The sequence below is a fragment of the Pseudophryne corroboree genome, chromosome 1, assembly GCF_028390025.1.
Source record: "Pseudophryne corroboree isolate aPseCor3 chromosome 1, aPseCor3.hap2, whole genome shotgun sequence".
Classification (NCBI taxonomy): Eukaryota; Metazoa; Chordata; class Amphibia; order Anura; family Myobatrachidae; genus Pseudophryne; species Pseudophryne corroboree.
In genome coordinates, this window is record NC_086444.1 from 1248192177 (window position 1) to 1248264265 (window position 72089).

At 50.1% G+C, this 72089-nt stretch overlaps 1 protein-coding gene across 1 annotated transcript; it reads left to right on the plus strand.

Annotated features, from left to right (window-relative positions):
* The first annotated feature begins 5748 nt into the window (after positions 1-5748).
* LOC135053269 (aspartate and glycine-rich protein-like) lies at positions 5749-56266 on the plus strand. The gene is made up of 6 exons (XM_063957467.1): positions 5749-5857; positions 6047-6142; positions 18225-18320; positions 29987-30082; positions 43222-43317; positions 56235-56266. Exons 1-6 carry the CDS (start codon positions 5749-5751, stop codon positions 56264-56266), a joined length of 525 nt encoding a protein of 174 aa, XP_063813537.1.
* Positions 56267-72089: the final 15823 nt, after the last annotated feature.

Sequence of the window (72089 nt, forward strand, 5' to 3'; positions counted from 1 at the left end):
GTGACTTGTTGTACTCCCACACTATAACTTCATATTCTTGCAGACTGTGACTTCATGTACTCCCGCTCTGTGAGTTCATGGACTCCCATGGACTTCTTGTACTCACACACTGTGACTTCATATACTCGCAGACTGTGACTTCATGCACTCAAACACTTTGACTTCATGTACTCCCACACTGTGACTTCATGTACTTGAAGACTGTGACTTCTTGTACTCCCACATTTTGACTTCATGTACTACCACACTGTGACTTCATGTACTCGCAGACAGTGACTTCATGTACTCGCAGACTGTGATTTCTTGTACTTGCAGACTGTCACTTCATGTACTCCCACACTGCGACTTCATGTACTTACAAACTGTGACTTCATGTACTCCCACACTTTGACTTCATGTACTACCACACTGTGACTTCATGTTCTCTCACACTGTGACTTCATGTACTCCCACACTGTGACTTCATATACTCGCAGACTGTGACTTCATGTACTCCCACACTGTGACTTCATGAACTCGCATACTGTGACTTCATGTACTCCCGCACTGTGACTTCATGTACCCCAACACTGTGACTTCATATACTCTCAGACTGTGACTTCATGTAATCCCACACTGTGACTTCATGTACTCACGTACTATGACTTCATGTACTCGCAGACTGTGACTTCATGTACTACCACACTGTGACTTCATGGACTCGCAGACTGTGACTTCATGTACTCCCGCACTGTGACTTCCTGTACTCGCATACTGTGACTTCATGTACTCGCAGACTGTGACTTCATGTACTACCACACTGTGACTTCATGGACTCGCAGACTGTGACTTCATGTACTTGCAGACTGTGATTTCTTGTACTCGCAGACTGTGACATCATGTACTCCCGCACTGTGACTTCATGTACTCCCGCACTGTGACTTCATGTACTTGCAGACTGTGACTTCGTGTACTCGCAGACTGTGACTTCATGTACTCTCACACTGTGACTTCATGTACTCCTTCACTGTGACTTCATGTACTCATAGACTGTGACTTCTTGTACACCCACATTGTGACTTCATGTACTCCCACACTGTGACTTCATGTACTCCCGCACTGTGACTTCATGTACTTGCAGACTGTGACTTCGTGTACTCGCAGACTGTGACTTCATGTACTCTCACACTGTGACTTCATGTACTCCTTCACTGTGACTTCATGTACTCATAGACTGTGACTTCTTGTACACCCACATTGTGACTTCATGTACTCCAACACTGTGACTTCATGTACTCGCATACTGTGACTTCTTGTACTCCCACACTGTGACTTCATGTACTCCCACACTGTGACTTTATGAACTCGCATACTGTCACTTCATGTACTCCAACACTGTGACTTCATGTACTCGCATACTGTGACTTCTTGTACTCCCACACTGTGACTTCATGTACTCCCACACTGTGACTTTATGAACTCGCATACTGTCACTTCATGTACTCGCATACTGTGACTTCTTGTACTCCCACACTGTGACTTCATGTACTCCCACACTGTGACTTTATGAACTCGCATACTGTCACTTCATGTACTCCCACACTGTGACTTCATGTACTCACAGACTGTGACTACATGTACTCCTGCACTGTGACTTCTTGTACTCGCAGACTGTGACTTCATGTACTCGCAAACTGTGACTTCATGTACTCCCGCAATGTGACTACATGTTCTCGCAGACTGTGACTTCATGTACTCGCAGACGGTGACTTCATGTAGTTACGCACTGTGACTTCATGAACTCGCAGACTGTGACTTCATGAACTCCCGCACTGTGCCTTCATGTACTTGCACACTGTGACTTCATGTACTCGCAGACTGTGACTTCATGTACTTCCGCACTGTGACTTTCTGTACTCGTAGACTGTGACTTCATGTACTCGCAGACTGTGACTTCATGTACTTCTGCACTGTGACTTTCTGTACTCGTAGACTGTGACTTCATGTTCTCTCACACTGTGACTTCATGTACTCCCACACTGTGACTTCATGTACTCACACAGTGTGACTTCATGTACTCGTACACTTTGACTTCATGTACACCCAAACTGTGACTTCATGTACTCACAGAATGTGACTTCATGTACTTCCGCACTGTGACTTCATTTACTCCCTCACTGTGACTTCATGTACTCCCACACTGTGACTTCATGTACTCCCACACTGTGACTTCATGTACTCCCACACTGTGACTTCATGTACTCGCAGACTGTAACTTCATGTACTCGCAGACTGTGACTTCATGAACTCGCACACTGTGACTTCATGTACTCCCACACTGTGACTTCATGTACTCCCACACTGTGACTTCATGTACTCCCACACTGTGACTTCATGTACTTGCAGAATGTGACTTCATGTACTCGCAGACTGTGACTTCATGTACTCCGGCACTGTGACTTCATGTACTCCCACACTGTGACTTCATGTACTCCCACACTGTGACTTCATGAACTCGCACACTGTGACTTCATGTACTACCACACTGTGACTTCATGTACTCCCACACTGTGACTTCATGCACTCCCACACTGTGACTTCATGTACTCCCACACTGTGACTTCATGTACTCCCACACTGTGACTTCATGTACTCCCACACTGTGACTTCATGCACTCCCACACTGTGACTTCATGTACTCCCACACTGTGACTTCATTTACTCCCTCACTGTGACTTCATGTACTCCCACACTGTGACTTCATGTACTCCCACACTGTGACTTCATTTACTCCCTCACTGTGACTTCATGTACTCCCACACTGTGACTTCATGTACTCCCACACTGTGACTTCATGTACTCCCACACTGTGACTTCATTTACTCCCTCACTGTGACTTCATGTACTCCCACACTGTGACTTCATTTACTCCCTCACTGTGACTTCATGTACTCCCACACTGTGACTTCATGTACTCCCACACTGTGACTTCATGTACTCCCACACTGTGACTTCATGTACTCCCACACTGTGACTTCATGTACTCGCAGACTGTAACTTCATGTACTCGCAGACTGTGACTTCATGAACTCGCACACTGTGACTTCATGTACTCCCACACTGTGACTTCATGTACTCCCACACTGTGACTTCATGTACTCCCACACTGTGACTTCATGTACTTGCAGAATGTGACTTCATGTACTCGCAGACTGTGACTTCATGTACTCCGGCACTGTGACTTCATGTACTCCCACACTGTGACTTCGTGTACTTGCAGACTGTGACTTCTTGTACTCCCGCACTGTGACTTCATGTACTCCCACACTGTAACTTCATGTACTCGCAGACTGTGACTTCATGAACTCGCACACTGTGACTTCATGTACTTGCAGAATGTGACTTCATGTACTTGCAGACTGTGACTTCATGTACTCCGACACTGTGACTTCATGTACTCCCACACTGTGACTTCATGTACTTGCAGACTGTGACTTCTTGTACTCCCGCACTGTGACTTCATGTACTCCCACACTGTAACTTCATGTACTCGCAGACTGTGACTTCATGAACTCGCACACTGTGACTTCATGTACTTGCAGAATGTGACTTCATGTACTCGCAGACTGTGACTTCATGTACTCGCAGACTGTGACTTCATGTACTCCGGCACTGTGACTTCATGTACTCCCACACTGTGACTTCATGTACTCCCACACTGTGACTTCATGTACTCCCACACTGTGACTTCATGTACTACCACACTGTGACTTCATGTACTCCCAGACTGTGACTTCATGTACTCCCACACTGTGACTTCATGTACTCCCAGACTGTGACTTCATGTACTCCCACACTGTGACTTCATGTACTCCCACACTGTGACTTCATGTACTCCCACACTGTGACTTCATGTACTCCCACACTGTGACTTCATGTACTCCCACACTGTGACTTCATGCACTCTCACACTGTGACTTCATGTACTCGCAGACTGTGACTTCATGTACTCCCACACTGTGACTTCATGTACTCCCACACTGTGACTTCATGTACTCCCACACTGTGACTTCATGTACTCCCACACTGTGACTTCATGTACTCCCGCACTGTTACTTCATGTACTTGCAGAATGTGACTTCATGTACTCCCACACTGTGACTTCATGTACTTGCAGACTGTGACTTTGTGTACTCGCAGACGGAGAGAGTATTGACTGCATAGGAGAGAAAAGAGTTAAACATCTGGGGAGGGGTGGACCTAGCTGTGAGGAAAGTACAGCCTTCTTTAGGGGGAGGGCTTGATATATATAGGGAAGGTGAAGCCATCTTAAGTCTCTTGGTGATTTGGTTTAGGTAAGTGCTGCAGTGCCAGCAAATCTTTCTATTGGGTGACTCTTGCTGTTCACTGGTGTATAGTGTGCCCTGTCTTTGGTACTCTCCTCTCCAGTATCCCCTTGTTATTTAATTCAGATAGGCTTCTGTGGCTCATGCACTAAGCACCTGGACTGCAGTGCACACAGTCACAGGATCAAGTCACACCACAGCCTACAGTTATTCAGCCACCTTTATTCACTTAACCCTCCCGGTATTTGTGTCTGCGGGCATGTCCGCTCGCCCCCAGCGCGTGCTAAGGGCCCCGGCTCGTTACCGTGGGTCGGACGGCAGAGCGGGCCCTGAGGCGGCGGTGGGCGGCGTGAGGGACGGGGCTCCGTCCCCTAGGGCCTCATCAAATGCGGCCGCAGGCAGCGCTGGCGGGGCCCGGGCGGACTCGCCGCCGGGTGCCGAGTCGGGCACTCCGGCCAGACGGGGGCGGCGTGGGGGACCAGGGGTCCCTGCAGGCCGCTCGAGCATCGTCGGGCGGCGGCTGTCCCCGCCGGGAGCTGATGAGCCCGGGATCATGGCGGGCGCCCGCGGGCGCGCGCGTACGCGCCGCGGGGGGCGCCCAAGAGCGGCAGACACTGTCTCTCCTTCCTCGCCGCGGTCGGCCGTTCGGGCAGGGCGGGGGGAGAGGACGTTGGAGGGAGCTGGCGGTCGCCGCGCGGGGACTATTCAGGAGCCTCGCGTGGCGGCCGGGGAAGAGGAGCAGTCCGGGAGGCCGTTGGCGGGAGGACGTGGGACGCGCGCTCGAGGTGCGCGCGCGCCCACGCTCGCTCCGGACGCCGCTGGCCGCGCACGTGCGCGCGCAGCGGCGCCAGCTTCACTCAGGTCACCCTCTTCTTCTCCCCAGCTGCCGGAGTTCGGCAGGGGGAGAGGCCATATTAGGGGGGTGCAGCGGATGCCTCGGGGAGGCAGCGCTGGGCACATGGACAGGGCATTAAGTGATGGGGGCACAGCAAGACCGGCAAGGGGTGGCCGCCAGCAGCATGCGGGTGTACTCTCCGCTGGTCAGGTGACACGCGGGGGAGCTCGCGCGGGGGGGCAGCAGGTCCCTGTGACCGTCGCAGGACGCAGTGGGTCCCGCGGCAGGAGGGTTGATAGGGAATGGGTCAGCGGCCGCAGGGCCGTGGCCCGGGCCGCTGCGCACGACAGCGGGTCCTCCCCGGGACCGGGGGATTCTTCTGCTTCCCTGGATAGGGAAGGGGAAGGATCGGAGAGGGAGAGCGGCTGGGCCGGCCGGGGGGCTCTTGCCTTCGGGTTGGAGCATGAGGGGCAGGGTCCCCTGGGCGCGTCGGGCGGTCGGTGGGCGCGGGCTCGCGCTCAATCATGGACCGGTCGTCCTTCGGGCGGCGTCTCCGGGGGTCGCGCCGCATGGGATCCTCCTGGGGCCATGGCGTCGGCACTGGCCACGGTGGTGGAGGCTCTTGGGCCATTAGCTGCAGTGGCCTCCCCTAGGGCGACGGCGGATTTCGGCCAGGCTACGGGACGCAGGCGGTCAGGCAATGGCAGGGCATCAGCGGCGCAGCGAGTGGCACGAGCCTGACGAGAGCTGGGGGCTGCCGCGGCGGAGCTGGAGCTAGGATCAGACCGTGAGAGGCAGGGGAACACGGTCACTGCGCATTCCACACGGGGTGCCCGGCGTGCGCCGCATGCGCGGGCCGGGCCCTCTTTTGTTTTGTCTTCCACAGAGGACCAAGGTGAAAGGGATTCGGCAGACTTCGCGGATGACGACGATTGGAATGAAGACGACGAACAATCCGGGTCGGAGAGGTCGTCGGCATCCGGTGAGTTGGTACAGTCTATTTCAATTTCCACCGCAAGCTCGAGTTCGCGTAGCTCTTCGTCCTCCTCCTCATCCTCCTCATTGGCGTCGCAAGCGTCCGACGCTGATAGTGCTGCTAGGGCAAGGAAGGAGGCCGAGAAACTTGCCAAAAGGGCAGCAAAACAGCAGAAAAGGCGTAAGCGGCGCAGGCGAATTAGTGAAGAGGAGCGTAGGGCAAAGAAGAGGCGAGACCTGCCGGGGGTAGTGCGCTGCGAGTACACCGCAGTTATGCGGGGGCTGCGAGACAGCTGCCGCAAAAAGATACGTAAGGGTGACTTTGTGGACTTATTCGGTTTGACTAAGGCCATGAAGAAGGATTACAAAGCGGCGGCCGCTACGAAGGGCATGGGGGCGGAAGCTTTCAGGTCGTTTGATAACTGGCTGGCCGGATTTTGGGTGTTTGCGGCTTGCTATTTGGAGGATAGGCCGGAAGAACACATGAATATCATCCGGTACCTTCATCTCGTGCACGACATGCAGCGCACATCCTCGGGCTCGGAATGGCGGCGATATGACCAAGAGTTTCGGGAGAAGCAGGACGGGTTACGGGTCATGGACTTTGGGTTCAAAGACGTGGAGGTCTGGCTCAAAGTGACCCGGGCATCCCAGCGGGAGGAAGAGACCCAGAAGCAGGGAACGGGTGGGCGCCGCGGGGGGTCGTCAGCGCAGGGAACGGGCGCGGACGGGGGATTTACCAAGACAGGCGGGTTGGCCGTTCGCCTCGGCGGGCGGTCTGCCCCTCGGGGGAAATGTTTCGCTTTTAACAGCGGAACATGTTCATTTGGCAAACAGTGTCGTTTTCGCCACTCTTGCCAGCAGTGCGGTGGAACCCACCCAGCCTCCTCTTGCTTCAAAGGGGGACGACAAGGCAATCGGGGGAAACAACCCTACCCTAAGCAGGCCGCGAGCGGGACCGCTCAGCAGAGCACCAACGCCAGTTAAGTTGGAAACTATGGGTAAATGGTTGGGTCTGTATCCTAATAAAAGGGATGCAAAGTTTTTGTTAGACGGTTTTAAGTTCGGTTTTCGCTTGCCTGTTGCAAGCGAAGTGTCAGTGCGCGCGCACAGGAACCTTCAGTCCGCCCGAGCCTTGCCGTCTGTGTTACGGGAGAAAGTGGATAAGGAGGTCAGGTTGGGCAGGATGGAGGGGCCGTTTAAGTCACCCCCGGTGGATGACTTGGTCATCTCCCCGGTCGGGGTAGTTCCAAAGAAGACTCCGGGCGCTTTTCGGCTCATTCAGCATCTTTCTTACCCGCCAGGGGCATCGGTCAACGACGCAATACCACCGGCTCATTGCTCGGTGGTGTATCAGTCATTTGACGAGGCGCTGGAGATGGTCCGCAGCTACGGGAGCGGGGCCCTCATGGCTAAGATTGATGTTGAGTCAGCCTTTAGATTAATGCCATTGCAGATGGACTCATTTCGCTTTATGGGTTTTCGGATTGGGGCGGAGTATTTCATCGACAAATGTCTGCCGATGGGATGTTCCGTTTCATGCTCGTTTTTCGAGCGCTTTAGCACTTTTCTTCATTGGTGCGTGGAGTCTGCGTCTGGCGGTCACGGGATTGCACATTACCTCGATGATTTCCTGTGTGCGGGGCCGGCTACTGACACAAGATGCGGCGACTTGCTGTTTAGCACACGAGCCCTTTTTTACCACTTCGGTGTCCCGGTAGCCAGGGATAAAACGGAGGGTCCGGCTTCCTGTCTATCATTTTTGGGGATTGAAATTGACACCGTGGCGGGAGAGTGTCGACTGCCCCAAGACAAAGTGTCAAAGCTCCGCGAAACTATTTGCCGTTTCAGCGGCTCGCGTAAAGTCACGCTGCGGCAGGCGCAGTCCTTGCTGGGCATGCTGAATTTTGCTTGTCGGGTGATACCGATGGGCAGGGTTTTCTGCCGGAAGCTCGAAAGGGCAACAGCGGGGTGTGCCAGGCCGCATCATTTCATTCGATTGTCCTCGGAATTAAAAAGGGATTTGGCCGTCTGGGCTTCGTTCCTGGAGGATTTCAACGGGGTGAGCATATGGCAAGCGCCAGCCGTGGACAGCGAGAGTTTGCAGCTTTTTACTGATGCTGCAGGTGCCTCTGGATTCGGTTGTTTTCTGGAGGGATCGTGGTGCGCGGCATCTTGGCCGGCAAACTGGCATAGCGAGGGTCTTACAAGAGATCTGGTGCTGCTGGAGCTTTTTCCCATTATGGTAGCGTTGGAAGTTTGGGGCGATCGGTTAGCTAACCGCAGCATAGTGTTCAGGTGCGATAATCTGGGCGTGGTACATGCGATTAATAACCAGAGGGCGAAATCGCTAGTGGTACTGCGGGTACTTGGGCAATTGCTTTTGACATGCTTGCGTAGGAACCTATGGTTCCGAGCGCAGCACGTGCCCGGTTTGGAAAACGGAATCGCAGACGCGTTGTCGCGTGGACAGTGGGAGAGATTTTGGGATTTGGCACCTGAGGCCGAAGAGCAAGGTTTTCACTGTCCTGGTTATGTTTGGCAGGTGATCGGGCCGGACTGGAGGGTCTAGCGTTGCGGTCAATCGCGCCGGCCACGCTCAAGGTGTACGGACAAGCTTGGAGTGAATGGGAGGAGTTTGTCCAGGGGCGTCAGCATCAAGGTAAGAGCAGGCATCGGCTGATGCTTTCTTTTATGTGGGAGCTGTACGTCTCCGGTAGGTCACGAGCAGTGGTTTCGCGGTATTTGGCAGGCATATCGTTTTTCTGCAAGCTGCGAGGCGTCCCTGACGTAACAAAAAGCGAGGTTCTGCGGAAGGCAATGAAAGGGTGGGCGCGAGTCGCGCCGTCGCCACCGGATAGGAGGCGGCCCATCGATGCGGCGTTGTTGCCGGCCGTCATCGAGGCAGTAGGGCGAGTCGCGTCGTCCAGGTTTGAGACGCTTTTGTTTAGTTTGGCGTTCTCTATGGCTTACTACGGGGCCTTTCGAGTTTCTGAGTTGGTAGCGCCTTCCAAGAGAGCAGATTCGCGCATGCTGGTCGGAGACGCAGTAGTGGGTGAGAGGTCCTTGCTGTGCAGGTTGCGACGCTCCAAGACGGATCAAGTGGGGAGAGGACGCTGGGTTACAATGGTTCCAGCGCTGGAGGAGAGCGTTTGCCCGGTGGGGCTGGCAAGGCAATACGTGGTGGTGCGACCCGTTAAGGAGGGGTCATGGCTATTGCATTATGATGGGCTGCCAGTCACGAAATACCAGTTTCGATGGATGCTGAGTCGCTGTTTGGCGGGCTTGGGCCTCCCACCCACTGCTTTCGGTACCCATTCCTTTCGCATAGGCGCAGCGACGTCGGCTGCTGCGGCGGGTTGCTCCAGAACTGAAATCCAAGCGGTGGGGCGATGGAAGTCGTCAAGTTACAGACGATATATTCGCCCCGTCACTTGAGAGGTCGGTTTGCGCTTGGTGCTTTGTTTAAATTTGCAATGTATTATGTTGTTACAGTTCTGTGATTTTATGGTGTTGTGCGTCTGTTGGTGTTCCCCCTTTTTTATCCTACTCAGGGATTAGCTACTCGCCGTTGCTGGCATGAGTCGGCAGCGGGGGTCTGGAGTTATTTGCGATTTTTTGCCTGACTTGACGGACTGAATTCTAATCTACAATTCGGCTAATTTGGTCTAATCAGAGTCCCTCAGCAGGTCTTTACGTTTCACCTCCAGCTGAGTTATTACATGTGTTTCCCATTTTATACCCCCCCCCCCCTGTTTTTTTATTTTGTTTGTTTTATTTGATCTTTCCCCTTTGTGTCTTTAATTGCGCTTTTAAATTGGCTACGAAACATGGTGCAGTCGGCTAGGCCGTGACTGCTACAATAGCGAGATCTAAAGTTTTCTTTTTTGGCAGATCCTTCAGTATAAACAATTAATAAGCCTCTTAGTAATCAATTCTGCCCCTCTTTTTCCCTTCAGGATGGTTTGACGACAATTTGACCATTTGGGTGGTTGGCCACTCTTACATTTATTGGGCGGCCAGGTTTGTGGCCTCGGAAGGGTCTCAGGCATTGCTTGGAGTACAGGGTGTCAGATGGCTTGGCTGGCGAGGAATGATGTGGGGTGAGCTGAGGAGTAGGTTAGTGAGTCAGGCCAGCAAGCATGGAGTCCCTAAGGTGTTGGTTGTCCATCTAGGTGGCAACGACTTGGGGAAGAGGACATCCTTGGATCTGCGGTGGGCCATGATACAGGATCTGGCAAGGGTGACCGCGGCATGGACCAATTGTGTGTTGGTTTTTTCCATGATGGTGCCAAGATTGTGTTGGAGGGGTATGGCGGATGGTCGCCAGATTGATGAGGCCCGGAAAAAGGTGAACGGAGCGGTGGCAAAGTGGGTGCTGTCCCACGGTGGGAGGGTGGTTCGCCACCCGAGGATACGGTTCAGAGACAGCCACCTTTTCCGGCGCGATGGAGTACATCTATCCAATGAGGGGATGATGTTTTTTCTGGAGGATCTAGGTTTCGCTTTGCAGGAGTTAGGGTAGGTTTATGGTGGCGGTGCGAAAGACTGTTGGGGATGAGTCTTTCGCTGTTGGCGGAAAAGAACGGCAGTTTGGTATTGTAGGGAAAACTGTAGTGTTTTACAGTTTGTTGTGGTTTAGGTGCACTCACCTCCATCGACTTATGGCCGCTTGACCACCCGTCCGGGAAGGCAGCGGCAGGGCACCCAGGAGCGGTGGGTAGTCACTGTGGGGGTTGAGTTGTCACCTATTACCGGTTTATGGTAAGTTTTTAGTAAATTTATAGGGTTAAGTTATTTAAGGTTAATTTAGATTAATTGAGCCGTTCTTTTGGGCCGCCACCATATGCCAGCTGGAGCGGCATATTAAATTAATCTCTTTATTTACAGGTTTCCTAATGGTTAGGGACAAATAAATAGCTAGCAATTTTCTGCCAAAATTCAAGTCTCAGTGTCGTTATTTCTGGTTCTTGGTTATGAATGCTTTACTTTCAAAGAAAGGGGTCCACCAAATATCACTAAGATGTTTATGTGTCTTCATGTACTCTCACACTGTGACTTCATGTACTTCCTCACTGTGACTTCATGTACTCGCAGACTGTGACTTCTTGTACTCCCACATTGTGACTTCATGTACTCCAACACTGTGACTTCATGTACTCGCATACTGTGACTTTGTGTACTCGCAGACTTTGACTTCATTTTCTCTCACACTGTGACTTCATGTACTCCCATACTGTCACTGCATGTACGCCCACACTGTGACTTCATGTACTCGCAGACTGTGACTTCATGTACTCCCGACTGTGACTTCATGTACTCGCAAACTGTGATTTCATGTACTCGCAGACTGTGACTTCATGTACTCGCAAACTGTGACTTCATGTGCTCCCGCACTGTGACTTCATGTACTCCCACACTGTGACTTCATGTACTCCCACACTGTGACTTCATGTACTCCCACACTGTGACTTCATGTACTCGCAGACTGTGACTTCATGTACTCGCAGACTGTGAATTCTTGTACTTTCTCATTGTGACTTCATGTACTCCAACACTGTGACTTCATGTACTCGCATACTGTGACTTTGTGTACTCGCAGACTTTGAATTCATGTTCTCTCACACTGTGACTTCATGTTCTCCCTCACTGTGACTTAATGTACTTGCAGACTGTGACTTCTTGTACTCCCACATTGTGACTTCATGTACTCCAACACTGTGACTTCATGTACTCGCATACTGTGACTTTGTGTACTCGCAGACTTTGACTTCATGTTCTCTCACACTGTGACTTCATGTACTCCCATACTGTGACTTCATAAACTCGCATACTGTGACTTCATGTACTCCCACACTGTGACTTCATGTACTCCCGCACTGTGACTTCATGTACTCACAGACTGTGACTACATGTACTCCCACACTGTGACTTCATGTACTTGCAGACTGTGTCTTCATGTACTCTCACACTGTGACTTCATGTACTACGTCACTGTGACTTCATGTACTCGCAGACTGTGACTTCTTGTACCCCCACATTGTGACTTCATGTACTATCACACTGTGACTTCATGTAATTGCATACTGTGACTTTGTGTACTCGCAGACTTTTACTTCATGTTCTCTCACACTGTGACTTTATGTACTCCCACACTGTGACTTCATATACTCGCAGACTGTGACTTCATGTACTCCCACACTGTGACTTCATGAACTCGCATACTGTGACTTCATGTACTCCCGCATACTGTGACTTCATGTACTCCCACAATGTGACTTCATATACTCGCAGACTGTGACTTCATGTACTCCCGCTCTGTGAGTTCATGGACTCCCATGGACTTCTTGTACTCACACACTGTGACTTCATATACTCGCAGACTGTGACTTCATGCACTCAAACACTTTGACTTCATGTACTCCCACACTGTTACTTCATGTACTCGAAGACTGTGACTTCATGTACTCCCACATTTTGACTTCATGTACTACCACACTGTGACTTCATGTACTCGCAGACAGTGACTTCATGTACTCGCAGACTGTGATTTCTTGTACTTGCAGACTGTCACTTCATGTACTCCCACACTGCGACTTCATGTACTTACAAACTGTGACTTCATGTACGACCACACTTTGACTTCATGTACTACCACACTGTGACTTCATGTTCTCTCACACTGTGACTTCATGTACTCCCACACTGTGACTTCATATACTCGCAGACTGTGACTTCATGTACTCCCACACTGTGACTTCATGAACTCGCATACTGTGACTTCATGTACTCCCGCACTGTGACTTCATGTACCCCAACACTGTGACTTCATATACTCTCAGACTGTGACTTCATGTAATCCCACACTGTGACTTCATGTACTCACGTACTGTGACTTCATGTACTCGCAGACTGTGACTTCATGTACTACCACACTGTGACTTCATGGACTCGCAGACTGTGACTTCATGTACTCCCGCACTGTGACTTCCTGTACTCGCATACTGTGACTTCATGTACTCGCAGACTGTGACTTCATGTACTACCACACTGTGACTTCATGGACTCGCAGACTGTGATTTCTTGTACTCGCAGACTGTGACTTCATGTACTCCCGCACTGTGACTTCATGTACTCCCGCACTGTGACTTCATGTACTTGCAGACTGTGACTTCGTGTACTCGCAGACTGTGACTTCATGTACTCTCACACTGTGACTTCATGTACTCCTTCACTGTGACTTCATGTACTCATAGACTGTGACTTCTTGTACACCCACATTGTGACTTCATGTACTCCCACACTGTGACTTCATGTACTCTCACACTGTGACTTCATGTACTCATAGACTGTGACTTCATGTACTCATAGACTGTGACTTCTTGTACACCCACATTGTGACTTCATGTACTCCAACACTGTGACTTCATGTACTCGCATAATGTGAATTTGTGTACTCGCAGACTTTGACTTCATGTTCTCTCACACTGTGACTTCATGTACTCGCATACTGTGACTTCTTGTACTCCCACACTGTGACTTCATGTACTCCCACACTGTGACTTTATGAACTCGCATACTGTCACTTCATGTACTCCCACACTGTGACTTCATGTACTCGCAAACTGTGACTTCATGTACTCCTGCACTGTGACTTCATGTACTCACAGACTGTGACTACATGTACTCCTGCACTGTGACTTCTTGTACTCGCAGACTGTGACTTCATGTACTCGCAAACTGTGACTTCATGTACTCCCGCAATGTGACTACATGTTCTCGCAGACTGTGACTTCATGTACTCGCAGACGGTGACTTCATGTAGTTACGCACTGTGACTTCATGAACTCGCAGACTGTGACTTCATGAACTCCCGCACTGTGCCTTCATGTACTTGCACACTGTGACTTCATGTACTCGCAGACTGTGACTTCATGTACTTCCGCACTGTGACTTTCTGTACTCGTACACTTTGACTTCATGTACACCCAAACTGTGACTTCATGTACTCACAGAATGTGACTTCATGTACTCCCGCACTGTGACTTCATGTACTCCCACACTGTGACTTCATGTACTCCCACACTGTGACTTCATGTACTCCCGCACTGTGACTTCATGTACTCCCGCACTGTGATTTCATGTACTCCCACACTGTGACTTCATGTACTCCCACACTGTGACTTCATGTACTCCCACACTGTGACTTCATGAACTCGCACACTGTGACTTCATGTACTCCCACACTGTGACTTCATGTACTCCCACACTGTGACTTCATGTACTCCCACACTGTGACTTCATGAACTCGCACACTGTGACTTCATGTACTCCCACACTGTGACTTCATGTACTCCCACACTGTGACTTCATGTACTCCCACACTGTGACTTCATGTACTTGCAGAATGTGACTTCATGTACTCGCAGACAATGACTTCATGTACTCCGGCACTGTGACTTCATGTACTCCCACACTGTGACTTCATGTACTCCCACACTGTGACTTCATGTACTCCCACACTGTGACTTCATGTACTCCCACACTGTGACTTCATGTACTCCCACACTGTGACTTCATGTACTCCCACACTGTGACTTCATGAAATCGCAGACTGTGACTTCATGTACTCCCACACTGTGACTTCATGTACTCCCACACTGTGACTTCATGAACTCGCACACTGTGACTTCATGTACTCCCACACTGTGACTTCATGTACTCCCACACTGTGACTTCATGTACTCCCACACTGTGACTTCATGTACTTGCAGAATGTGACTTCATGTACTCGCAGACTGTGACTTCATGTACTCCGGCACTGTGACTTCATGTACTCCCACACTGTGACTTCATGTACTCCCACACTGTGACTTCATGAACTCGCACACTGTGACTTCATGTACTTGCAGAATGTGACCTCATGTACTTGCAGACTGTGACTTCATGTACTCCGGCACTGTGACTTCATGTACTCCCACACTGTGACTTCATGTACTTGCAGACTGTGACTTCTTGTACTCCCGCACTGTGACTTCATGTACTCCCACACTGTAACTTCATGTACTCGCAGACTGTGACTTCATGAACTCGCACACTGTGACTTCATGTACTTGCAGAATGTGACTTCATGTACTCGCAGACTGTGACTTCATGTACTCCGGCACTGTGACTTCATGTACTCCCACACTGTGACTTCATGTACTCCCACACTGTGACTTCACGTACTCTCGCACTGTGACTTCATGTACTCGCAGACTGTGACTTCATGAACTCGCACACTGTAACTTCATGTACTCGCAGACTGTGACTTCATGTACTCCGGCACTGTGACTTCATGTACTCCCACACTGTGACTTCATGTACTCCCACACTGTGACTTCATGTACTCCCAGACTGTGACTTCATGTACTCCCACACTGTGACTTCATGTACTCCCACACTGTGACTTCATGTACTCCCACACTGTGACTTCATGTACTCCCACACTGTGACTTCATGTACTCCCAGACTATGACTTCATGTACTCCCACACTGTGACTTCATGTACTCGCAGACTGTGACTTCATGTACTCCCACACTGTGACTTCATGTACTCCGGCACTGTGACTTCATGTACTCCCACACTGTGACTTCATGTACTCCCACACTGTGACTTCATGTACTCCCAGACTGTGACTTCATGTACTCCCACACTGTGACTTCATGTACTCCCACACTGTGACTTCATGTACTCCCACACTGTGACTTCATGTACTCCCACACTGTGACTTCATGTACTCGCAGACTGTTACTTCATGTACTCCCACACTGTGACTTCATGTACTCCCACACTGTGACTTCATGTACTCCCACACTGTGACTTCATGTACTCCCACACTGTGACTTCATGTACTTCCGCACTGTGACTTCATGTACTCCCGCACTGTTACTTCATGTACTTGCAGAATGTGACTTCATGTACTCCCACACTGTGACTTCATGTACTCCCGCACTGTGACTTCATGTACTCCCACACTGTGACTTCATATACTCGCACACTGTGACTACATGTACTCCCGCACTGTGACTTCATGTACTCGCAGACTGTGACTTCATGTACTCCCGCACTGTGACTTCATGTACTCCCGCACTGTTACTTCATGTACTTGCAGAATGTGACTTCATGTACTCCCACACTGTGACTTCATGTACTTGCAGACTGTGACTTTGTGTACTCGCAGACGGAGAGAGTATTGACTGCATAGGAGAGAAAAGAGTTAAACATCTGGGGAGGGGTGGACCTAGCTGTGAGGAAAGTACAGCCTTCTTTAGGGGGAGGGCTTGATATATATAGGGAAGGTGAAGCCATCTTAAGTCTCTTGGTGATTTGGTTTAGGTAAGTGCTGCAGTGCCAGCAAATCTTTCTATTGGGTGACTCTTGCTGTTCACTGGTGTATAGTGTGCCCTGTCTTTGGTACTCTCCTCTCCAGTATCCCCTTGTTATTTAATTCAGATAGGCTTCTGTGGCTCATGCACTAAGCACCTGGACTGCAGTGCACACAGTCACAGGATCAAGTCACACCACAGCCTACAGTTATTCAGCCACCTTTATTCACTTAACCCTCCCGGTATTTGTGTCTGCGGGCATGTCCGCTCGCCCCCAGCGCGTGCTAAGGGCCCCGGCTCGTTACCGTGGGTCGGACGGCAGAGCGGGCCCTGAGGCGGCGGTGGGCGGCGTGAGGGACGGGGCTCCGTCCCCTAGGGCCTCATCAAATGCGGCCGCAGGCAGCGCTGGCGGGGCCCGGGCGGACTCGCCGCCGGGTGCCGAGTCGGGCACTCCGGCCAGACGGGGGCGGCGTGGGGGACCAGGGGTCCCTGCAGGCCGCTCGAGCATCGGCGGGCGGCGGCCGTCCCCGCCGGGAGCTGATGAGCCCGGGATCATGGCGGGCGCCCGCGGGCACGCGCGTACGCGCCGCGGGGGCGCCCAAGAGCGGCAGACACTGTCTCTCCTTCCTCGCCGCGGTCGGCCGTTCGGGCCGGGCGGGGGGAGAGGACGTTGGAGGGAGCTGGCGGTCGCCGCGCGGGGACTATTCAGGAGCCTCGCGTGGCGGCCGGGGAAGAGGAGCAGTCCGGGAGGCCGTTGGCGGGAGGACGTGGGACGCGCGCTCGAGGTGCGCGCGCGCCCACGCTCGCTCCGGACGCCGCAGGCCGCGCACGTGCGCGCGCAGCGGCGCCAGCTTCACTCAGGTCACCCTCTTCTTCTCCCCAGCTGCCGGAGTTCGGCAGGGGGAGAGGCCATATTAGGGGGGTGCAGCGGATGCCTCGGGGAGGCAGCGCTGGGCACATGGACAGGGCATTAAGTGATGGGGGCACAGCAAGACCGGCAAGGGGTGGCCGCCAGCAGCATGCGGGTGTACTCTCCGCTGGTCAGGTGACACGCGGGGGAGCTCGCGCGGGGGGGCAGCAGGTGCCTGTGACCGTCGCAGGACGCAGCGGGTCCCGCGGCAGGAGGGTTGATAGGGAATGGGTCAGCGGCCGCAGGGCCGCGGCCCGGGCCGCTGCGCACGACAGCGGGTCCTCCCCGGGACCGGGGGATTCTTCTGCTTCCCTGGATAGGGAAGGGGAAGGATCGGAGAGGGAGAGCGGCTGGGCCGGCCGGGGGGCTCTTGCCTTCGGGTTGGAGCATGAGGGGCAGGGTCCCCTGGGCGCGTCGGGCGGTCGGTGGGCGCGGGCTCGCGCTCAATCATGGACCGGTCGTCCTTCGGGCGGCGTCTCCGGGGGTCGCGCCGCATGGGATCCTCCTGGGGCCATGGCGTCGGCACTGGCCACGGTGGTGGAGGCTCTTGGGCCATTAGCTGCAGTGGCCTCCCCTAGGGCGACGGCGGATTTCGGCCAGGCTACGGGACGCAGGCGGTCAGGCAATGGCAGGGCATCAGCGGCGCAGCGAGTGGCACGAGCCTGACGAGAGCTGGGGGCTGCCGCGGCGGAGCTGGAGCTAGGATCAGACCGTGAGAGGCAGGGGAACACGGTCACTGCGCATTCCACACGGGGTGCCCGGCGTGCGCCGCATGCGCGGGCCGGGCCCTCTTTTGTTTTGTCTTCCACAGAGGACCAAGGTGAAAGGGATTCGGCAGACTTCGCGGATGACGACGATTGGAATGAAGACGACGAACAATCCGGGTCGGAGAGGTCGTCGGCATCCGGTGAGTTGGTACAGTCTATTTCAATTTCCACCGCAAGCTCGAGTTCGCGTAGCTCTTCGTCCTCCTCCTCATCCTCCTCATTGGCGTCGCAAGCGTCCGACGCTGATAGTGCTGCTAGGGCAAGGAAGGAGGCCGAGAAACTTGCCAAAAGGGCAGCAAAACAGCAGAAAAGGCGTAAGCGGCGCAGGCGAATTAGTGAAGAGGAGCGTAGGGCAAAGAAGAGGCGAGACCTGCCGGGGGTAGTGCGCTGCGAGTACACCGCAGTTATGCGGGGGCTGCGAGACAGCTGCCGCAAAAAGATACGTAAGGGTGACTTTGTGGACTTATTCGGTTTGACTAAGGCCATGAAGAAGGATTACAAAGCGGCGGCCGCTACGAAGGGCATGGGGGCGGAAGCTTTCAGGTCGTTTGATAACTGGCTGGCCGGATTTTGGGTGTTTGCGGCTTGCTATTTGGAGGATAGGCCGGAAGAACACATGAATATCATCCGGTACCTTCATCTCGTGCACGACATGCAGCGCACATCCTCGGGCTCGGAATGGCGGCGATATGACCAAGAGTTTCGGGAGAAGCAGGACGGGTTACGGGTCATGGACTTTGGGTTCAAAGACGTGGAGGTCTGGCTCAAAGTGACCCGGGCATCCCAGCGGGAGGAAGAGACCCAGAAGCAGGGAACGGGTGGGCGCCGCGGGGGGTCGTCAGCGCAGGGAACGGGCGCGGACGGGGGATTTACCAAGACAGGCGGGTTGGCCGTTCGCCTCGGCGGGCGGTCTGCCCCTCGGGGGAAATGTTTCGCTTTTAACAGCGGAACATGTTCATTTGGCAAACAGTGTCGTTTTCGCCACTCTTGCCAGCAGTGCGGTGGAACCCACCCAGCCTCCTCTTGCTTCAAAGGGGGACGACAAGGCAATCGGGGGAAACAACCCTACCCTAAGCAGGCCGCGAGCGGGACCGCTCAGCAGAGCACCAACGCCAGTTAAGTTGGAAACTATGGGTAAATGGTTGGGTCTGTATCCTAATAAAAGGGATGCAAAGTTTTTGTTAGACGGTTTTAAGTTCGGTTTTCGCTTGCCTGTTGCAAGCGAAGTGTCAGTGCGCGCGCACAGGAACCTTCAGTCCGCCCGAGCCTTGCCGTCTGTGTTACGGGAGAAAGTGGATAAGGAGGTCAGGTTGGGCAGGATGGAGGGGCCGTTTAAGTCACCCCCGGTGGATGACTTGGTCATCTCCCCGGTCGGGGTAGTTCCAAAGAAGACTCCGGGCGCTTTTCGGCTCATTCAGCATCTTTCTTACCCGCCAGGGGCATCGGTCAACGACGCAATACCACCGGCTCATTGCTCGGTGGTGTATCAGTCATTTGACGAGGCGCTGGAGATGGTCCGCAGCTACGGGAGCGGGGCCCTCATGGCTAAGATTGATGTTGAGTCAGCCTTTAGATTAATGCCATTGCAGATGGACTCATTTCGCTTTATGGGTTTTCGGATTGGGGCGGAGTATTTCATCGACAAATGTCTGCCGATGGGATGTTCCGTTTCATGCTCGTTTTTCGAGCGCTTTAGCACTTTTCTTCATTGGTGCGTGGAGTCTGCGTCTGGCGGTCACGGGATTGCACATTACCTCGATGATTTCCTGTGTGCGGGGCCGGCTACTGACACAAGATGTGGCGACTTGCTGTTTAGCACACGAGCCCTTTTTTACCACTTCGGTGTCCCGGTAGCCAGGGATAAAACGGAGGGTCCGGCTTCCTGTCTATCATTTTTGGGGATTGAAATTGACACCGTGGCGGGAGAGTGTCGACTGCCCCAAGACAAAGTGTCAAAGCTCCGCGAAACTATTTGCCGTTTCAGCGGCTCGCGTAAAGTCACGCTGCGGCAGGCGCAGTCCTTGCTGGGCATGCTGAATTTTGCTTGTCGGGTGATACCGATGGGCAGGGTTTTCTGCCGGAAGCTCGAAAGGGCAACAGCGGGGTGTGCCAGGCCGCATCATTTCATTCGATTGTCCTCGGAATTAAAAAGGGATTTGGCCGTCTGGGCTTCGTTCCTGGAGGATTTCAACGGGGTGAGCATATGGCAAGCGCCAGCCGTGGACAGCGAGAGTTTGCAGCTTTTTACTGATGCTGCAGGTGCCTCTGGATTCGGTTGTTTTCTGGAGGGATCGTGGTGCGCGGCATCTTGGCCGGCAAACTGGCATAGCGAGGGTCTTACAAGAGATCTGGTGCTGCTGGAGCTTTTTCCCATTATGGTAGCGTTGGAAGTTTGGGGCGATCGGTTAGCTAACCGCAGCATAGTGTTCAGGTGCGATAATCTGGGCGTGGTACATGCGATTAATAACCAGAGGGCGAAATCGCTAGTGGTACTGCGGGTACTTGGGCAATTGCTTTTGACATGCTTGCGTAGGAACCTATGGTTCCGAGCGCAGCACGTGCCCGGTTTGGAAAACGGAATCGCAGACGCGTTGTCGCGTGGACAGTGGGAGAGATTTTGGGATTTGGCACCTGAGGCCGAAGAGCAAGGTTTTCACTGTCCTGGTTATGTTTGGCAGGTGATCGGGCCGGACTGGAGGGTCTAGCGTTGCGGTCAATCGCGCCGGCCACGCTCAAGGTGTACGGACAAGCTTGGAGTGAATGGGAGGAGTTTGTCCAGGGGCGTCAGCATCAAGGTAAGAGCAGGCATCGGCTGATGCTTTCTTTTATGTGGGAGCTGTACGTCTCCGGTAGGTCACGAGCAGTGGTTTCGCGGTATTTGGCAGGCATATCGTTTTTCTGCAAGCTGCGAGGCGTCCCTGACGTAACAAAAAGCGAGGTTCTGCGGAAGGCAATGAAAGGGTGGGCGCGAGTCGCGCCGTCGCCACCGGATAGGAGGCGGCCCATCGATGCGGCGTTGTTGCCGGCCGTCATCGAGGCAGTAGGGCGAGTCGCGTCGTCCAGGTTTGAGACGCTTTTGTTTAGTTTGGCGTTCTCTATGGCTTACTACGGGGCCTTTCGAGTTTCTGAGTTGGTAGCGCCTTCCAAGAGAGCAGATTCGCGCATGCTGGTCGGAGACGCAGTAGTGGGTGAGAGGTCCTTGCTGTGCAGGTTGCGACGCTCCAAGACGGATCAAGTGGGGAGAGGACGCTGGGTTACAATGGTTCCAGCGCTGGAGGAGAGCGTTTGCCCGGTGGGGCTGGCAAGGCAATACGTGGTGGTGCGACCCGTTAAGGAGGGGTCATGGCTATTGCATTATGATGGGCTGCCAGTCACGAAATACCAGTTTCGATGGATGCTGAGTCGCTGTTTGGCGGGCTTGGGCCTCCCACCCACTGCTTTCGGTACCCATTCCTTTCGCATAGGCGCAGCGACGTCGGCTGCTGCGGCGGGTTGCTCCAGAACTGAAATCCAAGCGGTGGGGCGATGGAAGTCGTCAAGTTACAGACGATATATTCGCCCCGTCACTTGAGAGGTCGGTTTGCGCTTGGTGCTTTGTTTAAATTTGCAATGTATTATGTTGTTACAGTTCTGTGATTTTATGGTGTTGTGCGTCTGTTGGTGTTCCCCCTTTTTTATCCTACTCAGGGATTAGCTACTCGCCGTTGCTGGCATGAGTCGGCAGCGGGGGTCTGGAGTTATTTGCGATTTTTTGCCTGACTTGACGGACTGAATTCTAATCTACAATTCGGCTAATTTGGTCTAATCAGAGTCCCTCAGCAGGTCTTTACGTTTCACCTCCAGCTGAGTTATTACATGTGTTTCCCATTTTATACCCCCCCCCCCTGTTTTTTTATTTTGTTTGTTTTATTTGATCTTTCCCCTTTGTGTCTTTAATTGCGCTTTTAAATTGGCTACGAAACATGGTGCAGTCGGCTAGGCCGTGACTGCTACAATAGCGAGATCTAAAGTTTTCTTTTTTGGCAGATCCTTCAGTATAAACAATTAATAAGCCTCTTAGTAATCAATTCTGCCCCTCTTTTTCCCTTCAGGATGGTTTGACGACAATTTGACCATTTGGGTGGTTGGCCACTCTTACATTTATTGGGCGGCCAGGTTTGTGGCCTCGGAAGGGTCTCAGGCATTGCTTGGAGTACAGGGTGTCAGATGGCTTGGCTGGCGAGGAATGATGTGGGGTGAGCTGAGGAGTAGGTTAGTGAGTCAGGCCAGCAAGCATGGAGTCCCTAAGGTGTTGGTTGTCCATCTAGGTGGCAACGACTTGGGGAAGAGGACATCCTTGGATCTGCGGTGGGCCATGATACAGGATCTGGCAAGGGTGACCGCGGCATGGACCAATTGTGTGTTGGTTTTTTCCATGATGGTGCCAAGATTGTGTTGGAGGGGTATGGCGGATGGTCGCCAGATTGATGAGGCCCGGAAAAAGGTGAACGGAGCGGTGGCAAAGTGGGTGCTGTCCCACGGTGGGAGGGTGGTTCGCCACCCGAGGATACGGTTCAGAGACAGCCACCTTTTCCGGCGCGATGGAGTACATCTATCCAATGAGGGGATGATGTTTTTTCTGGAGGATCTAGGTTTCGCTTTGCAGGACTTAGGGTAGGTTTATGGTGGCGGTGCGAAAGACTGTTGGGGATGAGTCTTTCGCTGTTGGCGGAAAAGAACGGCAGTTTGGTATTGTAGGGAAAACTGTAGTGTTTTACAGTTTGTTGTGGTTTAGGTGCACTCACCTCCATCGACTTATGGCCGCTTGACCACCCGTCCGGGAAGGCAGCGGCAGGGCACCCAGGAGCGGTGGGTAGTCACTGTGGGGGTTGAGTTGTCACCTATTACCGGTTTATGGTAAGTTTTTAGTAAATTTATAGGGTTAAGTTATTTAAGGTTAATTTAGATTAATTGAGCCGTTCTTTTGGGCCGCCACCATATGCCAGCTGGAGCGGCATATTAAATTAATCTCTTTATTTACAGGTTTCCTAATGGTTAGGGACAAATAAATAGCTAGCAATTTTCTGCCAAAATTCAAGTCTCAGTGTCGTTATTTCTGGTTCTTGGTTATGAATGCTTTACTTTCAAAGAAAGGGGTCCACCAAATATCACTAAGATGTTTATGTGTCTTCATGTACTCTCACACTGTGACTTCATGTACTTCCTCACTGTGACTTCATGTACTCGCAGACTGTGACTTCTTGTACTCCCACATTGTGACTTCATGTACTCCAACACTGTGACTTCATGTACTCGCATACTGTGACTTTGTGTACTCGCAGACTTTGACTTCATGTTCTCTCACACTGTGACTTCATGTACTCCCACACTGTGACTTCATGTACTCGCAGACTGTGACTTCATGTACTCCCACACTGTGACTTCATGTACTCCCGACTGTGACTTCATGTACTCGCAAACTGTGATTTCATGTACTCGCAGACTGTGACTTCATGTACTCGCAAACTGTGACTTCATGTGCTCCCGCACTGTGACTTCATGTACTCCCACACTGTGACTTCATGTACTCCCACACTGTGACTTCATGTACTCCCACACTGTGACTTCATGTACTCGCAGACTGTGACTTCATGTACTCCCACACTGTGACTTCATGTACTCCCACACTGTGACTTAATGTACTTGCAGACTGTGACTTCGTGTACTCTCACACTGTGACTTCATGTACTACGTCACTGTGACTTCATGTACTCGCAGACTTTGACTTCATGTTCTCTCACACTGTGACTTCATGTACTCCCATACTGTGACTTCATAAACTCGCATACTGTGACTTCATGTACTCCCACACTGTGACTTCATGTACTCCCACACTGTGACTTCATGAACTCGCATACTGTCACTTCATGTACTCCCGACTGTGACTTCATGTACTCGCAGACTGTGACTTCTTGTACCCCCACATTGTGACTTCATGTACTATCACACTGTGACTTCATGTAATTGCATACTGTGACTTTGTGTACTCGCAGACTTTTACTTCATGTTCTCTCACACTGTGACTTTATGTACTCCCACACTGTGACTTCATATACTCGCAGACTGTGACTTCATGTACTCCCACACTGTGACTTCATGAACTCGCATACTGTGACTTCATGTACTCCCGCATACTGTGACTTCATGTACTCCCACACTGTGACTTCATGTACTCCCACACTGTGACTTCATGTACTCCCACAATGTGACTTCATATACTCGCAGACTGTGACTTCATGTAATCCCACACTATAACTTCATATACTTGCAGACTGTGACTTCATGTACTCCCGCTCTGTGAGTTCATGGACTCCCATGGACTTCTTGTACTCACACACTGTGACTTCATATACTCGCAGACTGTGACTTCATGCACTCAAACACTTTGACTTCATGTACTCCCACACTGTTACTTCATGTACTCGAAGACTGTGACTTCATGTACTCCCACATTTTGACTTCATGTACTACCACACTGTGACTTCATGTACTCGCAGACAGTGACTTCATGTACTCGCAGACTGTGATTTCTTGTACTTGCAGACTGTCACTTCATGTACTCCCACACTGCGACTTCATGTACTTACAAACTGTGACTTCATGTACGACCACACTTTGACTTCATGTACTACCACACTGTGACTTCATGTTCTCTCACACTGTGACTTCATGTACTCCCACACTGTGACTTCATATACTCGCAGACTGTGACTTCATGTACTCCCACACTGTGACTTCATGAACTCGCATACTGTGACTTCATGTACTCCCGCACTGTGACTTCATGTACCCCAACACTGTGACTTCATATACTCTCAGACTGTGACTTCATGTAATCCCACACTGTGACTTCATGTACTCACATACTGTGACTTCATGTACTCGCAGACTGTGACTTCATGTACTACCACACTGTGACTTCATGGACTCGCAGACTGTGACTTCATGTACTCCCGCACTGTGACTTCCTGTACTCGCATACTGTGACTTCATGTACTCGCAGACTGTGACTTCATGTACTACCACACTGTGACTTCATGGACTCGCAGACTGTGATTTCTTGTACTCGCAGACTGTGACTTCATGTACTCCCGCACTGTGACTTCATGTACTCCCGCACTGTGACTTCATGTACTTGCAGACTGTGACTTCGTGTACTCGCAGACTGTGACTTCATGTACTCTCACACTGTGACTTCATGTACTCCTTCACTGTGACTTCATGTACTCATAGACTGTGACTTCTTGTACACCCACATTGTGACTTCATGTACTCCCACACTGTGACTTCATGTACTCCCGCACTGTGACTTCATGTACTTGCAGACTGTGACTTCGTGTACTCGCAGACTGTGACTTCATGTACTCTCACACTGTGACTTCATGTACTCATAGACTGTGACTTCATGTACTCATAGACTGTGACTTCTTGTACACCCACATTGTGACTTCATGTACTCCAACACTGTGACTTCATGTACTCGCATAATGTGAATTTGTGTACTCGCAGACTTTGACTTCATGTTCTCTCACACTGTGACTTCATGTACTCGCATACTGTGACTTCTTGTACTCCCACACTGTGACTTCATGTACTCCCACACTGTGACTTTATGAACTCGCATACTGTCACTTCATGTACTCCCACACTGTGACTTCATGTACTCGCAGACTGTGACTTCATGTACTCCTGCACTGTGACTTCATGTACTCACAGACTGTGACTACATGTACTCCTGCACTGTGACTTCTTGTACTCGCAGACTGTGACTTCATGTACTCGCAAACTGTGACTTCATGTACTCCCGCAATGTGACTACATGTTCTCGCAGACTGTGACTTCATGTACTCGCAGACGGTGACTTCATGTAGTTACGCACTGTGACTTCATGAACTCGCAGACTGTGACTTCATGAACTCCCGCACTGTGCCTTCATGTACTTGCACACTGTGACTTCATGTACTCGCAGACTGTGACTTCATGTACTTCCGCACTGTGACTTTCTGTACTCGTACACTTTGACTTCATGTACACCCAAACTGTGACTTCATGTACTCACAGAATGTGACTTCATGTACTCCCGCACTGTGACTTCATGTACTCCCACACTGTGACTTCATGTACTCCCACACTGTGACTTCATGTACTCCCACACTGTGACTTCATTTACTCCCTCACTGTGACTTCATGTACTCCCACACTGTGACTTCATGTACTCCCACACTGTGACTTCATTTACTCCCTCACTGTGACTTCATGTACTCCCACACTGTGACTTCATGTACTCCCACACTGTGACTTCATGTACTCCCACACTGTGACTTCATGTACTCCCACACTGTGACTTCATGAACTCGCACACTGTGACTTCATGTACTCCCACACTGTGACTTCATGTACTCCCACACTGTGACTTCATGTACTCCCACACTGTGACTTCATGTACTTGCAGAATGTGACTTCATGTACTCGCAGACTGTGACTTCATGTACTCCGGCACTGTGACTTCATGTACTCCCACACTGTGACTTCATGTACTCCCACACTGTGACTTCATGAACTCGCACACTGTGACTTCATGTACTTGCAGAATGTGACCTCATGTACTTGCAGACTGTGACTTCATGTACTCCGGCACTGTGACTTCATGTACTCCCACACTGTGACTTCATGTACTTGCAGACTGTGACTTCTTGTACTCCCGCACTGTGACTTCATGTACTCCCACACTGTAACTTCATGTACTCGCAGACTGTGACTTCATGAACTCGCACACTGTGACTTCATGTACTTGCAGAATGTGACTTCATGTACTCGCAGACTGTGACTTCATGTACTCCGGCACTGTGACTTCATGTACTCCCACACTGTGACTTCATGTACTCCCACACTGTGACTTCACGTACTCTCGCACTGTGACTTCATGTACTCGCAGACTGTGACTTCATGAACTCGCACACTGTAACTTCATGTACTCGCAGACTGTGACTTCATGTACTCCGGCACTGTGACTTCATGTACTCCCACACTGTGACTTCATGTACTCCCACACTGTGACTTCATGTACTCCCAGACTGTGACTTCATGTACTCCCACACTGTGACTTCATGTACTCCCACACTGTGACTTCATGTACTCCCACACTGTGACTTCATGTACTCCCACACTGTGACTTCATGTACTCCCAGATTATGACTTCATGTACTCCCACACTGTGACTTCATGTACTCGCAGACTGTGACTTCATGTACTCCCACACTGTGACTTCATGTACTCCGGCACTGTGACTTCATGTACTCCCACACTGTGACTTCATGTACTCCCACACTGTGACTTCATGTACTCCCAGACTGTGACTTCATGTACTCCCACACTGTGACTTCATGTACTCCCACACTGTGACTTCATGTACTCCCACACTGTGACTTCATGTACTCCCACACTGTGACTTCATGTACTCGCAGACTGTTACTTCATGTACTCCCACACTGTGACTTCATGTACTCCCACACTGTGACTTCATGTACTCCCACACTGTGACTTCATGTACTCCCACACTGTGACTTCATGTACTTCCGCACTGTGACTTCATGTACTCCCGCACTGTTACTTCATGTACTTGCAGAATGTGACTTCATGTACTCCCACACTGTGACTTCATGTACTCCCGCACTGTGACTTCATGTACTCCCACACTGTGACTTCATATACTCGCACACTGTGACTACATGTACTCCCGCACTGTGACTTCATGTACTCGCAGACTGTGACTTCATGTACTCCCGCACTGTGACTTCATGTACTCCCGCACTGTTACTTCATGTACTTGCAGAATGTGACTTCATGTACTCCCACACTGTGACTTCATGTACTTGCAGACTGTGACTTTGTGTACTCGCAGACGGAGAGAGTATTGACTGCATAGGAGAGAAAAGAGTTAAACATCTGGGGAGGGGTGGACCTAGCTGTGAGGAAAGTACAGCCTTCTTTAGGGGGAGGGCTTGATATATATAGGGAAGGTGAAGCCATCTTAAGTCTCTTGGTGATTTGGTTTAGGTAAGTGCTGCAGTGCCAGCAAATCTTTCTATTGGGTGACTCTTGCTGTTCACTGGTGTATAGTGTGCCCTGTCTTTGGTACTCTCCTCTCCAGTATCCCCTTGTTATTTAATTCAGATAGGCTTCTGTGGCTCATGCACTAAGCACCTGGACTGCAGTGCACACAGTCACAGGATCAAGTCACACCACAGCCTACAGTTATTCAGCCACCTTTATTCACTTAACCCTCCCGGTATTTGTGTCTGCGGGCATGTCCGCTCGCCCCCAGCGCGTGCTAAGGGCCCCGGCTCGTTACCGTGGGTCGGACGGCAGAGCGGGCCCTGAGGCGGCGGTGGGCGGCGTGAGGGACGGGGCTCCGTCCCCTAGGGCCTCATCAAATGCGGCCGCAGGCAGCGCTGGCGGGGCCCGGGCGGACTCGCCGCCGGGTGCCGAGTCGGGCACTCCGGCCAGACGGGGGCGGCGTGGGGGACCAGGGGTCCCTGCAGGCCGCTCGAGCATCGGCGGGCGGCGGCCGTCCCCGCCGGGAGCTGATGAGCCCGGGATCATGGCGGGCGCCCGCGGGCACGCGCGTACGCGCCGCGGGGGCGCCCAAGAGCGGCAGACACTGTCTCTCCTTCCTCGCCGCGGTCGGCCGTTCGGGCCGGGCGGGGGGAGAGGACGTTGGAGGGAGCTGGCGGTCGCCGCGCGGGGACTATTCAGGAGCCTCGCGTGGCGGCCGGGGAAGAGGAGCAGTCCGGGAGGCCGTTGGCGGGAGGACGTGGGACGCGCGCTCGAGGTGCGCGCGCGCCCACGCTCGCTCCGGACGCCGCAGGCCGCGCACGTGCGCGCGCAGCGGCGCCAGCTTCACTCAGGTCACCCTCTTCTTCTCCCCAGCTGCCGGAGTTCGGCAGGGGGAGAGGCCATATTAGGGGGGTGCAGCGGATGCCTCGGGGAGGCAGCGCTGGGCACATGGACAGGGCATTAAGTGATGGGGGCACAGCAAGACCGGCAAGGGGTGGCCGCCAGCAGCATGCGGGTGTACTCTCCGCTGGTCAGGTGACACGCGGGGGAGCTCGCGCGGGGGGGCAGCAGGTGCCTGTGACCGTCGCAGGACGCAGCGGGTCCCGCGGCAGGAGGGTTGATAGGGAATGGGTCAGCGGCCGCAGGGCCGCGGCCCGGGCCGCTGCGCACGACAGCGGGTCCTCCCCGGGACCGGGGGATTCTTCTGCTTCCCTGGATAGGGAAGGGGAAGGATCGGAGAGGGAGAGCGGCTGGGCCGGCCGGGGGGCTCTTGCCTTCGGGTTGGAGCATGAGGGGCAGGGTCCCCTGGGCGCGTCGGGCGGTCGGTGGGCGCGGGCTCGCGCTCAATCATGGACCGGTCGTCCTTCGGGCGGCGTCTCCGGGGGTCGCGCCGCATGGGATCCTCCTGGGGCCATGGCGTCGGCACTGGCCACGGTGGTGGAGGCTCTTGGGCCATTAGCTGCAGTGGCCTCCCCTAGGGCGACGGCGGATTTCGGCCAGGCTACGGGACGCAGGCGGTCAGGCAATGGCAGGGCATCAGCGGCGCAGCGAGTGGCACGAGCCTGACGAGAGCTGGGGGCTGCCGCGGCGGAGCTGGAGCTAGGATCAGACCGTGAGAGGCAGGGGAACACGGTCACTGCGCATTCCACACGGGGTGCCCGGCGTGCGCCGCATGCGCGGGCCGGGCCCTCTTTTGTTTTGTCTTCCACAGAGGACCAAGGTGAAAGGGATTCGGCAGACTTCGCGGATGACGACGATTGGAATGAAGACGACGAACAATCCGGGTCGGAGAGGTCGTCGGCATCCGGTGAGTTGGTACAGTCTATTTCAATTTCCACCGCAAGCTCGAGTTCGCGTAGCTCTTCGTCCTCCTCCTCATCCTCCTCATTGGCGTCGCAAGCGTCCGACGCTGATAGTGCTGCTAGGGCAAGGAAGGAGGCCGAGAAACTTGCCAAAAGGGCAGCAAAACAGCAGAAAAGGCGTAAGCGGCGCAGGCGAATTAGTGAAGAGGAGCGTAGGGCAAAGAAGAGGCGAGACCTGCCGGGGGTAGTGCGCTGCGAGTACACCGCAGTTATGCGGGGGCTGCGAGACAGCTGCCGCAAAAAGATACGTAAGGGTGACTTTGTGGACTTATTCGGTTTGACTAAGGCCATGAAGAAGGATTACAAAGCGGCGGCCGCTACGAAGGGCATGGGGGCGGAAGCTTTCAGGTCGTTTGATAACTGGCTGGCCGGATTTTGGGTGTTTGCGGCTTGCTATTTGGAGGATAGGCCGGAAGAACACATGAATATCATCCGGTACCTTCATCTCGTGCACGACATGCAGCGCACATCCTCGGGCTCGGAATGGCGGCGATATGACCAAGAGTTTCGGGAGAAGCAGGACGGGTTACGGGTCATGGACTTTGGGTTCAAAGACGTGGAGGTCTGGCTCAAAGTGACCCGGGCATCCCAGCGGGAGGAAGAGACCCAGAAGCAGGGAACGGGTGGGCGCCGCGGGGGGTCGTCAGCGCAGGGAACGGGCGCGGACGGGGGATTTACCAAGACAGGCGGGTTGGCCGTTCGCCTCGGCGGGCGGTCTGCCCCTCGGGGGAAATGTTTCGCTTTTAACAGCGGAACATGTTCATTTGGCAAACAGTGTCGTTTTCGCCACTCTTGCCAGCAGTGCGGTGGAACCCACCCAGCCTCCTCTTGCTTCAAAGGGGGACGACAAGGCAATCGGGGGAAACAACCCTACCCTAAGCAGGCCGCGAGCGGGACCGCTCAGCAGAGCACCAACGCCAGTTAAGTTGGAAACTATGGGTAAATGGTTGGGTCTGTATCCTAATAAAAGGGATGCAAAGTTTTTGTTAGACGGTTTTAAGTTCGGTTTTCGCTTGCCTGTTGCAAGCGAAGTGTCAGTGCGCGCGCACAGGAACCTTCAGTCCGCCCGAGCCTTGCCGACTGTGCTGCGGGAGAAAGTGGATAAGGAGGTCAGGTTGGGCAGGATGGAGGGGCCGTTTAAGTCACCCCCGGTGGATGACTTGGTCATCTCCCCGGTCGGGGTAGTTCCAAAGAAGACTCCGGGCGCTTTTCGGCTCATTCAGCATCTTTCTTACCCGCCAGGGGCATCGGTCAACGACGCAATACCACCGGCTCATTGCTCGGTGGTGTATCAGTCATTTGACGAGGCGCTGGAGATGGTCCGCAGCTACGGGAGCGGGGCCCTCATGGCTAAGATTGATGTTGAGTCAGCCTTTAGATTAATGCCATTGCAGATGGACTCATTTCGCTTTATGGGTTTTCGGATTGGGGCGGAGTATTTCATCGACAAATGTCTGCCGATGGGATGTTCCGTTTCATGCTCGTTTTTCGAGCGCTTTAGCACTTTTCTTCATTGGTGCGTGGAGTCTGCGTCTGGCGGTCACGGGATTGCACATTACCTCGATGATTTCCTGTGTGCGGGGCCGGCTACTGACACAAGATGTGGCGACTTGCTGTTTAGCACACGAGCCCTTTTTTACCACTTCGGTGTCCCGGTAGCCAGGGATAAAACGGAGGGTCCGGCTTCCTGTCTATCATTTTTGGGGATTGAAATTGACACCGTGGCGGGAGAGTGTCGACTGCCCCAAGACAAAGTGTCAAAGCTCCGCGAAACTATTTGCCGTTTCAGCGGCTCGCGTAAAGTCACGCTGCGGCAGGCGCAGTCCTTGCTGGGCATGCTGAATTTTGCTTGTCGGGTGATACCGATGGGCAGGGTTTTCTGCCGGAAGCTCGAAAGGGCAACAGCGGGGTGTGCCAGGCCGCATCATTTCATTCGATTGTCCTCGGAATTAAAAAGGGATTTGGCCGTCTGGGCTTCGTTCCTGGAGGATTTCAACGGGGTGAGCATATGGCAAGCGCCAGCCGTGGACAGCGAGAGTTTGCAGCTTTTTACTGATGCTGCAGGTGCCTCTGGATTCGGTTGTTTTCTGGAGGGATCGTGGTGCGCGGCATCTTGGCCGGCAAACTGGCATAGCGAGGGTCTTACAAGAGATCTGGTGCTGCTGGAGCTTTTTCCCATTATGGTAGCGTTGGAAGTTTGGGGCGATCGGTTAGCTAACCGCAGCATAGTGTTCAGGTGCGATAATCTGGGCGTGGTACATGCGATTAATAACCAGAGGGCGAAATCGCTAGTGGTACTGCGGGTACTTGGGCAATTGCTTTTGACATGCTTGCGTAGGAACCTATGGTTCCGAGCGCAGCACGTGCCCGGTTTGGAAAACGGAATCGCAGACGCGTTGTCGCGTGGACAGTGGGAGAGATTTTGGGATTTGGCACCTGAGGCCGAAGAGCAAGGTTTTCACTGTCCTGGTTATGTTTGGCAGGTGATCGGGCCGGACTGGAGGGTCTAGCGTTGCGGTCAATCGCGCCGGCCACGCTCAAGGTGTACGGACAAGCTTGGAGTGAATGGGAGGAGTTTGTCCAGGGGCGTCAGCATCAAGGTAAGAGCAGGCATCGGCTGATGCTTTCTTTTATGTGGGAGCTGTACGTCTCCGGTAGGTCACGAGCAGTGGTTTCGCGGTATTTGGCAGGCATATCGTTTTTCTGCAAGCTGCGAGGCGTCCCTGACGTAACAAAAAGCGAGGTTCTGCGGAAGGCAATGAAAGGGTGGGCGCGAGTCGCGCCGTCGCCACCGGATAGGAGGCGGCCCATCGATGCGGCGTTGTTGCCGGCCGTCATCGAGGCAGTAGGGCGAGTCGCGTCGTCCAGGTTTGAGACGCTTTTGTTTAGTTTGGCGTTCTCTATGGCTTACTACGGGGCCTTTCGAGTTTCTGAGTTGGTAGCGCCTTCCAAGAGAGCAGATTCGCGCATGCTGGTCGGAGACGCAGTAGTGGGTGAGAGGTCCTTGCTGTGCAGGTTGCGACGCTCCAAGACGGATCAAGTGGGGAGAGGACGCTGGGTTACAATGGTTCCAGCGCTGGAGGAGAGCGTTTGCCCGGTGGGGCTGGCAAGGCAATACGTGGTGGTGCGACCCGTTAAGGAGGGGTCATGGCTATTGCATTATGATGGGCTGCCAGTCACGAAATACCAGTTTCGATGGATGCTGAGTCGCTGTTTGGCGGGCTTGGGCCTCCCACCCACTGCTTTCGGTACCCATTCCTTTCGCATAGGCGCAGCGACGTCGGCTGCTGCGGCGGGTTGCTCCAGAACTGAAATCCAAGCGGTGGGGCGATGGAAGTCGTCAAGTTACAGACGATATATTCGCCCCGTCACTTGAGAGGTCGGTTTGCGCTTGGTGCTTTGTTTAAATTTGCAATGTATTATGTTGTTCCAGTTCTGTGATTTTATGGTGTTGTGCGTCTGTTGGTGTTCCCCCTTTTTTATCCTACTCAGGGATTAGCTACTCGCCGTTGCTGGCATGAGTCGGCAGCGGGGGTCTGGAGTTATTTGCGATTTTTTGCCTGACTTGACGGACTGAATTCTAATCTACAATTCGGCTAATTTGGTCTAATCAGAGTCCCTCAGCAGGTCTTTACGTTTCACCTCCAGCTGAGTTATTACATGTGTTTCCCATTTTATACCCCCCCCCCCCTGTTTTTTTATTTTGTTTGTTTTATTTGATCTTTCCCCTTTGTGTCTTTAATTGCGCTTTTAAATTGGCTACGAAACATGGTGCAGTCGGCTAGGCCGTGACTGCTACAATAGCGAGATCTAAAGTTTTCTTTTTTGGCAGATCCTTCAGTATAAACAATTAATAAGCCTCTTAGTAATCAATTCTGCCCCTCTTTTTCCCTTCAGGATGGTTTGACGACAATTTGACCATTTGGGTGGTTGGCCACTCTTACATTTATTGGGCGGCCAGGTTTGTGGCCTCGGAAGGGTCTCAGGCATTGCTTGGAGTACAGGGTGTCAGATGGCTTGGCTGGCGAGGAATGATGTGGGGTGAGCTGAGGAGTAGGTTAGTGAGTCAGGCCAGCAAGCATGGAGTCCCTAAGGTGTTGGTTGTCCATCTAGGTGGCAACGACTTGGGGAAGAGGACATCCTTGGATCTGCGGTGGGCCATGATACAGGATCTGGCAAGGGTGACCGCGGCATGGACCAATTGTGTGTTGGTTTTTTCCATGATGGTGCCAAGATTGTGTTGGAGGGGTATGGCGGATGGTCGCCAGATTGATGAGGCCCGGAAAAAGGTGAACGGAGCGGTGGCAAAGTGGGTGCTGTCCCACGGTGGGAGGGTGGTTCGCCACCCGAGGATACGGTTCAGAGACAGCCACCTTTTCCGGCGCGATGGAGTACATCTATCCAATGAGGGGATGATGTTTTTTCTGGAGGATCTAGGTTTCGCTTTGCAGGAGTTAGGGTAGGTTTATGGTGGCGGTGCGAAAGACTGTTGGGGATGAGTCTTTCGCTGTTGGCGGAAAAGAACGGCAGTTTGGTATTGTAGGGAAAACTGTAGTGTTTTACAGTTTGTTGTGGTTTAGGTGCACTCACCTCCATCGACTTATGGCCGCTTGACCACCCGTCCGGGAAGGCAGCGGCAGGGCACCCAGGAGCGGTGGGTAGTCACTGTGGGGGTTGAGTTGTCACCTATTACCGGTTTATGGTAAGTTTTTAGTAAATTTATAGGGTTAAGTTATTTAAGGTTAATTTAGATTAATTGAGCCGTTCTTTTGGGCCGCCACCATATGCCAGCTGGAGCGGCATATTAAATTAATCTCTTTATTTACAGGTTTCCTAATGGTTAGGGACAAATAAATAGCTAGCAATTTTCTGCCAAAATTCAAGTCTCAGTGTCGTTATTTCTGGTTCTTGGTTATGAATGCTTTACTTTCAAAGAAAGGGGTCCACCAAATATCACTAAGATGTTTATGTGTCTTCATGTACTCTCACACTGTGACTTCATGTACTTCCTCACTGTGACTTCATGTACTCGCAGACTGTGACTTCTTGTACTCCCACATTGTGACTTCATGTACTCCAACACTGTGACTTCATGTACTCGCATACTGTGACTTTGTGTACTCGCAGACTTTGACTTCATGTACTCCCAAACTGTGACTTCATGTACTCCCATACTGTCACTGCATGTACGCCCACACTGTGACTTCATGTACTCGCAGACTGTGACTTCATGTACTCCCGACTGTGACTTCATGTACTCGCAAACTGTGATTTCATGTACTCGCAGACTGTGACTTCATGTACTCGCAAACTGTGACTTCATGTGCTCCCGCACTGTGACTTCATGTACTCTCACACTGTGACTTCATGTACTCCCATACTGTCACTGCATGTACGCCCACACTGTGACTTCATGTACTCGCAGACTGTGACTTCATGTACTCCCGACTGTGACTTCATGTACTCGCAAACTGTGATTTCATGTACTCGCAGACTGTGACTTCATGTACTCGCAAACTGTGACTTCATGTGCTCCCGCACTGTGACTTCATGTACTCCCACACTGTGACTTCATGTACTCCCACACTGTGACTTCATGTACTCCCACACTGTGACTTCATGTACTCGCAGACTGTGACTTCATGAACTCGCAGACTGTGACTTCATGTACTCCCGCACTGTGACTTAATGTACTCCCTCACTGTGACTTCATGTACTCGCAGACTGTGAATTCTTGTACTTTCTCATTGTGACTTCATGTACTCCAACACTGTGACTTCATGTACTCGCATACTGTGACTTTGTGTACTCGCAGACTTTGAATTCATGTTCTCTCACACTGTGACTTCATGTTCTCCCTCACTGTGACTTAATGTACTTGCAGACTGTGACTTCGTGTACTCTCACACTGTGACTTCATGTACTACGTCACTGTGACTTCATGTACTCGCAGACTGTGACTTCTTGTACTCCCACATTGTGACTTCATGTACTCCAACACTGTGACTTCATGTACTCGCATACTGTGACTTTGTGTACTCGCAGACTTTGACTTCATGTTCTCTCACACTGTGACTTCATGTACTCCCATACTGTGACTTCATAAACTCGCATACTGTGACTTCATGTACTCCCACACTGTGACTTCATGTACTCCCACACTGTGACTTCATGAACTCGCATACTGTCACTTCATGTACTCCCGACTGTGACTTCATGTACTCACAGACTGTGACTACATGTACTCCCACACTGTGACTTCATGTACTTGCAGACTGTGTCTTCATGTACTCTCACACTGTGTCTTCATGTACTCTCACACTGTGACTTCATGTACTACGTCACTGTGACTTCATGTACTCGCAGACTGTGACTTCTTGTACCCCCACATTGTGACTTCATGTACTATCACACTGTGACTTCATGTAATTGCATACTGTGACTTTGTGTACTCGCAGACTTTTACTTCATGTTCTCTCACACTGTGACTTTATGTACTCCCACACTGTGACTTCATATACTCGCAGACTGTGACTACATGTACTCCCACACTGTGACTTCATATACTCGCAGACTGTGACTTCATGTACTCCCACACTGTGACTTCATGAACTCGCATACTGTGACTTCATGTACTCCCGCATACTGTGACTTCATGTACTCCCACAATGTGACTTCATATACTCGCAGACTGTGACTTCATGTAATCCCACACTATAACTTCATATACTTGCAGACTGTGACTTCATGTACTCCCGCTCTGTGAGTTCATGGACTCCCATGGACTTCTTGTACTCACACACTGTGACTTCATATACTCGCAGACTGTGACTTCATGCACTCAAACACTTTGACTTCATGTACTCCCACACTGTTACTTCATGTACTCGAAGACTGTGACTTCATGTACTCCCACATTTTGACTTCATGTACTACCACACTGTGACTTCATGTACTCGCAGACAGTGACTTCATGTACTCGCAGACTGTGATTTCTTGTACTTGCAGACTGTCACTTCATGTACTCCCACACTGCGACTTCATGTACTTACAAACTGTGACTTCATGTACGACCACACTTTGACTTCATGTACTACCACACTGTGACTTCATGTTCTCTCACACTGTGACTTCATGTACTCCCACACTGTGACTTCATATACTCGCATACTGTGACTTCATGTACTCCCGCACTGTGACTTCATGTACCCCAACACTGTGACTTCATATACTCTCAGACTGTGACTTCATGTAATCCCACACTGTGACTTCATGTACTCACGTACTGTGACTTCATGTACTCGCAGACTGTGACTTCATGTACTACCACACTGTGACTTCATGGACTCGCAGACTGTGACTTCATGTACTCCCGCACTGTGACTTCCTGTACTCGCATACTGTGACTTCATGTACTCGCAGACTGTGACTTCATGTACTACCACACTGTGACTTCATGGACTCGCAGACTGTGATTTCTTGTACTCGCAGACTGTGACTTCATGTACTCCCGCACTGTGACTTCATGTACTCCCGCACTGTGACTTCATGTACTTGCAGACTGTGACTTCGTGTACTCGCAGACTGTGACTTCATGTACTCTCACACTGTGACTTCATGTACTCCTTCACTGTGACTTCATGTACTCATAGACTGTGACTTCTTGTACACCCACATTGTGACTTCATGTACTCCCACACTGTGACTTCATGTACTCCCGCACTGTGACTTCATGTACTTGCAGACTGTGACTTCGTGTACTCGCAGACTGTGACTTCATGTACTCTCACACTGTGACTTCATGTACTCATAGACTGTGACTTCATGTACTCATAGACTGTGACTTCTTGTACACCCACATTGTGACTTCATGTACTCCAACACTGTGACTTCATGTACTCGCATAATGTGAATTTGTGTACTCGCAGACTTTGACTTCATGTTCTCTCACACTGTGACTTCATGTACTCGCATACTGTGACTTCTTGTACTCCCACACTGTGACTTCATGTACTCCCACACTGTGACTTTATGAACTCGCATACTGTCACTTCATGTACTCCCACACTGTGACTTCATGTACTCGCAGACTGTGACTTCATGTACTCCTGCACTGTGACTTCATGTACTCACAGACTGTGACTACATGTACTCCTGCACTGTGACTTCTTGTACTCGCAAACTGTGACTTCATGTACTCCCGCAATGTGACTACATGTTCTCGCAGACTGTGACTTCATGTACTCGCAGACGGTGACTTCATGTACTTCCGCACTGTGACTTTCTGTACTCGTACACTTTGACTTCATGTACACCCAAACTGTGACTTCATGTACTCACAGAATGTGACTTCATGTACTCCCGCACTGTGACTTCATGTACTCCCACACTGTGACTTCATGTACTCCCACACTGTGACTTCATGTACTCCCACACTGTGACTTCATTTACTCCCTCACTGTGACTTCATGTACTCCCACACTGTGACTTCATGTACTCCCACACTGTGACTTCATTTACTCCCTCACTGTGACTTCATGTACTCCCACACTGTGACTTCATGTACTCCCACACTGTGACTTCATGTACTCCCGCACTGTGACTTCATGTACTCCCACACTGTGACTTCATGTACTCCCACACTGTGACTTCATGTACTTGCAGAATGTGACTTCATGTACTCGCAGACTGTGACTTCATGTACTCCGGCACTGTGACTTCATGTACTCCCACACTGTGACTTCATGTACTCCCACACTGTGACTTCATGTACTCCCACACTGTGACTTCATGTACTCCCACACTGTGACTTCATGTACTCCCACACTGTGACTTCATTTACTCCCTCACTGTGACTTCATGTACTCCCACACTGTGACTTCATGTACTCCCACACTGTGACTTCATGTACTCCCGCACTGTGACTTCATGTACTCCCACACTGTGACTTCATGTACTCCCACACTGTGACTTCATGTACTCCCACACTGTGACTTCATGTACTCCCACACTGTGACTTCATTTACTCCCTCACTGTGACTTCATGTACTCCCACACTGTGACTTCATGTACTCCCACACTGTGACTTCATTTACTCCCTCACTGTGACTTCATGTACTCCCACACTGTGACTTCATGTACTCCCACACTGTGACTTCATGTACTCCCGCACTGTGACTTCATGTACTCCCACACTGTGACTTCATGTACTCCCACACTGTGACTTCATGTACTCCCACACTGTGACTTCATGTACTCCCACACTGTGACTTCATGTACTCCCACACTGTGACTTCATGAACTCGCACACTGTGACTTCATGTACTCCCACACTGTGACTTCATGTACTCCCACACTGTGACTTCATGTACTCCCACACTGTGACTTCATGTACTTGCAGAATGTGACTTCATGTACTCGCAGACTGTGACTTCATGTACTCCGGCACTGTGACTTCATGTACTCCCACACTGTGACTTCATGTACTCCCACACTGTGACTTCATGTACTCCCACACTGTGACTTCATGTACTCCCACACTGTGACTTCATGTACTCCCACACTGTGACTTCATGTACTCCCACACTGTGACTTCATGTACTCCCACACTGTGACTTCATGAACTCGCACACTGTGACTTCATGTACTCCCACACTGTGACTTCATGTACTCCCACACTGTGACTTCATGTACTCCCACACTGTGACTTCATGTACTTGCAGAATGTGACTTCATGTACTCGCAGACTGTGACTTCATGTACTCCGGCACTGTGACTTCATGTACTCCCACACTGTGACTTCATGTACTCCCACACTGTGACTTCATGAACTCGCACACTGTGACTTCATGTACTTGCAGAATGTGACCTCATGTACTTGCAGACTGTGACTTCATGTACTCCGGCACTGTGACTTCATGTACTCCCACACTGTGACTTCATGTACTTGCAGACTGTGACTTCTTGTACTCCCGCACTGTGACTTCATGTACTCCCACACTGTAACTTCATGTACTCGCAGACTGTGACTTCATGAACTCGCACACTGTGACTTCATGTACTCCCACACTGTGACTTCACGTACTCTCGCACTGTGACTTCATGTACTCGCAGACTGTGACTTCATGAACTCGCACACTGTAACTTCATGTACTCGCAGACTGTGACTTCATGTACTCCGGCACTGTGACTTCATGTACTCCCACACTGTGACTTCATGTACTCCCACACTGTGACTTCATGTACTCCCAGACTGTGACTTCATGTACTCCCACACTGTGACTTCATGTACTCCCACACTGTGACTTCATGTACTCCCACACTGTGACTTCATGTACTCCCACACTGTGACTTCATGTACTCCCAGACTATGACTTCATGTACTCCCACACTGTGACTTCATGTACTCGCAGACTGTGACTTCATGTACTCCCACACTGTGACTTCATGTACTCCGGCACTGTGACTTCATGTACTCCCACACTGTGACTTCATGTACTCCCACACTGTGACTTCATGTACTCCCAGACTGTGACTTCATGTACTCCCACACTGTGACTTCATGTACTCCCACACTGTGACTTCATGTACTCCCACACTGTGACTTCATGTACTCCCACACTGTGACTTCATGTACTCGCAGACTGTTACTTCATGTACTCCCACACTGTGACTTCATGTACTCCCACACTGTGACTTCATGTACTCCCACACTGTGACTTCATGTACTCCCACACTGTGACTTCATGTACTTCCGCACTGTGACTTCATGTACTCCCGCACTGTTACTTCATGTACTTGCAGAATGTGACTTCATGTACTCCCACACTGTGACTTCATGTACTCCCGCACTGTGACTTCATGTACTCCCACACTGTGACTTCATGTACTCCCACACTGTGACTTCATGTACTTCCGCACTGTGACTTCATGTACTCCCGCACTGTTACTTCATGTACTTGCAGAATGTGACTTCATGTACTCCCACACTGTGACTTCATGTACTCCCACACTGTGACTTCATATACTCGCACACTGTGACTACATGTACTCCCGCACTGTGACTTCATGTACTCGCAGACTGTGACTTCATGTACTCCCGCACTGTGACTTCATGTACTCCCGCACTGTTACTTCATGTACTTGCAGAATGTGACTTCATGTACTCCCACACTGTGACTTCATGTACTTGCAGACTGTGACTTTGTGTACTCGCAGACGGAGAGAGTATTGACTGCATAGGAGAGAAAAGAGTTAAACATCTGGGGAGGGGTGGACCTAGCTGTGAGGAAAGTACAGCCTTCTTTAGGGGGAGGGCTTGATATATATAGGGAAGGTGAAGCCATCTTAAGTCTCTTGGTGATTTGGTTTAGGTAAGTGCTGCAGTGCCAGCAAATCTTTCTATTGGGTGACTCTTGCTGTTCACTGGTGTATAGTGTGCCCTGTCTTTGGTACTCTCCTCTCCAGTATCCCCTTGTTATTTAATTCAGATAGGCTTCTGTGGCTCATGCACTAAGCACCTGGAGTCACAGTGCACACAGTCACAGGATCAAGTCACACCACAGCCTACAGTTATTCAGCCACCTTTATTCACTTAACCCTCCCGGTATTTGTGTCTGCGGGCATGTCCGCTCGCCCCCAGCGCGTGCTAAGGGCCCCGGCTCGTTACCGTGGGTCGGACGGCAGAGCGGGCCCTGAGGCGGCGGTGGGCGGCGTGAGGGACGGGGCTCCGTCCCCTAGGGCCTCATCAAATGCGGCCGCAGGCAGCGCTGGCGGGGCCCGGGCGGACTCGCCGCCGGGTGCCGAGTCGGGCACTCCGGCCAGACGGGGGCGGCGTGGGGGACCAGGGGTCCCTGCAGGCCGCTCGAGCATCGGCGGGCGGCGGCCGTCCCCGCCGGGAGCTGATGAGCCCGGGATCATGGCGGGCGCCCGCGGGCACGCGCGTACGCGCCGCGGGGGCGCCCAAGAGCGGCAGACACTGTCTCTCCTTCCTCGCCGCGGTCGGCCGTTCGGGCCGGGCGGGGGGAGAGGACGTTGGAGGGAGCTGGCGGTCGCCGCGCGGGGACTATTCAGGAGCCTCGCGTGGCGGCCGGGGAAGAGGAGCAGTCCGGGAGGCCGTTGGCGGGAGGACGTGGGACGCGCGCTCGAGGTGCGCGCGCGCCCACGCTCGCTCCGGACGCCGCTGGCCGCGCACGTGCGCGCGCAGCGGCGCCAGCTTCACTCAGGTCACCCTCTTCTTCTCCCCAGCTGCCGGAGTTCGGCAGGGGGAGAGGCCATATTAGGGGGGTGCAGCGGATGCCTCGGGGAGGCAGCGCTGGGCACATGGACAGGGCATTAAGTGATGGGGGCACAGCAAGACCGGCAAGGGGTGGCCGCCAGCAGCATGCGGGTGTACTCTCCGCTGGTCAGGTGACACGCGGGGGAGCTCGCGCGGGGGGGCAGCAGGTCCCTGTGACCGTCGCAGGACGCAGTGGGTCCCGCGGCAGGAGGGTTGATAGGGAATGGGTCAGCGGCCGCAGGGCCGTGGCCCGGGCCGCTGCGCACGACAGCGGGTCCTCCCCGGGACCGGGGGATTCTTCTGCTTCCCTGGATAGGGAAGGGGAAGGATCGGAGAGGGAGAGCGGCTGGGCCGGCCGGGGGGCTCTTGCCTTCGGGTTGGAGCATGAGGGGCAGGGTCCCCTGGGCGCGTCGGGCGGTCGGTGGGCGCGGGCTCGCGCTCAATCATGGACCGGTCGTCCTTCGGGCGGCGTCTCCGGGGGTCGCGCCGCATGGGATCCTCCTGGGGCCATGGCGTCGGCACTGGCCACGGTGGTGGAGGCTCTTGGGCCATTAGCTGCAGTGGCCTCCCCTAGGGCGACGGCGGATTTCGGCCAGGCTACGGGACGCAGGCGGTCAGGCAATGGCAGGGCATCAGCGGCGCAGCGAGTGGCACGAGCCTGACGAGAGCTGGGGGCTGCCGCGGCGGAGCTGGAGCTAGGATCAGACCGTGAGAGGCAGGGGAACACGGTCACTGCGCATTCCACACGGGGTGCCCGGCGTGCGCCGCATGCGCGGGCCGGGCCCTCTTTTGTTTTGTCTTCCACAGAGGACCAAGGTGAAAGGGATTCGGCAGACTTCGCGGATGACGACGATTGGAATGAAGACGACGAACAATCCGGGTCGGAGAGGTCGTCGGCATCCGGTGAGTTGGTACAGTCTATTTCAATTTCCACCGCAAGCTCGAGTTCGCGTAGCTCTTCGTCCTCCTCCTCATCCTCCTCATTGGCGTCGCAAGCGTCCGACGCTGATAGTGCTGCTAGGGCAAGGAAGGAGGCCGAGAAACTTGCCAAAAGGGCAGCAAAACAGCAGAAAAGGCGTAAGCGGCGCAGGCGAATTAGTGAAGAGGAGCGTAGGGCAAAGAAGAGGCGAGACCTGCCGGGGGTAGTGCGCTGCGAGTACACCGCAGTTATGCGGGGGCTGCGAGACAGCTGCCGCAAAAAGATACGTAAGGGTGACTTTGTGGACTTATTCGGTTTGACTAAGGCCATGAAGAAGGATTACAAAGCGGCGGCCGCTACGAAGGGCATGGGGGCGGAAGCTTTCAGGTCGTTTGATAACTGGCTGGCCGGATTTTGGGTGTTTGCGGCTTGCTATTTGGAGGATAGGCCGGAAGAACACATGAATATCATCCGGTACCTTCATCTCGTGCACGACATGCAGCGCACATCCTCGGGCTCGGAATGGCGGCGATATGACCAAGAGTTTCGGGAGAAGCAGGACGGGTTACGGGTCATGGACTTTGGGTTCAAAGACGTGGAGGTCTGGCTCAAAGTGACCCGGGCATCCCAGCGGGAGGAAGAGACCCAGAAGCAGGGAACGGGTGGGCGCCGCGGGGGGTCGTCAGCGCAGGGAACGGGCGCGGACGGGGGATTTACCAAGACAGGCGGGTTGGCCGTTCGCCTCGGCGGGCGGTCTGCCCCTCGGGGGAAATGTTTCGCTTTTAACAGCGGAACATGTTCATTTGGCAAACAGTGTCGTTTTCGCCACTCTTGCCAGCAGTGCGGTGGAACCCACCCAGCCTCCTCTTGCTTCAAAGGGGGACGACAAGGCAATCGGGGGAAACAACCCTACCCTAAGCAGGCCGCGAGCGGGACCGCTCAGCAGAGCACCAACGCCAGTTAAGTTGGAAACTATGGGTAAATGGTTGGGTCTGTATCCTAATAAAAGGGATGCAAAGTTTTTGTTAGACGGTTTTAAGTTCGGTTTTCGCTTGCCTGTTGCAAGCGAAGTGTCAGTGCGCGCGCACAGGAACCTTCAGTCCGCCCGAGCCTTGCCGTCTGTGTTACGGGAGAAAGTGGATAAGGAGGTCAGGTTGGGCAGGATGGAGGGGCCGTTTAAGTCACCCCCGGTGGATGACTTGGTCATCTCCCCGGTCGGGGTAGTTCCAAAGAAGACTCCGGGCGCTTTTCAGGCTCATTCAGCATCTTTCTTACCCGCCAGGGGCATCGGTCAACGACGCAATACCACCGGCTCATTGCTCGGTGGTGTATCAGTCATTTGACGAGGCGCTGGAGATGGTCCGCAGCTACGGGAGCGGGGCCCTCATGGCTAAGATTGATGTTGAGTCAGCCTTTAGATTAATGCCATTGCAGATGGACTCATTTCGCTTTATGGGTTTTCGGATTGGGGCGGAGTATTTCATCGACAAATGTCTGCCGATGGGATGTTCCGTTTCATGCTCGTTTTTCGAGCGCTTTAGCACTTTTCTTCATTGGTGCGTGGAGTCTGCGTCTGGCGGTCACGGGATTGCACATTACCTCGATGATTTCCTGTGTGCGGGGCCGGCTACTGACACAAGATGTGGCGACTTGCTGTTTAGCACACGAGCCCTTTTTTACCACTTCGGTGTCCCGGTAGCCAGGGATAAAACGGAGGGTCCGGCTTCCTGTCTATCATTTTTGGGGATTGAAATTGACACCGTGGCGGGAGAGTGTCGACTGCCCCAAGACAAAGTGTCAAAGCTCCGCGAAACTATTTGCCGTTTCAGCGGCTCGCGTAAAGTCACGCTGCGGCAGGCGCAGTCCTTGCTGGGCATGCTGAATTTTGCTTGTCGGGTGATACCGATGGGCAGGGTTTTCTGCCGGAAGCTCGAAAGGGCAACAGCGGGGTGTGCCAGGCCGCATCATTTCATTCGATTGTCCTCGGAATTAAAAAGGGATTTGGCCGTCTGGGCTTCGTTCCTGGAGGATTTCAACGGGGTGAGCATATGGCAAGCGCCAGCCGTGGACAGCGAGAGTTTGCAGCTTTTTACTGATGCTGCAGGTGCCTCTGGATTCGGTTGTTTTCTGGAGGGATCGTGGTGCGCGGCATCTTGGCCGGCAAACTGGCATAGCGAGGGTCTTACAAGAGATCTGGTGCTGCTGGAGCTTTTTCCCATTATGGTAGCGTTGGAAGTTTGGGGCGATCGGTTAGCTAACCGCAGCATAGTGTTCAGGTGCGATAATCTGGGCGTGGTACATGCGATTAATAACCAGAGGGCGAAATCGCTAGTGGTACTGCGGGTACTTGGGCAATTGCTTTTGACATGCTTGCGTAGGAACCTATGGTTCCGAGCGCAGCACGTGCCCGGTTTGGAAAACGGAATCGCAGACGCGTTGTCGCGTGGACAGTGGGAGAGATTTTGGGATTTGGCACCTGAGGCCGAAGAGCAAGGTTTTCACTGTCCTGGTTATGTTTGGCAGGTGATCGGGCCGGACTGGAGGGTCTAGCGTTGCGGTCAATCGCGCCGGCCACGCTCAAGGTGTACGGACAAGCTTGGAGTGAATGGGAGGAGTTTGTCCAGGGGCGTCAGCATCAAGGTAAGAGCAGGCATCGGCTGATGCTTTCTTTTATGTGGGAGCTGTACGTCTCCGGTAGGTCACGAGCAGTGGTTTCGCGGTATTTGGCAGGCATATCGTTTTTCTGCAAGCTGCGAGGCGTCCCTGACGTAACAAAAAGCGAGGTTCTGCGGAAGGCAATGAAAGGGTGGGCGCGAGTCGCGCCGTCGCCACCGGATAGGAGGCGGCCCATCGATGCGGCGTTGTTGCCGGCCGTCATCGAGGCAGTAGGGCGAGTCGCGTCGTCCAGGTTTGAGACGCTTTTGTTTAGTTTGGCGTTCTCTATGGCTTACTACGGGGCCTTTCGAGTTTCTGAGTTGGTAGCGCCTTCCAAGAGAGCAGATTCGCGCATGCTGGTCGGAGACGCAGTAGTGGGTGAGAGGTCCTTGCTGTGCAGGTTGCGACGCTCCAAGACGGATCAAGTGGGGAGAGGACGCTGGGTTACAATGGTTCCAGCGCTGGAGGAGAGCGTTTGCCCGGTGGGGCTGGCAAGGCAATACGTGGTGGTGCGACCCGTTAAGGAGGGGTCATGGCTATTGCATTATGATGGGCTGCCAGTCACGAAATACCAGTTTCGATGGATGCTGAGTCGCTGTTTGGCGGGCTTGGGCCTCCCACCCACTGCTTTCGGTACCCATTCCTTTCGCATAGGCGCAGCGACGTCGGCTGCTGCGGCGGGTTGCTCCAGAACTGAAATCCAAGCGGTGGGGCGATGGAAGTCGTCAAGTTACAGACGATATATTCGCCCCGTCACTTGAGAGGTCGGTTTGCGCTTGGTGCTTTGTTTAAATTTGCAATGTATTATGTTGTTACAGTTCTGTGATTTTATGGTGTTGTGCGTCTGTTGGTGTTCCCCCTTTTTTATCCTACTCAGGGATTAGCTACTCGCCGTTGCTGGCATGAGTCGGCAGCGGGGGTCTGGAGTTATTTGCGATTTTTTGCCTGACTTGACGGACTGAATTCTAATCTACAATTCGGCTAATTTGGTCTAATCAGAGTCCCTCAGCAGGTCTTTACGTTTCACCTCCAGCTGAGTTATTACATGTGTTTCCCATTTTATACCCCCCCCCCCCCTGTTTTTTTATTTTGTTTGTTTTATTTGATCTTTCCCCTTTGTGTCTTTAATTGCGCTTTTAAATTGGCTACGAAACATGGTGCAGTCGGCTAGGCCGTGACTGCTACAATAGCGAGATCTAAAGTTTTCTTTTTTGGCAGATCCTTCAGTATAAACAATTAATAAGCCTCTTAGTAATCAATTCTGCCCCTCTTTTTCCCTTCAGGATGGTTTGACGACAATTTGACCATTTGGGTGGTTGGCCACTCTTACATTTATTGGGCGGCCAGGTTTGTGGCCTCGGAAGGGTCTCAGGCATTGCTTGGAGTACAGGGTGTCAGATGGCTTGGCTGGCGAGGAATGATGTGGGGTGAGCTGAGGAGAAGGTTAGTGAGTCAGGCCAGCAAGCATGGAGTCCCTAAGGTGTTGGTTGTCCATCTAGGTGGCAACGACTTGGGGAAGAGGACATCCTTGGATCTGCGGTGGGCCATGATACAGGATCTGGCAAGGGTGACCGCGGCATGGACCAATTGTGTGTTGGTTTTTTCCATGATGGTGCCAAGATTGTGTTGGAGGGGTATGGCGGATGGTCGCCAGATTGATGAGGCCCGGAAAAAGGTGAACGGAGCGGTGGCAAAGTGGGTGCTGTCCCACGGTGGGAGGGTGGTTCGCCACCCGAGGATACGGTTCAGAGACAGCCACCTTTTCCGGCGCGATGGAGTACATCTATCCAATGAGGGGATGATGTTGTTTCTGGAGGATCTAGGTTTCGCTTTGCAGGAGTTAGGGTAGGTTTATGGTGGCGGTGCGAAAGACTTTGGGGATGAGTCTTTCGCTGTTGGCGGAAAAGAACGGCAGTTTGGTATTGTAGGGAAAACTGTAGTGTTTTACAGTTTGTTGTGGTTTAGGTGCACTCACCTCCATCGACTTATGGCCGCTTGACCACCCGTCCGGGAAGGCAGCGGCAGGGCACCCAGGAGCGGTGGGTAGTCACTGTGGGGGTTGAGTTGTCACCTATTACCGGTTTATGGTAAGTTTTTAGTAAATTTATAGGGTTAAGTTATTTAAGGTTAATTTAGATTAATTGAGCCGTTCTTTTGGGCCGCCACCATATGCCAGCTGGAGCGGCATATTAAATTAATCTCTTTATTTACAGGTTTCCTAATGGTTAGGGACAAATAAATAGCTAGCAATTTTCTGCCAAAATTCAAGTCTCAGTGTCGTTATTTCTGGTTCTTGGTTATGAATTCTTTACTTTCAAAGAAAGGGGTCCACCAAATATCACTAAGATGTTTATGTGTCTTCATGTACTCTCACACTGTGACTTCATGTACTTCCTCACTGTGACTTCATGTACTCGCAGACTGTGACTTCTTGTACTCCCACATTGTGACTTCATGTACTCCAACACTGTGACTTCATGTACTTGCATACTGTGACTTTGTGTACTCCCATACTGTCACTTCATATACGCACACACTGTGACTTCATGTACTCGCATACTGTGACTTTGTGTACTCGCAGACTTTGACTTCATGTTCTCTCACACTGTGACTTCATGTACTCCCATACTGTCACTGCATGTACGCCCACACTGTGACTTCATGTACTCGCAAACTGTGATTTCATGTACTCGCAGACTGTGACTTCATGTACTCGCAAACTGTGACTTCATGTGCTCCCGCACTGTGACTTCATGTTCTCGCAGACTGTGACTTCATGTACTCGCAGACTGTGACTTCATGTACTCCCGCACTGTGACTTAATGTACTCCCTCACTGTGACTTCATGTACTCGCAGACTGTGAATTCTTGTACTTTCTCATTGTGACTTCATGTACTCCAACACTGTGACTTCATGTACTCGCATACTGTGACTTTGTGTACTCGCAGACTTTGAATTCATGTTCTCTCACACTGTGATTTCATGTACTCCCACACTGTGACTTCATATACTTGCAGACTGTGACTTCATGTACTCACGCACTGTGACTTCCTGTACTCGCAGACTGTGACTTCATGTACTCCCGCACTGTGACTTCATGTACTCCCACACTGTGACTTAATGTACTTGCAGACTGTGACTTCGTGTACTCTCACACTGTGACTTCATGTACTACGTCACTGTGACTTCATGTACTCGCAGACTGTGACTTCTTGTACTCCCACATTGTGACTTCATGTACTCCAACACTGTGACTTCATGTACTCGCATACTGTGACTTTGTGTACTCGCAGACTTTGACTTCATGTTCTCTCACACTGTGACTTCATGTACTCCCATACTGTGACTTCATAAACTCGCATACTGTGACTTCATGTACTCCCACACTGTGACTTCATGTACTCCCGACTGTGACTTCATGTACTCACAGACTGTGACTACATGTACTCCCGCACTGTGACTTCATGTACTCCCACACTGTGACTTCATGTACTTGCAGACTGTGTCTTCATGTACTCTCACACTGTGACTTCATGTACTACGTCACTGTGACTTCATGTACTCGCAGACTGTGACTTCTTGTACCCCCACATTGTGACTTCATGTACTATCACACTGTGACTTCATGTAATTGCATACTGTGACTTCATGTACTCCCACACTGTGACTTCATGAACTCGCATACTGTGACTTCATGTACTCCCGCATACTGTGACTTCATGTACTCCCACAATGTGACTTCATATACTCGCAGACTGTGACTTCATGTACTCCCACACTGTGACTTCATGAACTCGCATACTGTGACTTCATGTACTCCCGCATACTGTGACTTCATGTTCTCCCACAATGTGACTTCATATACTCGCAGACTGTGACTTCATGTAATCCCACACTGTGACTTCATGAACTCGCAGACTGTGATTTCATGAACTCCCGCACTGTGACTTCATGTACTTGCAGACGGTGACTTCATGTACTTCCGCACTGTGACTTCATGTACTCCCGCACTGTGACTTCATGTACTTGCAGACTGTGACTTTGTGTACTCGCAGACTGTGACTTCATGTACTCTCACACTATGACGTCATGTACTTCCTCACTGTGACTTCATGTACTCGCAGACTGTGACTTCTTGTACTCCCACATTGTGACTTCATGTACTCCAACACTGTGACTTCATGTACTCGCATACTGTGACCTTTGTGTACTCACAGACTTTGACTTCATGTTCTCTCACACTGTGACTTCATGTACTCCCATACTGTCACTTCATGTACGCCCACACTTTGACTTCATGTACTCGCAGACTGTGACTTCATGTACTCCCGACTGTGACTTCATATACTCACAAACTGTGATTTCATGTACTCGCAGACTGTGACTTCATGTACTCGCAAACTGTGACTTCATGTACTCCCGCACGGTGACTTCATGTTCTCGCAGACTGTGACTTCATGTACTCGCAGATTGTGACTTCATGTACTCCCTCACTGTGACTTCATGTACTCGCAGACTGTGACTTCTTGTACTCTCTCATTGTGACTTCATGTACTCCAACACTGTGACTTCATGTACTCGCATACTGTGACTTTGTGTACTCGCAGACTTTGAATTCATGTTCTCTCACACTGCGACTTCATGTACTCCCACACTGTGACTTCATATACTCCCATACTTTGACTTCATGTACTCACACAGTGTGACTTCATGTACTCGTACACTTTGACTTCATGTACACCCAAACTGTGACTTCATGTACTCACAGAATGTGACTTCATGTACTCCCGCACTGTGACTTCATGTACTCGCATACGATGACTTTGTGTACTCGCAGACTTTGACTTCATGTTCTCTCACACTGTGACTTCATGTACTCCCATACTGTCACTTCATGTACGCCCACACTGTGACTTCATGTACTCGCAGACTGTGACTTCATGTACTCCCGACTGTGACTTCATGTACTCCCACACTGTGACTTCATGTACTTGCAGACTGTGTCTTCATGTACTCTCACACTGTGACTTCATGTACTACGTCACTGTGACTTCATGTACTCGCAGACTGTGACTTCTTGTACCCCCACATTGTGACTTCATGTACTATCACACTGTGACTTCATGTAATTGCATACTGTGACTTTGTGTACTCGCAGACTTTTACTTCATGTTCTCTCACACTGTGACTTTATGTACTCCCACACTGTGACTTCATATACTCGCAGACTGTGACTTCATGTACTCCCACACTGTGACTACATGAACTCGCATACTGTGACTTCATGTACTCCCGCATACTGTGACTTCATGTACTCCCACAATGTGACTTCATATACTTGCAGACTGTGACTTCATGTAATCCCACACTGTGACTTCATGAACTCGCAGACTGTGATTTCATGAACTCCCGCACTGTGACTTCATGTACTTGCAGACGGTGACTTCATGTACTTCCGCACTGTGACTTCATGTACTCCCGCACTGTGACTTCATGTACTTGCAGACTGTGACTTTGTGTACTCGCAGACTGTGACTTCATGTACTCTCACACTATGACGTCATGGACTTCCTCACTGTGACTTCATGTACTCGCAGACTGTGACTTCTTGTACTCCCACATTGTGACTTCATGTACTCCAACACTGTGACTTCATGTACTCGCATACTGTGACCTTTGTGTACTCACAGACTTTGACTTCATGTTCTCTCACACTGTGATTTCATGTACTCCCACACTGTGACTGCATGTACTTGCAGACTGTGTCTTCATGTACTCTCACACTGTGTCTTCATGTACTCTCACACTGTGACTTCATGTACTACGTCACTGTGACTTCATGTACTCGCAGACTGTGACTTCTTGTACTCCCACATTGTGACTTCATGTACTCCAACACTGTGACTTCATGTACTCGCATACTGTGACTTTGTGTACTCGCAGACTTTGACTTCATGTTCTCTCACACTGTGACTTCATGTACTCCCATACTGTCACTTCATGTACGCCCACACTGTGACTTCATGTACTCGCAGACTGTGACTTCATGTACTCCCGACTGTGACTTCATGTACTCGCAAACTGTGATTTCATGTACTCGCAGACTGTGACTTCATGTACTCGCAAACTGTGACTTCATGTGCTCCCGCACTGTGACTTCATGTTCTCGCAGACTGTGACTTCATGTACTCGCAGACTGTGACTTCATGTACTCCCGCACTGTGACTTAATGTACTCCCTCACTGTGACTTCATGTACTCGCAGACTGTGAATTCTTGTACTTTCTCATTGTGACTTCATGTACTCCAACACTGTGACTTCATGTACTCGCATACTGTGACTTTGTGAACTCGCAGACTTTGAATTCATGTTCTCTCACACTGTGATTTCATGTACTCCCACACTGTGACTTCATATACTTGCAGACTGTGACTTCTTGAACTCCCGCAATGTGCCTTCATGTACTTGCAGACTGTAACTTCATGTACTCGCAGACTGTGACTTCATGTACTCCCGCACTGTGACTTCATGTACTCCCACACTGTGACTTAATGTACTTGCAGACTGTGACTTCGTGTACTCTCACACTGTGACTTCATGTACTACGTCACTGTGACTTCATGTACTCGCAGACTGTGACTTCTTGTACTCCCACATTGTGACTTCATGTACTCCAACACTGTGACTTCATGTACTCGCATACTGTGACTTTGTGTACTCGCAGACTTTGACTTCATGTTCTCTCACACTGTGACTTCATGTACTCCCACACTGTGACTTCATATACTCGCAGACTGTGACTTCATGTACTCCCACACTGTGACTTCATGTACTCCCACACTGTGACTTCATGAACTCGCATACTGTCACTTCATGTACTCCCGACTGTGACTTCATGTACTCACAGACTGTGACTACATGTACTCCCACACTGTGACTTCATGTACTTGCAGACTGTGTCTTCATGTACTCTCACACTGTGACTTCATGTACTACGTCACTGTGACTTCATGTACTCGCAGACTGTGACTTCTTGTACTCCCACATTGTGACTTCATGTACTCCCACACTGTGACTTCATGTAATTGCATACTGTGACTTTGTGTACTCGCAGACTTTTACTTCATGTTCTCTCACACTGTGACTTTATGTACTCCCACACTGTGACTTCATATACTCGCAGACTGTGACTTCATGTACTCCCACACTGTGACTTCATGAACTCGCATACTGTGACTTCATGTACTCCCGCATACTGTGACTTCATGTACTCCCACACTGTGACTTCATGTACTTGCAGACGGTGACTTCATGTACTTCCGCACTGTGACTTCATGTACTCCCGCACTGTGACTTCATGTACTTGCAGACTGTGACTGTGTGTACTCGCAGACTGTGACTTCATGTACTCTCACACTATGACGTCATGTACTTCCTCACTGTGACTTCATGTACTCGCAGACTGTGACTTCTTGTACTCCCACATTGTGACTTCATGTACTCCAACACTGTGACTTCATGTACTCGCATACTGTGACCTTTGTGTACTCACAGACTTTGACTTCATGTTCTCTCACACTGTGACTTCATGTACTCCCATACTGTCACTTCATGTACTCGCAGACTGTGACTTCATATACTCGCAAACTGTGATTTCATGTACTCGCAGACTGTGACTTCATGTACTCGCAAACTGTGACTTCATGTACTCCCGCACGGTGACTTCATGTTCTCGCAGACTGTGACTTCATGTACTCGCAGACTGTGACTTCATGTACTCCCTCACTGTGACTTCATGTACTCGCAGACTGTGACTTCTTGTACTCTCTCATTGTGACTTCATGTACTCCAACACTGTGACTTCATGTACTCGCATACTGTGACTTTGTGTACTCGCAGACTTTGAATTCATGTTCTCTCACACTGCGACTTCATGTACTCCCACACTGTGACTTCATGTACTCACACAGTGTGACTTTATGTACTCGCAGACTGTGACTTCATGAACTCGCACACTGTGACTTCATGTACTTGCAGACTGTGACTTCATGTACTCGCAGACTGTGACTTCATGTACTCCGGCACTGTGACTTCATGTACTCCCACACTGTGACTTTATGTACTCCCACACTGTAACTTCATGTACTCGCAGACTGTGACTTCATGAACTCGCACACTGTGACTTCATGTACTTGCAGACTGTGACTTCATGTACTCGCAGACTGTGACTTCATGTACTCCGGCACTGTGACTTCATGTACTCCCACACTGTGACTTAATGTACTCCCTCACTGTGACTTCATGTACTCGCAGACTGTGACTTCATGTACTCCCTCACTGTGACTTCATGTACTCGCAGACTGTGAATTCTTGTACTTTCTCATTGTGACTTCATGTACTCCAACACTGTGACTTCATGTACTCGCATACTGTGACTTTGTGTACTCGCAGACTTTGAATTCATGTTCTCTCACACTGTGATTTCATGTACTCCCACACTGTGACTTCATATACTTGCAGACTGTGACTTCATGTACTCACGCACTGTGACTTCATGAACTCGCAGACTGTGACTTCATGTACTCGCAGACTGTGACTTCATGTACTCCGGCACTGTGACTTCATGTACTCCCACACTGTGACTTCATGTACTTGCAGACTGTGACTTTGTGTACTCGCAGACTGTGTCTTCATGTACTCTCACACTGTGACTTCATGTACTTCCTCACTGTGACTTCATGTACTCGCAGACTGTGACTTCTTGTACTCCCACATTGTGACTTCATGTACTCCAACACTGTGACTTCATGTACTCGCATACTGTGACTTTGTGTACTCGCAGACTTTGTCTTCATGTTCTCTCACACTGTGACTTCATGTACTCCCATACTGTGACTTCATAAACTCGCATACTGTGACTTCATGTACTCCCACACTGTGACTTCATATACTTGCAGACTGTGACTTCATGTACTCACGCACTGTGACTTCATGAACTCGCAGACTGTGACTTCTTGAACTCCCGCACTGTGCCTTCATGTACTCCCACACTGTGACTTCATGTACTCCCGACTGTGACTTCATGTACTCGCAGACTGTGTCTTCATGTACTCCCGCACTGTGACTTCATGTACTCCCACACTGTGACTTAATGTACTTGCAGACTGTGACTTCGTGTACTCTCACACTGTGACTTCATGTACTACGTCACTGTGACTTCATGTACTCGCAGACTGTGACTTCTTGTACTCCCACATTGTGACTTCATGTACTCCAACACTGTGACTTCATGTACTCGCATACTGTGACTTTGTGTACTCGCAGACTTTGACTTCATGTTCTCTCACACTGTGACTTCATGTACTCCCATACTGTGACTTCATAAATTCGCATACTGTGACTTCATGTACTCCCACACTGTGACTTCATGTACTCCCACACTGTGACTTCATGTACTCCCACACTGTGACTTCATGTACTCCCACACTGTGACTTCATGAACTCGCATACTGTCACTTCATGTACTCCCACACTGTGACTTCATGTACTCCCACACTGTGACTTCATGAACTCGCATACTGTCACTTCATGTACTCCCGACTGTGACTTCATGTACTCACAGACTGTGACTACATGTACTCCCACACTGTGACTTCATGTACTTGCAGACTGTGTCTTCATGTACTCTCACACTGTGACTTCATGTACTACGTCACTGTGACTTCATGTACTCGCAGACTGTGACTTCTTGTACTCCCACATTGTGACTTCATGTACTCCCACACTGTGACTTAATGTAATTGCATACTGTGACTTTGTGTACTCGCAGACTTTTACTTCATGTTCTCTCACACTGTGACTTTATGTACTCCCACACTGTGACTTCATGTTCTCTCACACTGTGACTTCATGTACTCCCACACTGTGACTTCATATACTCGCAGACTGTGACTTCATGTACTCCCACACTGTGACTTCATGAACTCGCATACTGTGAGTTCATGTACTCCCGCATACTGTGACTTCATGTACTCCCACACTGTGACTTCATATACTCGCAGACTGTGACTTCATGTAATCCCACACTGTGACTTCATGAACTCGCAGACTGTGATTTCATGAACTCCCGCACTGTGACTTCATGTACTTGCAGACGGTGACTTCATGTACTTCCGCACTGTGACTTCATGTACTCCCGCACTGTGACTTCATGTACTTGCAGACTGTGACTTTGTGTACTCGCAGACTGTGACTTCATGTACAACAACAAGTATTGAATACACCTTTGGGCGCTCCCACTTTCTAGATGTCATATAATGTTCTCAATAGTCCCAAATACAGTCAATTGCTCCACTTGCACTGTTCTTTCTTCTAAACTTTCATTCCTCTTCAAATTGGTTTTCGTGTCAAGCTCCAAGCATGGAGCAGTGAAGAAAGTAAAATCGGAAGGTTCTGGAATTCCTCCCTCCTCCCTTCACACAAACTGCTGACCGCTGGACCTGGCAGGGCTCCCCTCTGGTTCTAGGTACAGGTAAAGGATCACTGGATGCCGCCAACGCGTTTCGAGTTCTCAACTCTTCCTCAGGGCAGAACTGTGACTTCATGTACTCCCAAACTGTGACTTCATGTACTCGCAGACTGTGACTTCATGTACTCTCACACTATGACGTCATGTACTTCCTCACTGTGACTTCATGTACTCGCAGACTGTGACTTCTTGTACTCCCACATTGTGACTTCATGTACTCCAACACTGTGACTTCATGTACACGCATACTGTGACCTTTGTGTACTCACAGACTTTGACTTCATGTTCTCTCACACTGTGACTTCATGTACTCCCATACTGTCACTTCATGTACGCCCACACTGTGACTTCATGTACTCACAGACTTTGACTTCATGTACTCCCACACTGTGACTTCATGTACTCCCGCACGGTGACTTCATGTACTCGCAGACTGTGACTTCATGTACTCCCTCACTGTGACTTCATGTACTCGCAGACTGTGACTTCTTGTACTCTCTCATTGTGACTTCATGTACTCCAACACTGTGACTTCATGTACTCGCATACTGTGACTTTGTGTACTCGCAGACTTTGAATTCATGTTCTCTCACACTGCGACTTCATGTACTCCCACACTGTGACTTCATATACTCCCATACTTTGACTTCATGTACTCACACAGTGTGACTTCATGTACTCGTACACTTTGACTTCATGTACTCGCAGAATGTGACTTCATGTACTCCCGCACTGTGACTTCATGTACTCCCACACTGTGACTTCATGTACTCCCATACTGTGACTTCATAAACTCGCATACTGTGACTTCATGTACTCCCACACTGTGACTTCATATACTTGCAGACTGTGACTTCATGTACTCACGCACTGTGACTTCATGAACTCGCAGACTGTGACTTCTTGAACTCCCGCACTGTGCCTTCATGTACTCCCACACTGTGACTTCATGTACTCCCGACTGTGACTTCATGTACTCGCAGACTGTGTCTTCATGTACTCCCGCACTGTGACTTCATGTACTCCCACACTGTGACTTAATGTACTTGCAGACTGTGACTTCGTGTACTCTCACACTGTGACTTCATGTACTACGTCACTGTGACTTCATGTACTCGCAGACTGTGACTTCTTGTACTCCCACATTGTGACTTCATGTACTCCAACACTGTGACTTCATGTACTCGCATACTGTGACTTTGTGTACTCGCAGACTTTGACTTCATGTTCTCTCACACTGTGACTTCATGTACTCCCATACTGTGACTTCATAAATTCGCATACTGTGACTTCATGTACTCCCACACTGTGACTTCATGTACTCCCACACTGTGACTTCATGTACTCCCACACTGTGACTTCATGTACTCCCACACTGTGACTTCATGAACTCGCATACTGTCACTTCATGTACTCCCACACTGTGACTTCATGTACTCCCACACTGTGACTTCATGAACTCGCATACTGTCACTTCATGTACTCCCGACTGTGACTTCATGTACTCACAGACTGTGACTACATGTACTCCCACACTGTGACTTCATGTACTTGCAGACTGTGTCTTCATGTACTCTCACACTGTGACTTCATGTACTACGTCACTGTGACTTCATGTACTCGCAGACTGTGACTTCTTGTACTCCCACATTGTGACTTCATGTACTCCCACACTGTGACTTAATGTAATTGCATACTGTGACTTTGTGTACTCGCAGACTTTTACTTCATGTTCTCTCACACTGTGACTTTATGTACTCCCACACTGTGACTTCATGTTCTCTCACACTGTGACTTCATGTACTCCCACACTGTGACTTCATATACTCGCAGACTGTGACTTCATGTACTCCCACACTGTGACTTCATGAACTCGCATACTGTGAGTTCATGTACTCCCGCATACTGTGACTTCATGTACTCCCACACTGTGACTTCATATACTCGCAGACTGTGACTTCATGTAATCCCACACTGTGACTTCATGAACTCGCAGACTGTGATTTCATGAACTCCCGCACTGTGACTTCATGTACTTGCAGACGGTGACTTCATGTACTTCCGCACTGTGACTTCATGTACTCCCGCACTGTGACTTCATGTACTTGCAGACTGTGACTTTGTGTACTCGCAGACTGTGACTTCATGTACAACAACAAGTATTGAATACACCTTTGGGCGCTCCCACTTTCTAGATGTCATATAATGTTCTCAATAGTCCCAAATACAGTCAATTGCTCCACTTGCACTGTTCTTTCTTCTAAACTTTCATTCCTCTTCAAATTGGTTTTCGTGTCAAGCTCCAAGCATGGAGCAGTGAAGAAAGTAAAATCGGAAGGTTCTGGAATTCCTCCCTCCTCCCTTCACACAAACTGCTGACCGCTGGACCTGGCAGGGCTCCCCTCTGGTTCTAGGTACAGGTAAAGGATCACTGGATGCCGCCAACGCGTTTCGAGTTCTCAACTCTTCCTCAGGGCAGAACTGTGACTTCATGTACTCCCAAACTGTGACTTCATGTACTCGCAGACTGTGACTTCATGTACTCTCACACTATGACGTCATGTACTTCCTCACTGTGACTTCATGTACTCGCAGACTGTGACTTCTTGTACTCCCACATTGTGACTTCATGTACTCCAACACTGTGACTTCATGTACACGCATACTGTGACCTTTGTGTACTCACAGACTTTGACTTCATGTTCTCTCACACTGTGACTTCATGTACTCCCATACTGTCACTTCATGTACGCCCACACTGTGACTTCATGTACTCACAGACTTTGACTTCATGTACTCCCACACTGTGACTTCATGTACTCCCGCACGGTGACTTCATGTTCTCGCAAACTGTGACTTCATGTACTCGCAGACTGTGACTTCATGTACTCCCTCACTGTGACTTCATGTACTCGCAGACTGTGACTTCTTGTACTCTCTCATTGTGACTTCATGTACTCCAACACTGTGACTTCATGTACTCGCATACTGTGACTTTGTGTACTCGCAGACTTTGAATTCATGTTCTCTCACACTGCGACTTCATGTACTCCCACACTGTGACTTCATATACTCCCATACTTTGACTTCATGTACTCACACAGTGTGACTTCATGTACTCGTACACTTTGACTTCATGTACTCGCAGAATGTGACTTCATGTACTCCCGCACTGTGACTTCATGTACTCCCACACTGTGACTTTATGTACTCCCGCACTGTAACTTCATGTACTCGCAGACTGTGACTTCATGAACTCGCAGACTGTGACTTCATGTACTCCGGCACTGTGACTTCATGTACTCCCACACTGTGACTTCATGTACTTGCAGACTGTGACTTTGTGTACTCGCAGACTGTGTCTTCATGTACTCTCACACTGTGACTTCATGTACTTCCTCACTGTGACTTCATGTACTCGCAGACTGTGACTTCTTGTACTCCCACATTGTGACTTCATGTACTCCAACACTGTGACTTCATGTACTCGCATACTGTGACTTTGTGTACTCGCAGACTTTGACTTCATTTTCTCTCACACTGTGACTTCATGTACTCCCATACTGTCACTTCATGTACGCCCACACTGTGACTTCATGTACTCGCAAACTGTGATTTCATGTACTCGCAGACTGTGACTTCATGTACTCGCAAACTGTGACTTCATGTGCTCCCGCACTGTGACTTCATGTTCTCGCAGACTGTGACTTCATGAACTCGCAGACTGTGATTTCATGAACTCCCGCACTGTGACTTCATGTACTTGCAGACGGTGACTTCATGTACTTCCGCACTGTGACTTCATGTACTCCCGCACTGTGACTTCATGTACTTGCAGACTGTGACTTTGTGTACTCGCAGACTGTGACTTCATGTACTCTCACACTATGACGTCATGTACTTCCTCACTGTGACTTCATGTACTCGCAGACTGTGACTTCTTGTACTCCCACATTGTGACTTCATGTACTCCAACACTGTGACTTCATGTACTCGCATACTGTGACCTTTGTGTACTCACAGACTTTGACTTCATGTTCTCTCACACTGTGACTTCATGTACTCCCATACTGTCACTTCATGTACGCCCACACTGTGACTTCATGTACTCGCAGACTGTGACTTCATGTACTCCCGACTGTGACTTTATGTACTCGCAAACTGTGATTTCATGTACTCGCAGACTGTGACTTCATGTACTCGCAAACTGTGACTTCATGTGCTCCCGCACTGTGACTTCATGTTCTCGCAGACTGTGACTTCATGTACTCGCAGACTGTGACTTCATGTACTCCCACACTGTGACTTCATGTACTCCCTCACTGTGACTTCATGTACTCGCAGACTGTGAATTCTTGTACTTTCTCATTGTGACTTCATGTACTCCAACACTGTGACTTCATGTACTCGCATACTGTGACTTTGTGTACTCGCAGACTTTGAATTCATGTTCTCTCACACTGTGATTTCATGTACTCCCACACTGTGACTTCATATACTTGCAGACTGTGACTTCATGTACTCACGCACTGTGACTTCATGAACTCGCAGACTGTGACTTCTTGAACTCCCGCAATGTGCCTTCATGTACTTGCAGACTGTAACTTCATGTACTCGCAGACTGTGACTTCATGTACTCCCGCACTGTGACTTCATGTACTCCCACACTGTGACTTAATGTACTTGCAGACTGTGACTTCGTGTACTCTCACACTGTGACTTCATGTACTCCCACACTGTGACTGCATGTACTTGCAGACTGTGTCTTCATGTACTCTCACACTGTGACTTCATGTACTACGTCACTGTGACTTCATGTACTCGCAGACTGTGACTTCTTGTACTCCCACATTGTGACTTCATGTACTCCAACACTGTGACTTCATGTACTCCCACACTGTGACTTCATATACTCGCAGACTGTGACTTCATGTACTCCCACACTGTGACTTCATGTACTCCCACACTGTGACTTCATGAACTCGCATACTGTCACTTCATGTACTCCCGACTGTGACTTCATGTACTCACAGACTGTGACTACATGTACTCCCACACTGTGACTTCATGTACTTGCAGACTGTGTCTTCATGTACTCTCACACTGTGACTTCATGTACTACGTCACTGTGACTTCATGTACTCGCAGACTGTGACTTCTTGTACTCCCACATTGTGACTTCATGTACTCCCACACTGTGACTTCATGTACTCCCACACTGTGACTTCATGTAATTGCATACTGTGACTTTGTGTACTCGCAGACTTTTACTTCATGTTCTCTCACACTGTGACTTTATGTACTCCCACACTGTGACTTCATATACTCGCAGACTGTGACTTCATGTACTCCCACACTGTGACTTCATGAACTCGCATACTGTGACTTCATGTACTCCCGCATACTGTGACTTCATGTACTCCCACACTGTGACTTCATATACTCGCAGACTGTGACTTCATGTAATTCCACACTGTGACTTCATGAACTCGCAGACTGTGATTTCATGAACTCCCGCACTGTGACTTCATGTACTTGCAGACGGTGACTTCATGTACTTCCGCACTGTGACTTCATGTACTCCCGCACTGTGACTTCATGTACTTGCAGACTGTGACTGTGTGTACTCGCAGACTGTGACTTCATGTACTCTCACACTATGACGTCATGTACTTCCTCACTGTGACTTCATGTACTCGCAGACTGTTACTTCTTGTACTCCCACATTGTGACTTCATGTACTCCAACACTGTGACTTCATGTACTCGCATACTGTGACCTTTGTGTACTCACAGACTTTGACTTCATGTTCTCTCACACTGTGACTTCATGTACTCCCATACTGTCACTTCATGTACGCCCACACTTTGACTTCATGTACTCGCAGACTGTGACTTCATGTACTCCCGACTGTGACTTCATATACTCGCAAACTGTGATTTCATGTACTCGCAGACTGTGACTTCATGTACTCGCAAACTGTGACTTCATGTACTCCCGCACGGTGACTTCATGTTCTCGCAGACTGTGACTTCATGTACTCGCAGACTGTGACTTCATGTACTCCCTCACTGTGACTTCATGTACTCGCAGACTGTGACTTCTTGTACTCTCTCATTGTGACTTCATGTACTCCAACACTGTGACTTCATGTACTCGCATACTGTGACTTTGTGTACTCGCAGACTTTGAATTCATGTTCTCTCACACTGTGACTTCATATACTCCTATACTTTGACTTCATGTACTCACACAGTGTGACTTCATGTACTCGTACACTTTGACTTCATGTACACCCAAACTGTGACTTCATGTACTCACAGAATGTGACTTCATGTACTCCCGCACTGTGACTTCATGTACTCCCACACTGTGACTTTATGTACTCCCACACTGTGACTTTATGTACTCGCAGACTGTGACTTCATGAACTCGCACACTGTGACTTCATGTACTTGCAGACTGTGACTTCATGTACTCTCACACTGTGACTTCATGTACTTCCTCACTGTGACTTCATGTACTCGCAGACTGTGACTTCTTGTACTCCCACATTGTGACTTCATGTACTCCAACACTGTGACTTCATGTACTCGCATACTGTGACTTTGTGTACTCGCAGACTTTGACTTCATTTTCTCTCACACTGTGACTTCATGTACTCCCACACTGTGACTGCATGTACTTGCAGACTGTGTCTTCATGTACTCACACACTGTGACTTCATGTACTCGCAGACTGTGACTTCATGTACTCCCGACTGTGACTTCATGTACTCGCAAACTGTGATTTCATGTACTCGCAGACTGTGACTTCATGTACTCGCAAACTGTGACTTCATGTACTCGCAAACTGTGACTTCATGTGCTCCCGCACTGTGACTTCATGTTCTCGCAGACTGTGACTTCATGAACTCGCAGACTGTGATTTCATGAACTCCCGCACTGTGACTTCATGTACTTGCAGACTGTGACTTTGTGTACTCGCAGACTGTGACTTCATGTACTCTCACACTATGACGTCATGTACTTCCTCACTGTGACTTCATGTACTCGCAGACTGTGACTTCTTGTACTCCCACATTGTGACTTCATGTACTCCAACACTGTGACTTCATGTACTCGCATACTGTGACCTTTGTGTACTCACAGACTTTGACTTCATGTTCTCTCACACTGTGACTTCATGTACTCCCACACTGTGACTGCATGTACTTGCAGACTGTGTCTTCATGTACTCTCACACTGTGACTTCATGTACTACGTCACTGTGACTTCATGTACTCGCAGACTGTGACTTCTTGTACTCCCACATTGTGACTTCATGTACTCCAACACTGTGACTTCATGTACTCGCATACTGTGACTTTGTGTACTCGCAGACTTTGACTTCATGTTCTCTCACACTGTGACTTCATGTACTCCCATACTGTCACTTCATGTACGCCCACACTGTGACTTCATGTACTCGCAGACTGTGACTTCATGTACTCCCGACTGTGACTTCATGTACTCGCAAACTGTGATTTCATGTACTCGCAGACTGTGACTTCATGTACTCGCAAACTGTGACTTCATGTGCTCCTGCACTGTGACTTCATGTTCTCGCAGACTGTGACTTCATGTACTCGCAGACTGTGACTTCATGTACTCCCGCACTGTGACTTAATGTACTCCCTCACTGTGACTTCATGTACTCGCAGACTGTGAATTCTTGTACTTTCTCATTGTGACTTCATGTACTCCAACACTGTGACTTCATGTACTCGCATACTGTGACTTTGTGTACTCGCAGACTTTGAATTCATGTTCTCTCACACTGTGATTTCATGTACTCCCACACTGTGACTTCATATACTTGCAGACTGTGACTTCATGTACTCACGCACTGTGACTTCATGAACTCGCAGACTGTGACTTCTTGAACTCCCGCAATGTGCCTTCATGTACTTGCAGACTGTAACTTCATGTACTCGCAGACTGTGACTTCATGTACTCCCACACTGTGACTTCATGTACTCCCACACTGTGACTTAATGTACTTGCAGACTGTGACTTCGTGTACTCTCACACTGTGACTTCATGTACTACGTCACTGTGACTTCATGTACTCGCAGACTGTGACTTCTTGTACTCCCACATTGTGACTTCATGTACTCCAACACTGTGACTTCATGTACTCGCATACTGTGACTTTGTGTACTCGCAGACTTTGACTTCATGTTCTCTCACACTGTGACTTCATGTACTCCCACACTGTGACTTCATATACTCGCAGACTGTGACTTCATGTACTCCCACACTGTGACTTCATGTACTCCCACACTGTGACTTCATGAACTCGCATACTGTCACTTCATGTACTCCCGACTGTGACTTCATGTACTCACAGACTGTGACTACATGTACTCCCACACTGTGACTTCATGTACTTGCAGACTGTGTCTTCATGTACTCTCACACTGTGACTTCATGTACTACGTCACTGTGACTTCATGTACTCGCAGACTGTGACTTCTTGTACTCCCACATTGTGACTTCATGTACTCCCACACTGTGACTTCATGTAATTGCATACTGTGACTTTGTGTACTCGCAGACTTTTACTTCATGTTCTCTCACACTGTGACTTTATGTACTCCCACACTGTGACTTCATATACTCGCAGACTGTGACTTCATGTACTCCCACACTGTGACTTCATGAACTCGCATACTGTGAATTCATGTACTCCCGCATACTGTGACTTCATGTACTCCCACACTGTGACTTCATATACTCGCAGACTGTGACTTCATGTAATTCCACACTGTGACTTCATGAACTCGCAGACTGTGATTTCATGAACTCCCGCACTGTGACTTCATTTACTTGCAGACGGTGACTTCATGTACTTCCGCACTGTGACTTCATGTACTCCCGCACTGTGACTTCATGTACTTGCAGACTGTGACTGTGTGTACTCGCAGACTGTGACTTCATGTACTCCCGCACTGTGACTTCATGTACTTGCAGACTGTGACTGTGTGTACTCGCAGACTGTGACTTCATGTACTCTCACACTATGACGTCATGTACTTCCTCACTGTGACTTCATGTACTCGCAGACTGTGACTTCTTGTACTCCCACATTGTGACTTCATGTACTCCAACACTGTGACTTCATGTACTCGCATACTGTGACCTTTGTGTACTCACAGACTTTGACTTCATGTTCTCTCACACTGTGACTTCATGTACTCCCATACTGTCACTTCATGTACGCCCACACTTTGACTTCATGTACTCGCAGACTGTGACTTCATGTACTCCCGACTGTGACTTCATATACTCGCAAACTGTGATTTCATGTACTCGCAGACTGTGACTTCATGTACTCGCAAACTGTGACTTCATGTACTCCCGCACAGTGACTTCATGTTCTCGCAGACTGTGACTTCATGTACTCGCAGACTGTGACTTCATGTACTCCCGACTGTGACTTCATATACTCGCAAACTGTGATTTCATGTACTCGCAGACTGTGACTTCATGTACTCGCAAACTGTGACTTCATGTACTCCCGCACAGTGACTTCATGTTCTCGCAGACTGTGACTTCATGTTCTCGCAGACTGTGACTTCATGTACTCGCAGACTGTGACTTCTTGTACTCTCTCATTGTGACTTCATGTACTCCAACACTGTGACTTCATGTACTCGCATACTGTGACTTTGTGTACTCGCAGACTTTGAATTCATGTTCTCTCACACTGCGACTTCATGTACTCCCACACTGTGACTTCATATACTCCCATACTTTGACTTCATGTACTCACACAGTGTGACTTCATGTACTCGTACACTTTGACTTCATGTACTCGCAGAATGTGACTTCATGTACTCCCGCACTGTGACTTCATGTACTCCCACACTGTGACTTTATGTACTCGCAGACTGTGACTTCATGAACTCCCGCACTGTAACTTCATGTACTCGCAGACTGTGACTTCATGAACTCGCACACTGTGACTTCATGTACTTGCAGACTGTGACTTCATGTACTCCGGCACTGTGACTTCATGTACTCCCACACTGTGACTTCATGTACTTGCAGACTGTGACTTCTTGTACTCCCACACTGTGACTTCATGTACTCCCACACTGTGACTTCATGTACTCGCATACTGTTACTTTGTGTACTCGCAGACTTTGACTTCATGTTCTCTCACACTGTGACTTCATGTACTCCCATACTGTCACTTCATGAACGCCCACACTGTGACTTCATGTACTCGCAGACTGTGACTTCATGTACTCCCGACTGTGACTTCATGTACTCGCAAACTGTGATTTCATGTACTCGCAGACTGTGACTTCATGTACTCGCAAACTGTGACTTCATGTGCTCCCGCACTGTGACTTCATGTTCTCGCAGACTGTGACTTCATGTACTCGCAGACTGTGACTTCATGTACTCCCGCACTGTGACTTCATGTACTCGCAGACTGTGAATTCTTGTACTTTCTCATTGTGACTTCATGTACTCCAACACTGTGACTTCATGTACTCGCATACTGTGACTTTGTGTACTCGCAGACTTTGAATTCATGTTCTCTCACACTGTGATTTCATGTACTCCCACACTGTGACTTCATATACTTGCAGACTGTGACTTCATGTACTCACGCACTGTGACTTCATGAACTCGCAGACTGTGACTTCATGTACTCGCAGACTGTGACTTCTTGTACTCCCACATTGTGACTTCATGTACTCCAACACTGTGACATCATGTACTCGCATACTGTGACTTTGTGTACTCGCAGACTTTGACTTCATGTTCTCTCACACTGTGACTTCATGTACTCCCATACTGTGACTTCATAAACTCCCACACTGTGACTTCATATACTTGCAGACTGTGACATCATGTACTCACGCACTGTGACTTCATGATCTCGCAGACTGTGACTTCTTGAACTCCCGCACTGTGCCTTCATGTACTTGCAGACTGTGACTTCATGTACTCGCAGACTGTGACTTCATGTACTCCCACATTGTGACTTCATGTACTCCAACACTGTGACTTCATGTACTCGCATACTGTGACTTTGTGTACTCGCAGACTTTGACTTCATGTTCTCTCACACTGTGACTTCATGTACTCCCATACTGTGACTTCATAAACTCGCATACTGTGACTTCATGTTCTCTCACACTGTGACTTCATGTACTCCAACACTGTGACTTCATGTACTCGCATACTGTGACTTTGTGTACTCGCAGACTTTGACTTCATGTTCTCTCACACTGTGACTTCATGTACTCCCATACTGTGACTTCATAAACTCGCATACTGTGACTTCATGTACTACCACACTGTGACTTCATGTACTCCCACACTGTGACTTCATGTACTCCCACACTGTGACTTCATGTACTCCCACACTGTGACTTCATGTACTCCCACACTGTGACTTCATGTACTCCCACACTGTGACTTCATGTACTCCCACACTGTGACTTCATGTACTCCCACACTGTGACTTCATGTACTTGCAGACTGTGTCTTCATGTACTCTCACACTGTGACTTCATGTACTACGTCACTGTGACTTCATGTACTCGCAGACTGTGACTTCTTGTACTCCCACATTGTGACTTCATGTACTCCCACACTGTGACTTAATGTAATTGCATACTGTGACTTTGTGTACTCGCAGACTTTTACTTCATGTTCTCTCACACTGTGACTTTATGTACTCCCACACTGTGACTTCATATACTCGCAGACTGTGACTTCATGTACTCCCACACTGTGACTTCATGAACTCGCATACTGTGACTTCATGTACTCCCGCATACTGTGACTTCATGTACTCCCACACTGTGACTTCATATACTCGCAGACTGTGACTTCATGTAATCCCACACTGTGACTTCATGAACTCGCAGACTGTGATTTCATGAACTCCCGCACTGTGACTTCATTTACTTGCAGACTGTGACTTCATGTACTTCCGCACTGTGACTTCATGTACTCCCGCACTGTGACTTCATGTACTTGCAGACTGTGACTTTGTGTACTCGCAGACTGTGACTTCATGTACAACAACAAGTATTGAATACACCTTTGGGCGCTCCCACTTTCTAGATGTCATATAATGTTCTCTATAGTCCCAAATACAGTCAATTGCTCCACTTGCACTGTTCTTTCTTCTAAACTTTCATTCCTCTTCAAATTGGTTTTCGTGTCAAGCTCCCAGCATGGAGCAGTGAAGAAAGTAAAATCGGAAGGTTCCGGAATTCCTCCCTCCTCCCTTCACACAAACTGCTGACCGCTGGACCTGGCAGGGCTCCCCTCTGGTTCTAGGTACAGGTAAAGGATCACTGGATGCCTCCAACGTGTTTCGAGTTCTCAACTCTTCCTCAGGGCAGAACTGTGACTTCATGTACTCCCAAACTGTGACTTCATGTACTCGCAGACTGTGACTTCATGTACTCTCACACTGTGACTTCATGTACTCTCACACTGTGACTTCATGTACTCACAGACTGTGACTTCATGTACTCCCAAACTGTGACTTCATGTACTCGCAGACTGTGACTTCATGTACTCTCACACTATGACGTCATGTACTTCCTCACTGTGACTTCATGTACTCGCAGACTGTGACTTCTTGTACTCCCACATTGTGACTTCATGTACTCCAACACTGTGACTTCATGTACACGCATACTGTGACCTTTGTGTACTCACAGACTTTGACTTCATGTTCTCTCACACTGTGACTTCATGTACTCCCATACTGTCACTTCATGTACGCCCACACTGTGACTTCATGTACTCACAGACTTTGACTTCATGTACTCCCACACTGTGACTTCATGTACTCCCGCACGGTGACTTCATGTTCTCGCAGACTGTGACTTCATGTACTCGCAGACTGTGACTTCATGTACTCCCTCACTGTGACTTCATGTACTCGCAGACTGTGACTTCTTGTACTCTCTCATTGTGACTTCATGTACTCCAACACTGTGACTTCATGTACTCGCATACTGTGACTTTGTGTACTCGCAGACTTTGAATTCATGTTCTCTCACACTGCGACTTCATGTACTCCCACACTGTGACTTCATATACTCCCATACTTTGACTTCATGTACTCACACAGTGTGACTTCATGTACTCGTACACTTTGACTTCATGTACACCCAAACTGTGACTTCATGTACTCACAGAATGTGACTTCATGTACTCCCGCACTGTGACTTCATGTACTCCCACACTGTGACTTTATGTACTCCCGCACTGTAACTTCATGTACTCGCAGACTGTGACTTCATGAACTCGCAGACTGTGACTTCATGTACTCCGGCACTGTGACTTCATGTACTCCCACACTGTGACTTCATGTACTTGCAGACTGTGACTTCATGTACTCGCAGACTGTGACTTCATGTACTCCGGCACTGTGACTTCATGTACTCCCACACTGTGACTTCATGTACTTGCAGACTGTGACTTTGTGTACTCGCAGACTGTCTTCATGTACTCTCACACTGTGACTTCATGTACTTCCTCACTGTGACTTCATGTACTCGCAGACTGTGACTTCTTGTACTCCCACATTGTGACTTCATGTACTCCAACACTGTGACTTCATGTACTCGCATACTGTGACTTTGTGTACTCGCAGCCTTTGACTTCATTTTCTCTCACACTGTGACTTCATGTACTCCCATACTGTCACTTCATGTACGCCCACACTGTGACTTCATGTACTCGCAGACTGTGACTTCATGTACTCCCGACTGTGACTTCATGTACTCGCAAACTGTGATTTCATGTACTCGCAGACTGTGACTTCATGTACTCGCAAACTGTGACTTCATGTGCTCCCGCACTGTGACTTCATGTTCTCGCAGACTGTGACTTCATGTACTCGCAGACTGTGACTTCATGTACTCCCGCACTGTGACTTAATGTACTCCCTCACTGTGACTTCATGTACTCGCAGACTGTGAATTCTTGTACTTTCTCATTGTGACTTCATGTACTCCAACACTGTGACTTCATGTACTCGCATACTGTGACTTTGTGTACTCGCAGACTTTGAATTCATGTTCTCTCACACTGTGATTTCATGTACTCCCACACTGTGACTTCATATACTTGCAGACTGTGACTTCATGTACTCACGCACTGTGACTTCATGAACTCGCAGACTGTGACTTCTTGAACTCCCGCACTGTGCCTTCATGTACTTGCAGACTGTGACTTCATGTACTCGCAGACTGTGACTTCATGTACTCCCGCACTGTGACTTCATGTACTCCCACACTGTGACTTAATGTACTTGCAGATAGAGATGAGCGCCTGAAATTTTTCGGGTTTTGTGTTTTGGTTTTGGGTTCGGTTCCGCGGACGTGTTTTGGGTTCGACCGCGTTTTGGCAAAACCTCACCGAATTTTTTTTGTCGGATTCGGGTGTGTTTTGGATTCGGGTGGTTTTTTCAAAAAACCCTAAAAAACAGCTTAAAACATTGAATTTGGGGGTCATTTTGATCCCATAGTATTATTAACCTCAATAACCATAATTAACACTCATTTTCAGTCTATTCTGAACACCTTACACCTCACAATATTATTTTTAGTCCTAAAATTTGCACCGAGGTCGCTGGATGACTAAGCTCAGCGACCCTAGTGGCCGACACAAACACCTGGCCCATCTAGGAGTGGCACTGCAGTGTCACGCAGGATGTCCCTTCCAAAAAACCCTCCCCAAACAGCACATGACGCAAAGAAAAAAAGAGGCGCAATGAGGTAGCTGTGTGAGTAAGATTAGCGACCCTAGTGGCCGACACAAACACCGGGCCCATCTAGGAGTGGCACTGCAGTGTCACGCAGGATGTCCCTCCCAAAAAACCCTCCCCAAACAGCACATGACGCAAAGAAAAAAAGAGGCGCAATGAGGTAGCTGACTGTGTGAGAAAGATAAGCGACCCTAGTGGCCGACACAAACACCGGGCCCATCTAGGAGTGGCACTGCAGTGTCACGCAGGATGTCCCTTCCAAAAAACCCTCCCCAAACAGCACATGACGCAAAGAAAAAAAGAGGCGCAATGAGGTAGCTGACTGTGTGAGAAAGATAAGCGACCCTAGTGGCCGACACAAACACCGGGCCCATCTAGGAGTGGCACTGCAGTGTCACGCAGGATGTCCCTTCCAAAAAACCCTCCCCAAACAGCACATGACGCAAAGAAAAAAAGAGGCGCAATGAGGTAGCTGACTGTGTGAGAAAGATAAGCGACCCTAGTGGCCGACACAAACACCGGGCCCATCTAGGAGTGGCACTGCAGTGTCACGCAGGATGTCCCTTCCAAAAAACCCTCCCCAAACAGCACATGACAAGATTAGCGACCCTAGTGGCCGACACAAACACCGGGCCCATCTAGGAGTGGCACTGCAGTGTCACGCAGGATGTCCCTTCCAAAAAACCCTCCCCAAACAGCACATGACGCAAAGAAAAAAAGAGGCGCAATGAGGTAGCTGTGTGAGTAAGATTAGCGACCCTAGTGGCCGACAC

What these genes read in the sequence shown, in the direction of transcription:
- LOC135053269 (XM_063957467.1), top strand. Translation starts at nt 5,749, where the DNA reads ATGGCGTCGGCACTGGCCACGGTGGTGGAGGCTCTTGGGCCATTAGCT. An exon ending in GGAGAGGTCGTCGGCATCCG is followed by an intron (nt 30,083 to 43,221) that starts GTGAGTTGGTAC and finishes TGTCTTCCACAG; the next exon opens with AGGACCAAGGTGAAAGGGAT. An exon ending in GGAGAGGTCGTCGGCATCCG is followed by an intron (nt 43,318 to 56,234) that starts GTGAGTTGGTAC and finishes GTGTACTCGCAG; the next exon opens with ACTGTGACTTCATGTACAAC.